At 40.5% G+C, this 72,089-nt stretch overlaps 1 protein-coding gene across 2 annotated transcripts; it reads right to left on the reverse strand.

Moving 5' to 3' along the window:
- Window positions 1-20,637: 20,637 nt before the first annotated feature.
- ANKRD10 (ankyrin repeat domain 10) lies at window positions 20,638-53,172 on the reverse strand. Of its 2 annotated transcripts, XM_037137673.2 has the most exons (7): window positions 52,805-52,885; window positions 51,951-52,292; window positions 48,660-48,812; window positions 43,665-43,756; window positions 33,050-33,285; window positions 25,380-25,475; window positions 20,638-22,261 (listed from the first exon to the last, which is right to left on the reverse strand). In XM_037137673.2, the coding sequence occupies exons 2-7, from the start codon at window positions 51,951-51,953 to the stop codon at window positions 21,786-21,788; spliced, it is 1,056 nt and encodes a 351-aa protein (XP_036993568.1). In that variant the 5' UTR covers window positions 51,954-52,292; window positions 52,805-52,885; the 3' UTR covers window positions 20,638-21,785. The 2 variants fall into 2 exon arrangements, with proteins under 2 accessions (XP_036993568.1, XP_036993567.2); XM_037137672.2 differs by lacking the exon at window positions 51,951-52,292 and having other exon boundaries at window positions 52,805-53,172.
- Window positions 53,173-72,089: the final 18,917 nt, after the last annotated feature.

Consider the following 72,089-nt stretch of genomic DNA (forward strand, 5'->3'; position numbering starts at 1 on the left):
AGGGTGGGGAAGAGAGCTCCTCACCTGAATGACACAGTGGTAGACATTCCTTTCTTATGAGTACAGATACAAATATATGAAGTTATATCAGTACACTGTACCTGGCTATATGTTAAAATACACACTGTGGTATAAAGTAGGGTTTATTCTAAGAACATGGAGAAGCTTTATCATTAGGAGATCCATCAACACAAATCATTACATCTCACGTACCAAAGAAGAAAAATCATGTGTTGTTACCGCTATAGGCCAAAACGCACCCGATAAAATTTAGCAGATTACCTAATCACAAACTCGATGTAAAGTGAAATAGAAGAGAACTTACATGATATAATAAAAGTATTTTCCAGGAATTAACAACAAATATGATCCTAAATGATGAAATACTGAAGCATTAAAGGCAGAAACAATCTAGTAATACTGCTTCAGACATCTCAAAGCAACTAAGCAAGAGAATTGTGTGTATAAATATTGCCAAAGAAAAATCAAACAAGCACTAGTTTTATTTTTCAGAGGGCTAAGATATGCCCCACCTGGTGTGGCTCGGTGGATTGAGTGCTGGCCTGCGAAACAAAGAGTTGCCAGCTCGATTCCCAGTGAGGGCACATGCCTGGGTTTCAGGCCAGGTCCCTAGGGGGGGGCACATGAGAGGCAACCACACACTGATGTTTATCTTTCTCCCTCCCTTCCCCTCTCTCTAAAAATGAATAAATAAAATCTTTGAAAAATGGCTAAGACGTAACTTGATTTTTTACAACTTTATTGAGGTATAATTTGTATTGAGGTATAATAGGTATAGAAAAACTACACGTAATTAATGTATACAATTTGGTATACACTTGTGTTAGTTACCATCACCACAATCAAGGTAATAAACATATGTGTTATCTCAAAAAGTTTCCTTGTATTTCTTTATGTTTTTTTGTGGTAATAACACTGAACATGAGAGCTACTTTCTCATTACAGTTTTTAAAAATATATATTTTATTTATTTTTAGAGAGAGGAAGAGAAGGAGAAAGGGAGAAAAACATCGATGTGTGATTTGGCACACCCCACACTGAGGACCTGGCCCGCAACCCAGGCATGTGCCCTGACTGGGAATCGAAGTGGCGACCCTTTGGTCCGCAGGCCGGCACTCAATCCACTGAGTCACACCAGCCAGGGCTCCCAAAAACAGTTTTAAGTGCACAACTCCTTACTGACAGCTGTAGGAACTATATTGTACAGCAGATTTTAGAAGTGGTTTTGTATAATTGGAATTGTATACCTATTGAATAACCACTCCCTACTATCTTGCTCCTCCTATCCCCTGGTAATTCTGTTGTCTATTTCTATATGTTTGACTATTTTACATGCCTCATATAATAAAAATAGGCAGTACTTGTTTTTCTGTAAGTGGCTTATTTCACTTAGCATAACATCTTCCGGGTCCATCCATATTGTTGCAATGGTAGGATTTCCTTCTTTTGTAAGGCTGAATAATATTTCTTGTATCTATATACCACATTTTTAATCCACTCATTTGTTGATGGACATTTGGGTTGATTTCATATCCTGGCTTCTGTGAATAATGCTGAAATGAATATGGAATGCAGATATCTTTTGGAAATGAATTTCCTTTGGATAAATACCCAGAAGTAGGATTGCTGGATCATAAGGCAGTTGTCATTTTTTGTAGGCCCTCCATACTGTTTTTTATAATGCCTGCATCAATTTATGTTCCTACCAACAGCGTACAAGGGTTCCAATTTGTCAATTTATCTACATCCTTGCCAACACTTCTTTTTTATGATCGTCCTCCTGATGGTGTGAGGTGATATCATCTCATTGGGGTGTTGAGTTGCACTTCCCTGGTGATTAGTGAAAAAAGTTGAGCATGTTTTCTTGTACCTGTTGGCCATTTCTATGTCTTTTTTTGGAGAAATGTCTATTTAGGTCCTTTGTCCATTATTTAATGGTTGTTTTTGCTATTGCATTGTAGGAGTTTCTTACATATTTTGGAAGTTAACCCCTTATCGGATATACGGTTTGAAAACATTTTCTCACATTCTGCAGATTGCCTTTTACTCACCACCCCCTCCCTTGACATGTTATCTGATCTTTTCACTTTGATCAAATCTGTCGGGCACTAGTGACTGACCGTTCTTGCTTTTTTTTTAATCGCACATCTTTATTCATTATGCTGATTAATTAACTGAGTTGTGTTATCTCTTTAATGATGCCTAAGGATTTTGGCAGAAACATATTCTGTCACATTCCATACATAAGGTAAGTTTCAGAGAAGGTTCTCCATTCTTTACAAAATACAGAAATGAAAAGTGGGGCAGGAGCAGTGTAGCTCATGACTTTCTGTATGACAACATATGTAACTTCAGCAAGTCTGACGGTTCAATTTCAGTTGCATTTTAAATTCTCTTTTAGCGTGTTTTAACTTCGTTTCCATGCGTTGCATCTCTCAAGGTGAAATGAATGACTCTTTCCAGTTTCAAAAATAGCCACTAATACTTTAAATATCACCATTTCAACTTTAAAAATCCACACGCGGTCAAGGAGCCAACTTAATCAAATTTGGTTTTCAAGGTTGATAGCTGAAGTAATTTGAATAAAATTATGATATTAAAGCAAAGTAGTGGGCACTGGGGTAAATCAGGGAATGCGGTTTCCCCAAGGCTGTCTGGGTAGCTTTGTTAATTATGACAGCGACTCCCCAGCTGGTGGGTCTTGTCCTTGACTCTGTACTCCTGGAGGCAAAGTTACTCTTAGCTCCTCCAGGACCGGACTTCCTATGTAATGCTAATTTTCCTGTCATCCTCTCTCTGTGCCAGTTTTCAGTATCTTTATAAAAGAGATATCTTTTATAACTTGGCTGTATATATTTTTTTATCAGACAGATGAGCCCTTATGCATTTAGGGAGGAATGAGGAAATCTTAGTCTCTTTTTTAGATTTAAATATTTGTGACATGCACACTACCTCTGTCACTTACTTTTCAACAGCAAATACCAACCAGGTGCGTGGGAGGACACTCTGTCTACAGGTAGCTAAGAAGGGAAGGATTTGTTTTCATCCTCTTTGAGGACCTACAAACATAAAACTAGCCTTTGCTTATCACAGCTTTCTGTAATCTCCACCAGAATTACCTACCCATCTCTGTCCCTAACCCTTCCCACACAAACATTTTTAAAAATGAGCATGCTAGAATGTAAATGCTGTCTTCCTTTTGGAGATGAAGAGGACCAGAATCCGGCACCTTAAAATATGCTTGGGGGGATACAGATGATTTTAAGCTGATTATTTTTAAGAAACAAAAGACTCAGAAAGAACCTTTGACCTTTGCCCTAATTGCCTAAAAGAATTCAGACAGAGGACCTGCTCCAGGAAGGGAACTATTGCCGTGGATAGATAACTATAGTTCGCCATGAGCTAGTGTGGGGGACAGGGAGGACCCTAGCAAGGCCCATTTGATCAAAGTCCTTGCTGTGTCCCATTGTTTCCAGGTGGCTCAGCAAACATTTATTTACAACACATATCCTTTTCCATCCCCATGAGAATTGTCTCCTTGCCCTTTGAAATGCACCACCCTCTACTTTCTCCTTAGCTCAAGCAAGGTGGCAGGTGAACCTCAACTGCCCAGTCTCTCCTTGGGTCTCATTTTTATGGAACCCCCTCTCCCACCATGTATATACGTAATAAATTCGGTCATTTTCTCCTGTTATTCTGTCTTGTGTTTATTTGATTATTAGTCCAACTAGAAGAATTTAGAAGGTAGGAGGAAACCTTCTTTCTTTCCTCCCTCACAGGAGGTAATGCCAAATATGGAAAAAGTTCTATACTCAAAGATATAAATAGCTTCATTATTTAAGCAGTAAGACGGGATTATCTGCCCTCCTTCCCTACGGCAGAGCACATACCTATCCCTCTACTAGGGATCCAGGTCATACCAAAAAGTAGAATAAAATGGAGTCTTTTGAAAAAAAAGAGAAAAGCCACAAGGACTTGTGAGCATAATACACTGGAGGTGACCTCGTGGTTTTGTGGACATCTCCGCCTGACGGGAAGTGTGTTTTCCTTCTTTCTTCTTATGCAAGACCTTGACGAACTTGAAGGAAAGAAGAGTGGCGACTGAGTAGGAGAGTGGGAAACAGGAGAAAGGCCGGTCTCCTCCCACCTTGGATCTCAGGCAGCAGGACACGGCCTGGACTGTCTGGCCAGGTCATCCCACCGGCAGCTCCTCCAGGCCTGTGGGGCTTTGTACCACCGATACCCAACGTCAGTGAAGGCCTTCCATTCCACTTGGTAGGATTTGGACTGTTTTTTCAACAATCAGATTATTATTAGGGTCATGACAGAAAATAGGGGTTACCTAGAGAACAAAGCGTTTGGGCTGGGTTTCCTTGAGTGAGCTGTTGGAACCAGGCTTTCTTTCCTTTTCCCACTTGCATCCCATCAGGGGACCACCATTTCTATGTACCCATTGTGTGTGTGCATGCATGTGCGTGCGTGTGCGCATCACACCTAGATCTGTTTTTGTGCCTGTATTGAGAAACCTGAGTTCACATGGATGCCTCCACGTCCAACCATAGGGTTGTTTGACTTTCCTGTCCTGCTCTGAACTCTGAAGGTTAACCACGTGGGCCTGCATCTGTCCCATTCACTGCGTCTCAGCAGGGGAGCCATCAGCTTGGCTTTTTTTTTTTTTACTCCTTATAGTGATAGAAAGATAAAATATTATGTCAGAGTGAATGCTTTTCAGTTCGTCTTCAACAGAAGTTATTTGGAACGAATAAAGTTTGTACAATATTTGTCAAAACCTATTTCCTGCTTTATCCAGCAGGTGGTGATGGGGGCGTGGGGAGGCTCTGGAGTGCTCCGTTTGGCCCTATTCATGGTACCCGTGACCGTGAAGTCTGGGCCTGGGGAGGCTTCCACTGCAAACCCTGTCTTGTTGCGTTAATGGCTCTCCTCTCAGTGGCTACTTCTAACAGGTGTAAAAGAGGTGGAAATATGGCGATGTTCTGAGTTACATCACTGAGTAATTCAGTTTTTCTTTTTATACACTAAACCAGAAATATAATATTTTGCTGTGTATAATGTGCATGCATGTTTTGTGCACATTATGCATGGGATTATTATGTCTATTATCTACCCATGGTATGTAATCATTATACTCATGTATAATGTGCATTCTTATTTTTCCCTCAGAAATTTGGGCGAAAGTGCACATATGCACAGCAAAATATGGTAATATCTCGAATCATCTCGCATGGGGAGTCTAGGTTAATTGCGTGACCTGGGTCACCCCTAGCACCCATCCCCCTGGGTTACACTGTCCCTGTGACCTATTGATTCTTTCCCTTGCCTGCCTCAACCATCTACCTGCCCCCTCTCACTCCATATTTCGTCTTCTTTACAGGGTGTGGGAGAGACTGGGAATTATTTTACAAGCATGAGCTCATTTAATCCTCACTGCGATCCTATACGTGTGAGGTAGGCACTGTCATAGGTCCCACTGTACAGACGTGGAAACAGAGGCACAGAGAGGGCTAAATATTTTGCCCAGGTTGCACAGCACTAAGTAGGAACAGCATTTGAGCCCAGGCAATCTAGCCCCCAAGTGGAAGTTCTTTACTCTCTCTCCACCGTACCCATTGCCTCAGAGCTAACCCCTTCCAGTTGTGTGGTGTCTGCACATTGCACACACATTCATACATAGATATGGAGCTGGGGACTTGGTCTGTTTTCCTTTTACAACACCCATGGGATTCTGGTACAGCTGTGGTCCTTTCACCTGCAGAGGTACCCTGGAGGTGCCTGCCAGTCAGGACTGGGAGACTGTCCTGTGCCTCCTCGAACAACCAAAATAAGGACAACAACAATTTAGAAACAAAAAAACAACCAGTACTGACAGAAAATTGAACTGTATAGAAGTCTGACAACCAAGGAATTAAAGTAGACACATTCATTCAGACTGGTAGGAGAGGCGGAATTGGGCAGCCAGCCAGAGAGGGGTCTCAGCAAAAAAAGCGGTGGCTGGCAGGGCTGAGTGCGCAAGGCGGCAGTGGGCAGACCCAGCAAGGTGGTGGATTGTGGATGGGCACCAGCACGCAAGGTGGCTGGTGGACCAGCAGTCCCACTTCATGAGCAGATAAACCAGGCAAAACTGGGGAGCAAGACAGACTGCACAACCCAGGGCTCCAGCACAGGGAAATAAAGCATTAAAACACCGATTGAAAATGCCTGTGGGGGGTTGAGATGCCAGGAGACACTCCCAGCCTCACAGAAGAGTTCACTGGAGAGACCCACAGGGCCTCAAACCTACACAAACCCACCCACCCTGGGAATCAGCACCAGAAGGGTCAAATTTGCTCGTGGGAAGCAGGGGCAGTGACTGAAATCCGGAAGAGAGTGGAGCAAGGGCCATTGTTCCCTCTTGGACCCCAGCCCTACATAGAGCATCACAACCCAGTCACGTGTGTTACCCCACCCTGGTGAACACCTAAAGCTCCACCCCTCAGTATGTAACAGGTGCAACAAGACAAAAAAAATGGCCCAAATGAAAGAAGAGATCAAAGCTCCAGAAAAAATACAAGTAAGCGACAAAAAGATAGCCAGCCTATCAGATGCACAGTTCAAAACACTGGTGATCAGGATGCTCACAGAACTGGTTGAATTTGGTAGCAAATTAGATTTAAAAAAATGAAGGCTATGCTAGGTGAAATAAAGGAAAATAAAGGGAACCAACAGTGATGGGAAGGAAACGGGGGCTCAAATCAACGGTGTGGACCAGAAGGAAGAAAGAAACATCAAACACAAAAGAATGAAGACACAAGAATTCAAAAAATGAGGAGAGGCTTGGGAACCTCCAGGACATCTTTAAATGTTCCAACATCTGAATTATAGGGGTACCAGAAGGAGGAGAAGAAGAGCAACAAGTGGAAAACTTATTTGAACAAATAGTGAAGAACTTCCCCAATCTGGCAAAGGAAATAGACTTCCAGGAAGTCTAGGAAGCTCAGAGAGTCCCAAAGAACTTGGACCCAAGAAGGAACACACCAAGGCACATCATAATTATATTAGCCAAGATGAAAATGAAGGAGAGAATCCTAGAAGCAGCAAGAGATAAGGGGACAGTTACCTACAAAGGAGTTTCCATTACACTGTCAGCTGATTTCTCAGAAGAGACCTTACAGGCAGAAGGAGCTGGAAAGGACTATTCCAAGTCATGAAAGGCAAGGACCTACATCCAAGACTGCTCTATCCAGCAAAGCTTTCATTTAGAATGGAAGGGTAGATAAAGTGCTTCTTAGATAAGGTCAAATTCAAGGAGTACCTCATAACCAAGCCCTTATTATATGAAATGTTAAAGAGACTTATCTAAGAAAAAAAGATTAAAAATATGTACAGTAAAATGACAGCAAACTCACAATTATTAACAACCACACCTAAAACAAAAACAAACACAAATAAGCAAACAACTAGAACAGGAACAGAACCACAGAATGGAGATCACATGGAGGGTTAGTATCAGGGAACTGGGAGGAGGAGAGAGGGAGAAAAGGTACAGAGAATAAGTAGCATAGATGGTAGGGAGAAAATAGACAAGGGGAGGGTAAGAATAGTATGGGAAATATAGAATCCAAAGAACTTGAGACACATGGACATGAACTAAAGGGGGTGAATGTGGGTGGGAGAGGGTGTGCAGGGTGGAACAGAGTGAAGGGGGAAAATGGGACAACTGTAATAGCATAATCAATGAAATATATTTAAAAAAAACAAAAAACACCATCTGCATGCTACATCATGTGCCCATTGCCCCAAGCAAAGTCTCTTTCAGTCCCCACTTTCGTCCCCTTTACCCACCTGCACCCACCCCACCCCCCTTTCCCTGTGGCCATTACCACACTAATGTTTAACATGTGTGTGCATGCACCCAGGACCAGGCAAAGAGTGCAGACCCACCTACACTTAGTTCCACTTTCCAGGTGTCTTATCATCATCTACCTCTTCCTTCCCCAAGTAACAGGGTCCACAAAGTGGAGTCTCACAACTCATACTGCTCTACCAGAGGGGCAGTTCCATGTCCATCTGGGGCACATCCTGCAAATGTTGGCGATTTTTACAGAACCCACTTAAAATAATGTTTTAGAATAGTTTTTTACATGTACAAAATTGCAAAGATAGTACAGAGCACCCAGATACACTGCTATCATTAGCACCGTACATTAATACGGTACATCTGCCACAATTAAGGGACCAATTTTTTTAATTTTTATTTTATTGACTATGCCATTACAGTTGTTCTATTCCCCCCCTTCATTCCCCTCCACCCTGCACCCCGACCCCTACCATTCCCCCCCTTTAGTTTATGACCATGTGTCTCAAGTTCTTTGGATTCTATATTTCCCATACTATTCTTGCCCTCCCCCTATTTTCTACCTACCATCTATGCTACTTATTTTCTGTACATTCTCCCTTCTTCTCCTCCCACTCCCCTGTTGCTAACCCTCCATGAGATCTTCATTTCTATGGTTCTGCTCCTGATCTAGCTGTCCTTTTAGTTTGCTTTTGTTTTAGATGTGGTTGTTAATAACTGTGAGTTTGCTCTCCTTTCACTGTTCATCTTTTTTATCTTCTTTTTCTTAGATAAGTCCCTTTAACATTTCATATAATAAGGGCTGGCTGATGATGAACTCCTTGAATTTGATCTTATCTGAGAAGCACTTTATCTACCCTCCCATTCTAAGTGAAAGTTTTGCTGGATAGAGCAATCTTGGTTGTAGGTCTTTGGTTTTCATGACTTGAAATACCTCTTTCCAGCCCCTTCTTGCCTGTAAGGTCTCTTTTGAGAAATCAGCTGACAGTCTGATGGGAACTCCTTTGTAGGTGACTATCCTCTTATCTCTTGCTGCTTCTAGGATTCTCTCCTTCATTTTAATCTTGGCTAATGTAATTATGATGTGCCTTGGTGTGTTCCTTCTTGGGTCCAACTTCTTTGGGACTCTCTGAGCTTCCTGGATTTCCTGAAAGTCTATTGCCTTTGCCAGATTAGGGAAGTTCTCCTTTATTATTTGTTCAAATAAGTTTTCCACTGGTGGCTGTTCCTTTCCCCTTTCTGGTACCCCTATAATTTGAATGTTGGAGTATTTAAAGATGTCCTGGAGGTTCCTAAGTCTCTCCTCATTTTTTTGAATTCTTGTTTCTTTATATTTTCCTGTTTGGCCATTTTTTTCTTCCTTCTGGTTCACTCCCTTGATGTGAGTCCCAGTTTTCTTTCCATTACTATTGGTTTCCTGTGCAATTCCATTCATTTCAATGAGTTTAGCCTTCATATGTTCCTCTAATTTGTGACTAAAATCAACCAGTTCTTCGAGCATCCTGATCACCAGTGTTTTGAACTGTGCATCTGAAAGTTTTGCTATTTCTTGGTCGCTTAGAGTTATGGGCTTTGGGGCTTTGAGATCTTCTTGAGCCATTTTTGGTCTGTTCACGCCCGTAAGTCTGAGGAGCGGAGCCTTAGGGGCGGGGTGGAGCCTCCAGGGCGGGGTCGCTGGGTTGTGACGCTATATGTGGGGGCGTGGTCAGAGCCGAGAAATGGCGGCCCTCTCAGCTGCCTCCCGTCACTGGGACCCACTAGGTCCCATCTCACTGCCCACTTCCTCACCGGTCTGTCTGCGCAGGAATATGCCACCACAGTCAACCCTCCACCCTGCGCCCTCGCCAGATCTGCCAGTCGCTCACTGGGTCCGCCCATTGCAACCCCACGCTTGGGATCCGGGCGCGCCTGAGTCCATCTGACTGAGTTTTCCTGTGCAACCCCGCTCCGCCAGCTGCTGGTTTCGCCCTTCTTACAGGTCAGCCTGAAGCATTCATTATCAGACTTCCGAAAAGTTCAATTTTCTGTGTTCTGGCTATGTTTTCTGTTGCTAATATTTTGTCGTCTCTAAACTTGGTTGTATGAGAAAGCAGTGTCTCCACCTATGCCTCCATCTTGGCGGAAGTCTGGGACCAATGTTGATACATGTTATAACAAAGGTCCACCCTTTATTCAGATTTCCTTAATTGTTAGCTAATTCTGTTTTCTATGCTGGGTACCATGTCACATAACTCACTGTGTCCCTCAGGGCTATTAGCTGGGGTTCATCAGGCTGTCTCTGCTTTGATACCCTCGAGGACCCCATGTCCATTTAGTGCATTTGCTGGAGCTTCTGTTAGCCCGACAAAGCCATGACTGCTGTGCCACCTAAACCTCAGACTCTGAACAGTGAAAATGACCTTAGCAAGCATGCAGCCCCCAGACCTACACAGGTGAATCTTAAGTAGTAAATATTTTCCCTACATCAGGACAGATTAAACTCCCCTGGGTTTGCTTTTCTCGGCAACACTCCCTCAGCCTCTCCCCGGGAGTGCAGCCCCAGCTGTGGCAACTGATCCCTCCTGTCCTAAGACAATGAAGTTTTCTGCTGCTTTGTGCTTTCTCCTTTCTTTGTTCCTCCTTCCTGCTGCTGCTCTCGGCTGGAGCTCCAGGGGGTGACGGTCACACACTTCCCTGTCCCAGTGGCCCCCTGAAAGCAATCATTACACTCGGGGTTCGGGAGCCCTGTCTGAGACCACACAGGCTGCCCTCCATGGAGAGGCCTCCCGGCCCTCATCAAATGCGGCACAGCATTTTTACACGAACACTATACTTGGCAGATGTCACCTCAACAAATCAGTGTCTTGGTTCAAATTTAAATTCTATCTAAAAGCCTCTGAAGGGATTTGACATTCCTGGGAGGACAGTGTCCAAAGACGGTGAGAACGACCTCTCTCTGGGTCAGCCAGGGCTCACCAGGAGTCGGGACCACGTGGGTCACTGTAACAGGAATAATGAAGCACAGAATGTGCACCAGGCGGGAGCTGTCACCTGGTGAAGGTTCTGCTTGGGTTCCCCTCCTGGCCTTTTCCTTTTTCCTTATCTTTTTGCTGAGAGAATTTGCTGCTGCTTGTGCAGCAAATGTTCATTTGTCTCACAGTCTGAGATGAGAGTCTCCTTTAAGTCTGTCCTGCAGCCCCTGCTCTGTGTACCTGTCCCCAGCCTGTCATTACCCCTGTCCCTTAGGAGGGTTTTCCCTCCACATGGGGGAAGGCTCCATCCATCTCCTTTGTGGTAAGACCTTGCCTTTGTTATATCCAGATGCTCACAGGAGGTGGAGGCTGCTAGTGGGTGTCACTGCTGGGCACATACGTTAACATTTTGGTTCTTTTTAATGTAACCTAGTGGGCATACTTCAATAGTTGTACTTTTAATCCTGGGTCCCCTGCCTGTGGACAGAGGACCCCATCCTGCCTGGTATGAAAGTGACCATGTTTTGTTGGAGGCTTGTCATTTCTTCCCTCTTTCTCTTCTGGAGAGAATTTCACAACTACTGAAATAAGGAAATAATGTCATTTTTATGTATTGGGGACTTAGTGTCCTATTTGATGTAGTGGTCCATGTTGGTTTACTTGCAAAATTGGCTTAGGTTATCTTGAATTATATGAACTGCCATAAAAGCAGTACCAGCAAATGACGGTAATGAAATTTTTCAGCAGAAAGGGAATGGGTCCGACTCGCTGATGCATCTGAGTTGCAATTTTTGTAGTTGTTTCTAAAAACATTTTAATAAAAATTCACTGATGATAGCACTGTGGCAGTCACAACTGGTAAAACAGAAAAACGTGAGTTGTTTCCCACCTGCACTGGAATCCTGAAGCTCAGGGAGGTGCTGTGGAGCGGGGCTGTAGGCAGGTGGGAGGGACTTAGGTGAGCCAAGCAGTTGTCCTGACCCAATCTTTCTTATTTTGTTCTTAAAATGTTTTTATTAGAATGTATTTGTTTCAGATCATCCTAAAAAGTCAGTGATAAAGTGCAAAAACTGGTGTCTTTTGCACCGCTCCCCCATCCAGTGTCCCCCCCCCCCCAGGCTGACCCCTCCTGAGGGTGGTGGACATCAGGAGGGGAGAAAATTTTTTCCTGCTTTCCTTGTAGAGTCTTTGACTGGCCTATTAAATTGACATAAGACAGACTAATGGGAGAAACAATAAATTTAATTTCGTATGCATGAAATTCAAAGAAATATGAGGCTCAAGTGACTAAAGCGAGCAGTTTTTATACTTTTTAAACAAAAAAACCCCCAGTTATTTGTGAAGAACTGACAAAGGCACGTCCAGAGCGGATGCTGCACCAGCTGTCCACCCACGGCCTCTGAAATCGGAACCCACCCTCCAGCACTGCTCTGTGACGGCGGGCTGCACGCCGAGCGCCTCTCCTTCAGGGTGGGCGTGGTGCTGGGCTGTGTCTTGGAGGGCACTGACGGCACACAGCAGGACAGCATCTCTTCCCGGTTGAGATGTGCTGTTTTACAGTTTCTTACCCCTACTCACTGGTGGAGTGCGTGTGCACATGCCTATGTGGTGGTGGCAGGATATCTGGGGGTTCTCTGATGCACAGTCATTCCCTCAGTGACACTGAAGCCAGGGTCTGGTGACCACGTCGCTGTGACCCTCCCACATGGACTCTAGGCCTCATGCTGGAAGCAGTGACCTTTGGGGGCCCCTGCCAGCCTCAGCTTGCCTTCATCTCAGAAACTTGTCCCCCCGCTTGCTGGGTCTGTGGACCCACCCTGTCCAGGCACTCAGGGTACTTCGCCATCTGGCAGGCTGTGACCACAGCTCCCTCTTTGAAGTTCACACTGCGGCCTGGGCGAGGGACCCCTTTCTAAGCTGGTATCCCAAGTCCTCGGCCTCAGCTCCGGCATAACTTCAGAATTTTCCTCCCAGCTATGTAATGGATTATTCTTCTACTATATTTCAGTAGGTTTTTTAATATTAAAATTTCCTCTAAATTGCTGTGTGGTTTCTGTCTGCTGCTGGGCCCCAGAGGGACACAGACATGCCAAGGAAGCCATTTCTCCTTCCCCCATCTGAGCCTCTCCCCTCCCAAACTCCTTCAAGGGTCTTTTCCCATTTCAGCCTATGCAGCTTCTCTTTCTTAATCTCATCACACTTCTAAAATCACCAACTAAATTTTGAATTCCTAACTTTAGGATTATCCACCAAAGCAGCTAGTTTAAGTTTTTAACACCTGATTACCTCCGTCCCTCGCTCCACAAAACCAGAGAGAGGTTTGCACAGAGATATTCATTCACTCCCGCACCACTTGTACCAGAGGAAAAATACAAGACACCATGAACATCTCACTTGCTTGAGTCAAATTCATTTGTGTGAATTTGAGGGGAGGAAGTCTGCCACCCCCGAAAATGCCTTTTAGGGATATTGATTATTTTAAGGTGGTTATTTTTAAGAAACAACACACTCAGGAAGAAACTTTGATTTTCCCCCTGACTGCCTAAAATTTGGAGCAGGCCCCCTATCCATCATCACAGGTACCTGTAGTGTAATGTGAACTAGGTAGGGTAGGGAAGAACTTAGCAAGGTCTGTTTGATCGAGCCTCTCCATGCTCCAGTGTCCAAGATGGCCCAGCAAACGTTCATTTATCAAACATTTGCATCCATGTGATTCCCTTCGTCCCTTTGAAGTCCTAAGTCACAGCACACACACCCTTCTCCTTAGCTTACTAAGGCACATAAGCCTTAACTGCCCTATTTCTCCTGGGGTCCCGTAGTTTTATGGAACCTCCATATGTACCAAGTTATAAATTTCGTTATCTTCTGTTAATCTGTCTCTTGTCAAGTTTGAATTTTGGTCTAGCCAGAAGAACTTAGAAGGGTAGAAGAAGGAAAATTATTTTTCCTTCCCTACAAATTGTTTTGTTGCTTAATAGACCAGTCATTTTGGTGTATCATTCTAAGGAAACCTGGCAAACATGCATCTTTAAGACAAAATTTTTCCAGTTCTTCCCTGTGCTCATTTATAGCAGAATGTCCTGCATAGTGTAGGCCCAGCTCCCAGTGGAAAGCGAGGTCCAGTGCATAGGACCCATGCCCGCGGATAGGTTCTCCCATGGGGAATCAGGCCTGCATTGTACCTAGGCCCTTTGAGACTTGCCTTTTGCTAAAACTCCCTCACCCTGAATTGAGGCAGCAAATGTTTACTGCGTATCTTTAAAGTAACTTCCTAAAAATCTATGCTAAACCTTCCAAGGATGAGTGTAACCAGTTCAACCACTTTTCCCTTTGCATTTGTGAATATCCTTCTTCTGTGATGCGATTAGCAGCATCTTCTCCTTTGTTTTCTGCAAAAGGTCACCACCTAAAGCAAACCTGTGCATAGTAAATGAGGACCATTCTCAATGCAATATGCCCAGAAAAGCAATAAAGGCTTGTCAAGGCAAGGGCTGATGCACTCTCCCCTTGAGAGTGGCTGTGCATTAGCAAAACACTGCCCTGCCCCACACACACTCTAGTTCTTATGCTGTGTCCTTACCTGGCCTTCTCTGGCCAAGGCTGTCCTCCCAAGGACAGGGTCTCTCTCGAACCTTCAGAGGTGCCAGGGTTCGTTCACACTGGCCCCTGTACTGCTTCAAGACTGCTCTTGCTCCCCTATCACCCCAGGACGTCACCCTCCTCCCCTGAGGATTTGCACGGCTGGCTCGCTCTGGCTCCACCCAGAGTTGTAACTTGGGGCTCACTGCTCATAAAGTGATTTGTCCTTTGAACCCCTCGACCCTATTGTCTTACCCCTCACTCCCTGAGCTGCAATTGCCTTCACTATCCACCTGCCTGTCATGACCCTCATCACAAATACGTCCCAGCCCTACCCCCCTTTCCAGTCCCCTTCCTCTCTGGCCAACATTCAACAGCCAGAACCTCCAGAACCTCTGCCTGTGGAACCTGCCAGCCTTCTACTCCCTCTAAGCCACGTTACACTCCCCGCCTCAGCCAGCTTAAACCCAGGCCTTATCCCAGCCACTCTGCTTAGTTGTACTTGCTTAGCTGAAACACAACTCAGAATAAGTCTGACATGAACTATCTACTGTTCTGTCATGTCACTTTCAGTTGGTAGCAATGTTAGGTGATGCCCATACCTCCCGATGCCACACCACGTGTCCAGCCTGTTTCTCTCACCTTCCCACTGCTCCTCACACACCAGCTCCTCCTCCCATCTGCCCCCTGAGCTGGTGGTTTCCAATCCCCCTGGGGAAGCGATCTGGAGAGAGCTCCCCCACGCTTGCACCCACACCCACCACCCCCCTGGGGCAGAGGACCCTGCCACTTCTCTCGTTGTCAGGAAGGTCTCTCTCTCACATGCATGTCAGTCTTCCATCTTGCATATGTTCCTGTCTTCAAACTCTGGATGACATGATGTCCCCTTTCTTCCCCTTTCAGGCAAACTTTTCAAAAAGCATTCTGTTTCTGTCCTGTTAGTCTTTTCCCATTTGCTGCTGCCCTCATTCAAAAAATAAAAATAAAAAACAAGCCCAGAGAAAAGATGAATGATTCAATGAACACCCTTCTACAGCCTGAGCATTTACCAGCCACTCAGGTCTCACTGCTCCAAACACTAAAGACATTCATTCAAGAAGTTCCCACCTATGATCTGCAAACCCCTGGGGGTCTCAAGCCATTTTAGGGGACCCAAAAGGTCACAAGTATATTACCAAGATGTGATTTGTCCTCCTTCCTATGTTGACACTTGCATTGATGGTTCAAAAGCAGCGATCGGAGCCTTAGCAACAACTGTCATGGTTACCACAATATTCCACTCTGTGGTGCAGTTAAAAAATTCCACTTAAGAATGTCCTTGATGCAGTCAAAATAATTTTATTAAATCTCAGCCATTAGGTCCATTCTGTGTGATAAAATGGGAAGTATGCACAAAGGACTTCTGCTGAATACCAAAATATAATTGTCTCCAAGAAAAGCACTTGTCTGGTAGTTGTGTTACAATATAATTTGTTTTCATTTCTGAAAACATTTTTATTTGAAAGATAAACTATGGTTACTAAGACTTGAAACTCAAAATAGACCCAGGACTTAAATATAAGTCATGATACCATAAAAGTCCTAGTGGAAAATATAGGCAATAAAATTTCAGGTATCCTCTTTGCCAATATATCTCCTCGGGCAAGGGAAATAAATGAAAAAATAAACAAATGGAACTACATCAAATTAAAAAGTTTCTGCACCATGAAAGAAACCATATCAAAATGAAAAGGGAACTGACCGTATGGGAGAACGCATTTGCCAATGACACATGGAACAAGATTTCATCTCCAAAATATGTAAAAAACTCATATGACTCCACTCCAGGAAGACAAACAATCCAATGAAAAAATGGGCAAAGGCTGGCTGGTGTGGCTCAGTGGATTGTGTGCCAGCCTGTGAACCAAAAGGTTGCTGGTTTGATTCCTGGTCAGGGCACATGCTTGGGTTAAGGGTCAGGTCCCCAGTTGGAGGTGTGCAAGAGGCAACCAATTGATGTTTCTCTCTCCCTACCTTCTCTTTCTGAAAATAAAATCTTACAACAAAAAAAGAAGCAACCTTCTTTCACACATTAATGCTTCTCTCCCTCCCTACCCCTCTAGTATTGAAAAAATAAGTAAAATCTCAAAAAAAAAAAAAAAGGGGGGGGCAAAGGACCTGAACAGATACTTCTACAAGGAGGACATATAGATACTCCATAGACATATAAAAAAATACTCAGCATCACTAGCCATCAGAGAGATGCAAATTAAAACCACAGTAAGCTATCACTTCACACCTGTCAGAATGGCCATGATTAATAAGCGAACAAATAACAAGTGCTGGCAAGGATGTGGAGGAAAGGGAACCCTAATACACCATTGGTGGAAATGCAGAGTAATGCAGCCACTATGGAAAACAGTATAAAATTTCCTCAAAAAACTAAAAATCGACCTGCCTTTTGACCCAGCAATTCCACTGCTGGGATTATATCCAAAGAATCCTGAAACACCAATCCAAAAGAACCTATGCACCCCAATGCTCACAGCACAAGTGCTGGAAACATCCCACATGCCCACCAGTATATGAGTGGATGAAAAAACTGTGGTACATTTACACAACGGAACACCACTCAGCAGAAGTCCTTACCTTTTCCCACAGTGTGAAAACTATCATGCTAAGTGAAATAAGCCAGTTCGTGAAAGAGAAATACCATATGATCTCACTTATAATTGGAATCTAAGGAACAAAATGACAAGAAAAATAGAGCCAGAGACATGGAAGCAGACTGATAGTTGTAGGAGGGGAGGTGGGAGTGGGGAATGGGGAATGAAGGGGAAGGGAGTAGTCAAAGAACATGTATTAATGACTCAAGGACATGGACAACCGAGAGAGGGCCAGAGGGGTGGGCTGGGTGGGCTGGGTGGACGGGGGCAAAAGGAAAAAACAAACAAACTAAGACAATGGTAATAGAATCAACAATAAAATAATACACATAAAAAAAAAAAGAGTGGCAGACATTCTTTTAAAAAATTAACCAAGTGAATCTGCCACTTCAAGGAAGGCAACTGACAGGATTTGAGGCCATTGATGAAACTTGAGCTCTCAGGCAAAAATTAGAATGCTGCACAACTTGTATCCACTACCATGTGCTTGACAGCTTCCAATTTTTATCAGACTGTCAGCCATATGTGGGTTTTATTATTAAATAATGGAATGTTTCAACATTTGCAAGATCTGCAGAACTCAGTTAAATGTCTTCCAGTAGCTAATGCATGATGTTCTAAAATCGAGCATGGGTTAGAGGTCCATTCAAAGTGCAAGAGAAACTTTATTGTGTACTTGTTACAGGGTGCAGCCAAGAGGGGGGCCCCAAGTAGGGGTTTGGAATGGGGTCCAGAACTCAAGATATTTAGGAAATATTAGAAAGACATATAAGATGTTCTCATTCCTTCCCCCTCCAACAGGTGTGAGTTGGGGGAAGGGACAAATGGAGCAGGGCCATTGAGAGCTGTTTTGTACAGCAGCAACAGCTTTGCAGCTAACCTCTGGCATGGTCACTTAACATATCTATAACCTTTAACTGGCTGCACAGAAATGTTAAATAGCTGTGACCATGCTTTGAGCCAGGAACTGGGGGCAGGTCCCCCAGGTGACAGCGCCTGTGTGACAGCTTGGAGATGACTGGCTCCACGCCATGGGACCACACCTGCCCAGTAAAGCTGGAAGGATATGGGAGTGCTGGCAAGTGTAGCTGATTGTAGGATTTGGAAATGGGGCTGCAGAGGAAGATGGGTGCAGGGATTTAAACCCAGACTCAGCAGTCAGACATTGGAGAGAGGACCACCTGGCAGTGGCAGTGCGGAGAGCTAGCCATGCACTTCTGGCAGAGTGGGCACCTCCACAGCCATGTGAAGAGAGCCACGCGCTTTTGGCCAGAGTGGGGACTCTAGCCACTGGTGTAGAGAATCACCACGGGGCTTTAGCAGAGAACCGCCACTTGGCTTTGGCAGAGTGGCCACCCGCACCTCTCCCCTCCCCCGCAGCTTTAGAGAGGGGGAGATTCATGAGGTTTTGCCAGAGTGCAGATCCCCGCAGCTCTGGTGGAGAGAACCATGTGGTTTTGGCCAGAGTGGGAACCCCTGCAGCTTTGGTAGAAAAGGACCGCGTGGCTTTGGGGTGCTCCCTTTGGCTGTGTGGCCTGGGAAGCAGGAGAGACTTTGCCTGGATGAAGGGGGAAAGAACTCTTGCCAGTGGGCCATGAGAAGGTGCCACATGGCTTTGAATTAGAGATCCTGTCTGGAGGGCGACATAGCTGATGGTGCCAGCAGCCTGAAACACCTATGTGTGCTTCTTTCTCAGTTATAATACCCCAAATTAGGGCAGCGGGGAAGGAAGCACTGTGGGTGTTAGTATCCTAAAGGCCTTTGATATTTTAATGAAGATGTTAGGTCACTACTTTAAATCTGTATAGCATTAAATAAACATTTCCTTTCATTTTCACAAATCTCTGGCACTGAGAGATGTCTTTCCTATAGGCAGACAATCGAGCCCAGTAGGGGATCCTTTCGGTAATAGTATATCATGACACCCTCCCCCCCTTGGCCCTGTATATGTGCCTTTTGTTCTGTAACACACTGAATACAATAAATTCATTGATAATGTTTTCTGATTCAACACTGCAATTAACCTTTAAAAAACTACTACTGTGGCCTTGGTGTTAAACCAAATACCTGTGATTAACTAACTGCAAAGGCTCTTAAAATACCCCTCCCTTCCTCAATTACATACCTGTATGGGGCTGGGGACCCTGTAAGTGCCTCCACCGACACACTTACTCAGGCCTCTGTTTCCCAGAAACGTTCCCCAGTTGTCCGTGTAGCAGCCTCAAACGCCTTTGAAAATATATTCCCAGGTATTTTACAGTTTGGGCGTTCCTGTAAGTGGGCTTTTTATTTTCCAATAGTTTGCTACTAGTATTTAAGAATACAAGCACAAAGGGTCTTCAGACCAAAAAGTTAAGAATCAGCGAATTACTGTAATAGTTCTGTAGGAACTTAATTTTGGTGAGTTAAGCATAGCAAAATAGCTTATTTTTAATCCGTGTTAAAATGATGCCCATAATATTTTAAAGTACAGAACATCATTTTTCTTATTAAAGTCCTAATTCCCCCCCCCGCCAATATATACAAAGTAGGCAGAAAAATGGACCTCCACGCACCTAGTGTCAACATCAGCTCAAACCCAATCTTGTCTGAGCTTTGTCTCGACTCACTTTCCTGTATTATTTTGAGGCAAATTCCAGGCATGATATAATTCATCATAATTCCCATATCTCTAAAGAAAAACTTAATGTACTAGTGTCAGTGACTGAACTGCCAATGACAAACTATGTATCAATTACTCACTGGTGTGGATATTGTCCTACTATAGATTTCATGCAGTATTTTTACCCCCAAGAAGTATACTGTCCAACTTCCAAGACTAACTAAATGTTCTGATCTTTAGCATATTTTTAAGAGATTTACTTAATGGTTTTTTAACAGATATTAACTGGGAAGTCTCTGAAATACATTAAAATATTGTCAAGCAGGGAATAAATGGCATTAGGTTTCATCTCTCGTTTTGGGGTCTTCTTGGGTCAGTCTGGTAAAAAGGTCCCCGAGGCCATCTGGATCTGGAGCTTGATTACTGACGCCCATGGGCATGGGAGCAGACAGTGACACAGCAGATTCTTCTGTTCTCATGAGAGTTATTTTGTGACATTTCCGAAGCTGAATGCTCCTTCATTTTGGTCTCTTAAGTTTTACAGTAATATGTATAAAAGTAGTGAGTGCTTTAAATAACATATACAGGTATGCCAGAATGGCCATTTACTAATTATGTGTAAGTTAAATTTTAAAAAAGGCTTATATTCATTTAATATCTGAAGGCTGAAAGAAGTTCAGTAAATTATGGTTGTTGTTACTCATAATGACAGTACGAAATACTGTTAGCTGACAGCAACTTAGTACCTGCCCCTCTGCCCACCCACCAGATCCAATGAGACAAGTGTCCATAAAACTAGAGTATAAATCAAAGGTAGTTAAAAACAAACGAACAACAACTAGATGGCAGGAATCAGAAGAGTCAAGTAAAATCTTACAGGCAAAATGAAAGGCAATACTAGACTTCTAGCTCCCTTCCCACTGCCTCCACGGACACTCCCCTCCCCCGACTCCTCATACCTGGAAAGAAAGCACAGCCTAGGGCAAATCAAGTGTGAGAGATTTTTATTCAATTTGTAAAGGACAGTTTAAAAACAAAATGTTAGTAACACTCTAGAACATTGGTTTGTTCATTTGACATTTTCTCCATCTTCATCAATTTTTATTACAAAAAATCAGAAAAGTAAAAATTCATTACAATATTTGCACAGTATAACCACTAGTCACCTAAACAAAAGCTAACTGCTATAAAACCATAAATGTAACAGTTTTATTAAGAGAGATTAAAAATTCTCTCAGTTTACTGGATATACATAGTGGTATATATTTTAAAGCAGAAAACCCCCAAAAAACAAAAACAAGGAAAAAAAGAAAATATAAGTCAAAATAGTCAGTTAAATATTTTGACCCGACAGTTCCTACAAATAGTAACTTCCACTGCATATAAAGAAAACCATTATCTGTGGTAAAAATTCTAGAGACAAAGTAGGAAATGTGTAATAAAAACAATTAATCGGGAGTCAGTCCCAGGCTGTGCTGTTTTCATCGAAACCCGGGGAAGTGAGTTATATTGTGAACGGGACATATCTTACGCATCCAAATCACCTGTGTGTCTACAAGTAAAACCTTCTTATGGCAACTTGCAGAGTTTCAATGAAAAGACTTTGAAAAAACACAAATGTTCTTTTCTTCATATAAATCACAGCAACTAATCTCTGTAAGGCTGTATCTTGCATAGGGAAATAGCTGTCTTCTGTCAAAAATTCTACAGGAATGAGTAAAAGCAAGCGTCTCAAAATGATGCCCACGTGCAGAGTTAAATTACCAAGCACCTCAATGACTGCCTCTAATTTACCTTGATTAGATATAATTGGACAAAAGAAAAAATGCCAATTTATGGTGACAGTATTCAAAAAAAATATGGAGAATGGCAGCAGAAAACTTAAACTCCAAAAGTGCATTAAGAGGCCTGCTATCCATGGAAGAAACACCTATGCACTAAATAAACCTGCCTGTGCATTCACTAGGGCTCACGAGAACCTTGTCAAACACAAGTGTACTTCTCCAGAAAGCTAAAGTATAAAAAAAAAAAATAGGACAAGTTTTGTGGCATTCCTTTCAGTTGATCTACGTTAGTATTCTGAGTGGGTTATTAGGAAGGATTAATGCTTCCAGACAGAGCCAGGCCACTTGTCTTTACGAGCCGTGGTAAAGGTTCATGGCACTCAGGACAGCACTGGCGTATCTTTCTTCTACCTTCACAGAATTGGAATGCTCTATTACACTATTAAGCTCAGGGATGCTTTCAGCAGTGTCCCCAAAACCGTGGTAATGTCCATAGTGCAAATTTTCTCCAATATCTTCCACCCAAGAAGGTCTATTAGCTATGCAGCTACTTGGACTCCCATTCAGGTGCAGGGAACCGCACATCTCAGGGTTAACGCTCATGGTCTTTTCTGGGTCCTCAGTCCCATTAACACAGAGAGAACCCTGGCTACTTGAAAATGGCCGTCCTGGAACTAATCCACTGCTAATTCCATTAGATCCTGTTAAGCACTGGTCATTCCTGCTTTCCATCCCATTGAGCTGAGCCGTGGAAGGGTAGTCCAAATGTCCATTGATGACACATCCGTTTGTCAATGTATTCGATACGGAGCTACTGTTTTTCATATCTGCATTAAGAAATACACCTGTCACCAAAATGCAGAACCAGAAGGGAGGAGAAACTATAAAATGCTTCACTGCTGCTACAATTTTAAAGATTTATTTAGTTTCTTTTCTTTTAAACAAACCAGTTCCTTTTCCAAAGTAAAAACAGTACATAGATTTAAAAGTAAAACACAACAGTAGAATTTCCTGGGAAGACAGGAAATGTTTATAAATTTCAGTAGTATCAGGGAGTCAAATTAAAAAACTTAAATTGGTAAACATACTGCATGAAAAATACCAACAGTACTGAAAAGCCGTCATAAAAATTTACCACTTTAAGACTACTTTTGGAGAATGGTTTTTCAAATCCCTCCTGAAAAAGTCCATCAGAACTGAATGTAAGGATTCCCACAAAGAGTTGAAATAAAACACAAACTTCTCCAGCTCTTAAGGAGAAAAGGAAAGCAGTTATGAAGCACGTGAATTCTGGCAGCTCCTTGGACTAGATGAGACACTGTCATACCTCACAAATCAGGGAAGCATTCACAGGAATATGAAAATATAAATATTCCCTATAACCCTGAAATCTACACAGTATTTCTGCAAAATGCCACATAGCGGCTCTGCAGAGTACCAAGTACAGCAACTACAGGCAGAAACTAATGGCTCTCATGCAGACAGTCTTGGGACAAGAGCAGTTCTGAAGAGTTTCTTCTGAATTCAGCAATTAAGGTGATTATGATATCCAAGGTTCCACTTTCAAAAACAACTTATGTTGGAAATGTTGAGAGTTTAATCTGCATCCATTAAGAGAAGGATGTCTCATAGAAAAAAAATGTTAATCACAAAACATTTGGGCACATGGGAGTAGGTAATTACAAAGTATTTTTCTATATAATGAAACTAGAGAGATTTGTTCACAGGAATTCACAGAACAGTAGAGAGAATGACCTAAAATTGTCTTGCTGGATGAGAGTGGACTTTATCCCAATGTTGTGCGTTATTAAATATGGTATGATATTAAACACAGAAAGCTGAGTTACAACAGATGAGGACCCATTCTGTACATCCGATTACCCTAATACATCTCACACAGTGTGACTCTCCCCATAAAGGGGCTTACTTTTTGGGTTCACCTTGTACAGACCTCTGAGTTGCATTCAAACACGGGTTTTTGTGTGTCCTGAGAACCTCCCTGACAACAAAAAACCATGGCTTGTTCAATGAACAAAAACATTTTCTAAATATTCCACTAATCATCAATTTTCTGGCAATTTAAGGGACAATCATAGTTCGGTAACTCCCACAAATTCTTCAGAGAATGCTGAATTCTTTAAAAAAATTAAATGGCAGTTTTTCTATTTAGTTAAAACTCAAGTCTAGAGAACAATTGTTTCAAGAACTAAATATGAAGTAAAATAAAAAAAGAAAAAAACTAGTTGTTCCAGGAAAATATTTGTATTAATTTTTTTTTAAATGAAGTATAAACAACTGTTGCTGGGTGATAAAACTCACGGATAGTTCTTAAGACAAGTAACTGGTATGCTACCAACAGGCATGAAAACTGTATTTTCAGGTGATGGGTCTGCCAAGGTAAATAAGCACACCTCAGAAATCTGTGTGTGGACTGTTTCCTTTAGTGCTCAGTTAGATCAGCTCCAGTACACACTCTCAAAGTCAAGATTAGCTGGAAATCTAACAAAACTGAGCATGAAAATAGCAGTCTTGCCAGAAATTGGCTAAGATATAACCCTGCTTGGCCAGCACTCATACCACTGGCCATCTCCAACACTGACTGTCCTATATTCTGTTTCAAACTGCCTTTCGGGACTCACACTTCCCGCTCACCTATTTCCTTGTCTACTAACAAGCAGTCTTCGGAGATTTAACATTTGGTTATTCAGTCAGATAATGTTATAAATGAAATGATGGAAAAGATGGGTGCTTCCTTGGCACCTGTATATGAGATGAGCCAGGCTTGAAAAGTATGGCTTATTCAATGTTATGTTCAAGCTTGGTATTAAATGTAACCTGAAAACTCAGGGAATTAATGCTTGAAGATTAGAGAGTGATTACTTCTGCCTTTTTAAGAGCATGTAGCAACATTATTATTTTTTTAAGCTGGCTTTGAATTTCATTTCATGTAATTATTTGGCAAAATGGTAATTCCACCCATTACAATTCTGTAGCTTCTAGAAATATGTAACACATTCTTTTTCATTTTATTGAACAGAAATAATTTTCTCATAAAAGTCTGGGAAACAAAACATGTAATCTTTTCTCCCCAGTGAAGAATATAGTGTGAAGACATAATAAACTTTTAAAAAAGCCAGTATCTATTTTTACATATATTAACACATAAATGAATGAATAAAATGTTTTCATGGTCACCTAAATCAAAGAACAGTAGCAAAAAAGGATTAAATGGATAAATCTTTAATCTAAAAGCTAAAAGAAACTGCGCCTTTGGCTTTTAAAAACTGATGACTATCGATGATAAAATTTTAACGCACTAACAATTTCAGTGTATAAACTGTGTTGTGTGAGACACGGTGTTCAGCATTTCACTAGACCTAGAGTGCATGGCACAGAAACCAGAGCAACCACTGGGGGTCAAGTGACAGGTTCTGTATCAGTGTGACTGGTTACAAGTCACAACCACAACGTTTACTTATTCTCAATGTTTATAGTGAGTCGTCCTCATCACTTTGAAATTACTAGCAATAGATGCTCATTTACCCAAAGTTCTCCATCAGAAAATTAAAAATGCAAAACCTTATCAAAATTAAACAAGGCACATTAAGCAAAAGTTTAAAATCAAAATAGAAATATTGCACTTATATTTGTCATATCCATAGAATGCACCAAAAACACTATCCTTGTATCTACAAACTTGCCCAAAATATGCAAATTATAGTATAACATTCTTTAAAACACTGGACAACAAAGTGCAAAATTCGTTTGAGAGAAGCTTATGTTAGAAATAATATGCATACTGATTCTTGCAACGACAAGGGGTTTGCATTGCTGAAACAGTATATATTTCTATTTCTTTTGGTCCAACAGAACCACCCTCCTGCTGTTTGGTGTCTTCGACCACTGGACTGTTGTTGCAGCTAACGGGAAACTGTCCACTCCCACCTGTTACGACAGCAAACTCTCTATCGACGTGCATTTTGTCAGCATCGTCTTCCACCTCGCCGTTCACTAGTGGCATGGAGTAATCCAAGCTCTGAGCTGCACAGGAAACAAAGGCTATTTTAGATTTCTTACACACACACAATTTTAAGACAAATGTTTCTCATTCTTTTTTGTTAGAGCACCGAACATTCCCAAATTACCAAATAACTTCATAATCTGCAGATGATGAATGAACTTGGTATACTATCGAGAAACTTTCCCACAGTATAAAATATTTCCTGAAGTGTGCAGTTTCAATGGAAAGTCATGAAATTTAAGATACCTATTTTAGATTTACTGACGACATAAATTTTCATTTAAGGCTGTTATTTGGACAACATAAATTACAATCCAGAGACATTTAGAAATATTTTTTTAATTCAGCATACTCTATACTATGCCCCAAAATAAATGTTCAATTTTTTCATAAATACTAAGACAATTCTTGAGTAACAATATAGAGACCATGAAATGATCCTCAAATTTAAAAAAAAATTCAGTAATTTCAGGGACAGAAAATAAGGTAAAAGCCAAGACTCAAGACAGGCCTGTCAATACCATCCTGGTATGGCACTAGTCCTATGCTTCAAGACAGAATAAAATCGGAATAGAAACACTGAAGTCTTAGTTCTGAGAAATTTGGAGCTGAAGCTATGTATACATTTCTTATAAAATTATAATCAATCCTTCCTACCTTGGAGAAAAGCTAATATGCATATTTAATCATTTTTTCTCCAAGTATTACACAGTCTGTGCAGAAACACTTCTTCCTGCAAGCTCTAGAAATTCCCGCTTCTCAGGAGCAGCCACTCTCATTTGACAAAGGCAAATCTAGTCTTTTTTTCCCCTCAAAACCAGATCCTAAAAATCTTTTATACTTTGCTTTTATCCATTTACCATGACAGGAATGAATCCATTTGCCATGGCATGAATGAATCGAACAAGTTTAAATCTTTAAAGTTAAAATCCAGTCATACTCTGTATTATAACCCACCCACCCCCAACTTCTCCACTTTATCTGGGTTCAGCTTTCTTCCCCATGGTGAATACCATAATTAAACTAACATCCTTATAAAAGCTCTTTGTACACATTTCTGGTTCTTTACTCAGATGAATACCCAACATTTTGGGGGTGGTCAAAGAACACATACAACAAATAAGTAATGACTTTTGGTGTTAAGTATTTCTTTCAAATAATTGAAAGGTAGAGACTTGAACTTTGTGCAGCTTTAATTCCTTGTAGTTTTATTAGAGGCACACAAGTCGCTTTCAATATAGGAATTAGCATATTCCAGATTATCTCCTTAACTTTTGAAACCAAAGATGATAATGTAGTTTTTATGAAAGAGAAACACAAATTCTGAATTAGTATGTGGGAGAAATAGGAAGTGTGATTTTGTGCAGTTGGTGAAAAAGTCTGCACAAGTGTGGGGCCAAAAGTATTCTACCAATAGAGGTGCTTTAAAAACCAGGGAAGTTAAGTCATGGATTTCAGACTTTTCCATTCAATGCTTTCTGTAATCCTCCACAGGGCTCTAACTGGTGACAGGAGATTCTATCTTCACTACAAAACACAGTACTTTCAAGAGCTCAGTGGTAAATAGGCCATCTTAAAAAAGGGATGGTGGTGACTGGAGAGGGCTGTTCCAGATACCAGGTGACAAAATCCACACAGCCTTCAGGGAGTTCTTAGCTAGTCTTTTAGGAGACAAACCTGCAGCCAGCACGGGGTCTGATTCCCGCCGCCCCCCCCCCCCGCCCCCCGCCACCAGGCACTCTCCAATGCCTGTTAAGTCAAATTGGGTAGTTTACTGAGAACTGGTGCAGGATATAATGGAAAACCCACAAACATCTTGTAAAAAAAGACATCACTAAGGACACAAATGGTGCTTTAAGTAGCCACGCTCTTAATGTCTAGTTTTTTGGAAAGCAGATGCCAGTGCTCCTTGGGGAAGGTGGCAACTACCTTGTATGTGCAATTTCAGATCTGTGGGAAACAGATGAAAAAAAAAAAAAAAACCTGACAAAAAGACATGAAGATCACCCCTACAATCTTCATAAAAGGGTATCTGTTAATTCATTCCTTTGAGCCCAGTGCATAGAATAGTACCCATATCGGTGAACAAAGCCTACTCCCTAGCCAGAAGTTATATAAAAGGAAAGCAAGCAAAAATTGCTAATAACTAGAGTAACCTGTAAAATCGAAAGGATCACAATCGCTTCAGGGAAGAGTGGAAGTGGGACATGAAGGCAGATCTGCCACTAGGGGGCCAGAGTCAGTAGTAAAGGAAGTTTGGGGACACTCAAAACAAATGTGTCTGTAAGAGGAACTGTGCACATCATTTTAAAGCAAAAATTAACCTCTTAACTAGAGGCCTATCGGGGCACTAGGATTTCTACTCTGAAGCTGTTCAATTTAGTAACTGTCTTTTGTTAATGGAGATAGTTTCACATTATCACAGAATAAAATGAAACAAGACCAACGGCTCTCCTTTTTTGGTAATCAAACTCTTTAAGGTAGGAAGTGTATGTTAATGCAGACATCTTAGAATATAATTTTCTGTAGATACAATCTTTGTAGTGAATTATTCCCACCACGTGTCTATCTGCCAGGATGTTTCACTAGTTAGCTGATAATCCAGCTGCCCCAGAACCTTGAGTAATATATTTCACTAATGCTCACTTTACTCACAGCACCTGCAAATAGGAAGTGCTCAATTAGTTGGACGGGGACATTAAGGTTGCATTTGTTTTTTTTTTATTGTATTTAATAAATCATGAAACTAAAATTGGCCTCTCAGAAAACTAAGAACATTGGATTGGGACTTGATTCCTTTCCCCCACAAAAGCAGATGTCACCTGTGGCATTCTCTCCCACACATATCCATCACCATTGACAAAAGAACTATTTAAATATCCCATGTTGCATCTGAGAAAGGCGGCCTGTATACCTTTTAGGAAAGTCTTCCAAAATTGTAAATATTGATGTTTTGATAAAGTACCTTCCCTTCCTGTTTTCCTATTGACTGAGTTAAAAGGAGAAATTACTAAACATTTTGTGAAGTGTCCTTACATTTTTTTGATGAAGCAGGTATTTGAGAAGCTTCCAGTACACATTAAACAATGCACGTTTATGAAGGAAAACCATCTAGGACTGGCTCAAAATAAATACCTTCCTCTCCCCACAGGCAGTCACTGCCCAGTAAGTCCTCTCATCCTGGACCTCAGGAGCCAAGAAAGATGCTCCATTTGGGAAGGTACCCAGGATGGTGCAGAGGCTTGCATTTGTGGTTTCACCTAAAAACAGTTGACTACACTTCCTAAAAGACAGTTCTTAAGGAGCTCCTAAAATCATGTGAATTTTAAGAAAGCAGTTGGAAGTAAAGGCCTTATTTAATCGCTTGACATTCCTATACTGGAGATACCCTCTGACATGTGTGAAAACTGCTAAGAAGTTTCACACAGTGGATTTAATTGAAGCATGGGGTTGTAAAACAGTGATCCCCCATTCTTTGTGCATCTTTAAGATGTCAGTTGGACATCTGTCACAGGCACTGACACACAACTCTAGGAGGCAGTAGCAGGGCAAGACACTTCATATCCATGGGTCTTTCCACTCAACTGGCAACTCTGATCTCAGTTCCCCATAAAAGGAGCCAGGAAAGAAATGTTCCCTTGGTTTCTCACCAGCCATTACTAATTAGAACTATTTTGTTCTACTGAAGAGCATATTTAACCCATTTAACTACCTTTGAAAAGGCCCTGTTAAAATATAAAAATAGTATCTGAGGCCAATGTGAAGGTAGTTCTATCATCAGTTAGCTTTTGTGGAACTTGGACACAGCCCCAACTGCAGCAGGCCAGAGGGGTGAAAACATTCAAGAGGGTAGGCGTGGAGATGTGAAGGACACGGAGCAGCAGCGAGTGCTGGAAACGCTGATGGTCTGGGGTTATTAAAATTACACAAAATGAAAGCACATGTGAAACAGACACACACTGCTGGGAACAGACCAGGCACATGAGGTTTGCTGAATTCGAGATCACAAAGTGCACTGACAACCTTCTCACTGCTAATTTTGCTGAAGATAATTTCCTAAAAGGGTATTTTTATACTAAATACCTATATGTATGAGATGCTAAGATCAATAAAATACCTATTTGATCAAAACCCATGAGGTCAACCTAACACCTGAGATCTAGTATAATACCACAGCCTACTTTCTTATGGCAGTTGTTTCCCAAAATAGAACTGTGAAGTTACTCGGTTGGTTTGTGACTCAATGCCTCTCCTCACTCAAAACTATAGAGCTGCAACCAAAAACATTTTTGGCTAAAAACAAGATAGAGGTTTCTCTTGTGGATAGGACAGCAATTCTTTTCTAAGCAGGATCATTGCTAGTTTGGGCAATAGCTCTCAAGAAATATATATATGTGTATAAATAACTGTACTGAGTGTTACTCCTAAAGATTAACTAGGAGTGCTAACTAAACCAAACCAATCTTGACAAAGCAGCTCCAGCTGAAGTCCTGAAGTCTATCTGTAATTCCCTCTTGAGCAAATGGCTTAAAAATGGGGGGGAGGGGAGAGAACCCTAAACCTAATTATATAGATACTTCCTTGCACCATCATAAATGAACAAAACCCCATATGGGGAAATATTACCCCAAAATACTTTTCATCGAAATCACTCAAATAACTTTGGATTTCATCTCATCCTCCAGAATTCATGGCCACAGCTATTATGCCTGTTCTGATTAAAGTATATTTTGATAGTGTCATAAATGACTGCATAAAAGGTATTTTAAGGCATACATTTTTGTAGTACAACTTGCTTCCAAAGGACAGTTTGAAACTGAGTAGTACAAAAAGGCCAAACTCCTTTTGGTTCTTCTATAGCAATATAGTTTCCAAGGGAAAAATCACTCCAATTACCTTAATATATTTGAAAAGTTTATTACTAAAGCAAAAAGATACTGCTTTTTGTGGAGACAAGGAATTAACTTTTAGACTCGTGACTCCAAGTAAAAAAAGAATTAGAGTGAATTTCATGGGGCATATCTTTAAGAGTTTGTTCAAACTATGCATTTATGTAGCCAAGATATTATTTCAGGAACCCCTAGGAAAAAGCCAAACTTGTACTTCAAAAAAGAAAAAAAAATGATTCTAAACTCTTCTGAATACTTTCACATGTGAAGTTATTTTAAAATGTATTTTATATGCATGTTACATTAGGAAAAAAACTTACTTTGGCATGAGAACCAAAAACTTAGCTACAAAGTGAATTCAGAATAAGCAAAGACTTAAGCTTACATATTTAAACAGCAAAGCAAAACAACATGCCAGAAATTAAATGAATTAAGGCTACCAATCTTGAACTGCATACTAAAAAACCAGTCAAAGAATGGAAATAACTAGAAGAGATACTGAAGCCAAGAACACCTTCATTTAGAACTTTCAGGTGGTTGGGGTAGAGGGAGATCTTGTTTTAGTAAATCAAGTATTGCCCCAAGGCATCATTCACGGAGAGTATATAATGGTGAAGTGAAAAAAATCAACTCTTCCTTTCCCACAGAGAAAAGAGAGTGGTAGCAGGCATGAAGGTGACATGAAAACTACCCTTACAAATATAAATTTACACACACACACACACACACACACACACACACACAGTGACATGTGAAACAATCTCAATACTACCACTACCACGGACTAGAGTATTAGAAAGTTTAGGGAATAAATAATTAAAATAATGCTCAGCAGACAGAAGAGAAGCTGTGATGGTACATCTGGTGTCAAGCAATGACTTCTATGGTAATGAGGATCACTTCATGCACAGGTGGAGCAGTGCAGTGCACAACCTTAGGTGTGTGTAACTATTACCTGCAAACGTAATCAAATGCCAGGTGTCAATCGAATTTTCTTCTGAATCCACATCCTCAGGCTGAGTATTAGGAATGGGCAATTTGGGAAGGCTGTGTGGTGAGTTTAGTGCGAAAATGTGAATCTCTAACCCTGCTTCACCAAAATGAGTCCTTGTCCAGAAGAGGAAAATAAAATGCCCTGAAAATCTGCATGATGCTTCAAACCAAATTTGTGTAATAACAGGGTTTAGGAAACTTACAATCAAGTTTCAGGAGTCCTTGGAAAGGCTTTTGAGGACACTTAAAATTCTCTAGGTACATGTGTGTGTCTTATTATATAGAATGTTAAGTGACAACCCTTTAATTAAAAAAACAAAATTTAACATTTATTTTATAAACCTATGTTCATGGACATAGACACACACAATTTTTGCATGAGGGCATAATGAAGCTAACACTTAATACAATTCCAAAATATTAATCAGGCATTAAATAAACAAAAAAGTGTATTTTTAAAAAGTGAATGCTCTTAAAAAGCTTTTTAAAGAAATTAGAAAATACTGAAACATGTCAAAAATATATAACAATGCTGAGCAACACTTCATTATTAAATCATTCTTAAACTTTAGAGATACCTCCATGTGCTTTATTACAGTACCTTCCAGATTATTAGGCTCACAACTTATAAAAGCGATGAATTTGATAAACCATTAAAGTTCACACATTCATTTCTACAAAAAAGTCACACAATCAAGTTTTTATAGTGACCAAGATTTTAAAGGTTATAAAGTAGATAATACAATTTTTATCATAGAAAAAAATCTTTTTGTCTGGATACACTCCAGTTGAAGAGACAAAGCAATGAAAAGAGGATAACATTGACCCATATCAAATTTAAGGTCAATTAAAATCTAAAGCCAGCCAGGGTTTACTCATACTGTATTTGTATAGTTGATTTTTTGGTAAGCCAAAGGGCTCAATTTTGTATTTATTTTCAGCAAGTATGAGTACATAATTTCAGAGTGATTACTTTTCAATGTCATCTCTAATTTTCCTTCTGTATAGGTTCACTAAACATTCCTGCTAAACTACTGTCTTCTGATGAAGATATTTTACACACAGATCGGAGGTTTTTCACTCAGCTGATTCTGATTATTTACAAACTCCAAAACTAAAGATAAAAATAGAGAAGACTACCTAAAACTTGACTCATCTTAGAGACTTAAGTCCTCAATGTCAAAATGACACACCAGATCGTGTGACAAATACACATTACACTCTGGGGTACAGAGACCAGCTGGGACCAAATGATAGTGCCAGGGGAACAATACAGCAAACATCTACCTTCCCAGATGTGAAACTATGTTTTACTACCAGACAGACAATTGTTGTAAGATCAGGAACATTTACAGGAAACAAAAAAAATCAGGCACAGTGGCAGATTTTTAAAAAAATTTGTATTTCCAACAGGTACAACAAATGAAAAAAATCTAATTCATGGCAGGTAAACCTGGGTGTGCAGGAAAGTTATGTACACACATTTACATTTAAGCTATCAACACTGCCTTATGTCCCTCTCCTTTTGCTAAATGGCCAATCTTCAAAGTAGCAACACAGGAAAAACTCCACCATCACTGCACCAGAATCCTCCAGGCACAGTACCACCTTAAGCGAAGGTCTCATCTTGAAGGTGTTTTCAGCCATAAAAAAGGAAACACGTTAAAGAAAGAAAACAAAACTGCCCCTTTCCACCCACGAAGTGGTCTCACCTTCAGTTCTAGCCTTCTTTACTCCAAAGGGTTCCGAATCTTCCAAGCATCTCTTGCGATTTGTTCCCATACTAACATGATTAGGAAATATGTTCTGATGGCCCCCATTTAAGGAGCCATTATTATAGAAACGGTTCAGATGACAATTCTGGAGGTTCAAGAGAAACTGGGTACATTCTTGGAAACCCTGGGTTTGAGCAATGTCTGCTGCTGTCAGGCCACTGGCATTTCTCAGGCTGTACAACACAAAAACACTGAATTACATACCATTAATATTTTCATCTGGTCTCTGCTCCTGACGAACTGACTAACTATCTGAAGGTGATATGAAAGAGTATACAGATTTACAGCAAGTCTTCATTAAAGAAGAAATTAATCATCCTAACTCTTTAACTAACTTCTTTCTTATGCACATTTGATTACTAAGCAAGATTTGGGAGATAGTAATTTAAAAATCAATATAGTAAAAAAATTTTAAAGGCATCTTCCTATTTAACTTCTCAAAATCAATTTTTTGTTAGTCTGAAGAACCTAAATTTATGCTAACTTCAGACTTAACCTGAATTCTATATTATCTGCACTTAATTTTAATAATCCATTCCTTTAGCTTGAGTAAAATCATAACAAACAAACATGTACTGAAATTGTCCATGGCATTCATAACAATCGGCTTCCTAAAAACAAAGGTGTGTAACTGGCTTACCGACAAGCCAGATTTTATGCTAACATGTGACACTATAAGTGGAAGTTTAGAAGGATGTCCTGACATTAATTTATCATCAGACTGGAGACATGAAAAGATGAGGGGGTTTTGGTGTTTTATATTTTTTGGCCTTGCTTAGGAAACTTTCAGGATTGGAATTCTAGAGCATTTGAGTGTATGTTTCCTGTGAAAGTCTAACACTATTTTAGGAACTCATGCCCTAGGTCGAGACCAACTACTGAAAAGAATAAAATCTTAAGTGGCTAATAACACTAATAAGTAAAGGTCTCATGTCTTCTGTAGTAGCTAGGATTCAAATTAAAAGGAAGAAGTGGTGGCAGAACATAAATGAAAGATCTGAATTAAGATGAATATAAAAGAACCAGTTGAGCTTGTAGACCTTAATTAGGAAACAAAAATTTAAAAAACAAAAGGAAGTCCATGTTGAAGTTTCCCTGAAGGACAAGAAAAAACATTGGTCTGTGAAATAAATCTGTAAAGAAAGCAAAACAGGTTGTTAGGTACGGGTGGATAAACTGAAACCGCAGAAGTACCAAACAGCAAAGATACCTCCCATACCTACTCAGCAAGCTATGCTATGAACAGAGCAAAGGTACCACTGAGTAAGGCTCTATTTTGTGTTAAGTGAAATAACCAATGCAGAATCCTTAATGCTTCTTTCCTAGGTCAATTAAAAAAAATTTTTTTTCAGCAAGAAAACTAGAGAATTGAGGGCAAATAAGGGTTTTTCATTTTTAAGGATAGTAATAAGCCTTGAATTCATATTTCCAGCCATCATGCTCATAAAGCTCCAACTTTAGAAATGAGAAAATCTATATACTTTTAGATAATCATTAAACATGTCTTCACATCTCAGAAAATGAGATAAAGAAAATGTATTACACATTTTGAAGAAAGGCAAAAGCCCAAACTCAATTTTATCAGATATAAAAGACAGGACTTAATCTTAGAAACCATCAATAATTTCTTAAACATATAAGGCAGCCGTGTACAGCTACTGGGGACTAAAATTGACATTTTAATTTTACCTCATGGCTGTGAATTTTGATGAATATTATTCTAGAATTCTTAGTATTTTAATTTTGACATATAAGTTAAACAGAAAGTAAACACCAAAGTTTGGGCATAGCAAATTACACATATACAAAATGATCATGTACTTGATTTTCAATGTCAACATGTTATGCAAATGTATTAAAATGTGTATAGCTGGATGATATTTAAGTAGTGTATTTCATTTTCAGAAGATAGCATGAGTAAAAACAGTCTAAAAATGCCTACTTCTTCAGGAATGTGAACAAAAAAGAAACTGCCACCTGAAAAAAAAATCTGGCTGTCAAAATTTGAAAAGATGAACACCCAAAACATAAGCCAAGTTTATACAATGATCGTTTCTACAGGTAAAACATGGACTTGCTCTCTAACATCAAAGAAGAGAGAAATGAGAAGTTGCTGCTTAAATTAGAACAAATAGAGTTTGACAACAAAGATCATCCCTCAGTGGACCAGAGAATAAAAAAGAGCAGCATACAGATTTAAAAAAAAAAACATTTCTTTAAAAAATTTTTTTTGAAGATTTTATTTATTTTTAGAGAGAAGGGAAGGGAGGGAGACAAATACTGATAGGTTGCCTATCACATGCCCCCAACTGGGGACCTGGCCCACAACCTAGGCATGTGCCCTGACCGGGAATCGAACTGGTGACTTTTCCCTGTGCAAGCCAGTGCTCAATCCACTGAGCCACACCAGCTGGGGCACACATAGATTTTTAAAATGGCATTTACCATCATAAATGCCAGATCACCAAGGAAAGCTTGTCTAAGAAGCATGCCAACATTCAGAAGTTGTTGAGAAGAATAACATTCAAAATTCACTCAATTTTTTTACCCCTCCATTCATAAATAGAATAGCAGACTGAATCTGGGACAGAATAGCAAGCAAGTTTACTGTTCGTCCATGGAAATATAGCCTTAAAAAAATAAGCAACACATTAGTGCCAATATCCAGAGACCACAAAATATAAATATTTGAGTGGGAGTATGTGCCTAGACCTAAGATAATACTGCTTACATCGCCTTACCCTGCCTTCTCCCTTACCAAAAGTAGTCAAACACTTGCACATCACTTGACTAAGAGCCAACCATATTTCCAGGTTTTGCAAGGCATTATCTTCAAAACTCCAAAGAACTATAGCCAACTCATACTATATATTCCTTATGCATGGACCATGCAAGTATAAACAGGAACAATTCCAAGTCACCCTGGACTGGAAATTAGAGTGAGCCTAAAGGGAAGTCTAAACCTTCTACTGTATAAACTGTATGGACAGATATCAGGATGTGAGACATTCGATGACTGTGGAAGAACTGGGAGATTATAATTTTGGCAACCTCCCAAATTATTATAGGAAACGGATATCAAAGTATCGTTTCTCTGCTTCTAGTAAGCTACAAAAGATTTCAACTATACTATTTTTCATGTTACTAAGGACTGGAATATACACAACATACATTTGCAGTTTAATATTCCTCTCAAGCAAAAGACCTGTTAACACCTGACACTGATACACAACAACCAAACTTACCATTCCCCTCTTTTGCCTCTGAATGTTCTCCTTGCCATCTCCTCTTCATTCATTCCTACCTACATTCATTCCTTCAGTCTCTACCCTATGAAATGTTTAACCCCCTAATTCTGCTCTGCTCACATTTAAAAAACTTCCAGGTAGCTGCTCAATCACAGACTGTACTTTACAGAAATTGGATGGAAAGAAATGTTAGAAATCATCTAATTCAGGGGTAGGTACCTTTTCTGTAAAAGGCTAATAAATAAATATTTTAGGCCTTAGAAGCCAAGATCTCAATCACAACTACTCTGTAACTGCTGCCTGAAAGCAACTTCTGACATTATGTAAACAATTGAGCTCAACTATATATGTTAAACTTTTATTTATATTGAAATTATAATTTCATATGTTATGAGTAGCAAAATATTCTTCTTTTTGTTCAACTATTTAAATATGTAAAAATCATTTAGTTTATGGGCCATTCAAAAACAAGCAGCAGGTTGGATCAGTTAACATTTAACCAAGAGACAAAACTGGTAACTAGTTCTCTCTATTCTTAATAATAACTGTGTGTGGGATCCTGAAAAAGTCTTTCTAGTAATGTTATGCACTAATCAATTCAAACAAAAGAATAACTTAAATCCATTAAATCATAAAATGTAAATACCAAGAAAAATATCCAAAGGTAAACTTTAGAATATGAAATACAAGACCTCGAGAGAACATGTAGAATACATTCATTCCTATTCATTTCAGTGTTTCCTGTTAAAAGTTCTAAGTGTCTTACAAATCTAATAGGCAATATATTTAATATGAATAATGTAAAAACTTTCTTTAAAGGTCTTAATTCCTCAAAGCACTTTTTAGTGCTAAGTATTCAATCACTCCACAGGTGTCTGATGTGTGTGTGACAGGCCACACTGCACTAGCTGCCTGGCCTCCACAAGCGGGGTGCTGGTAAAGACTGTGTCAATCCAACCTGCAGCCTTTACACACACTTGTCCAAAGAGAAATTTACAGAATCTGGAAGGAAATGTTCAAAATTACTCTCAAAAACTTAATTTTGCACGAAAATTGTGGTAGTGATGAAATTGTAGATATTATTTTAGACTAACACTTTTGAATTGAGTGCCTTCAGTTTGATGCGCTTGGACATAAAGACTACGACTGATCTAAAATTTTTCTTTGTCCGTTTCTGAGAACAAGAGAGATCCCTCATGGGACCAAGTTGTTCTATAGCTGTAGTTCACCCTTCTGGTCCTCTCTAAGATGCACTTTAAAAACCTTAGAAAATAGCAGAGATTTAAAAAAAATCAGGTATCTATCAACTTGATGTTCAAATTGGATAAAGTTTGCTGGTATTTTAAAATTTATTTCGTTTAAATGAAAAGTTGACATGATCAGATTTTTAGGCTGGTAAGATCAATTTGTTATTTATATGGGAGTGATCTGTAGGTTCTGGTTCCTCTAATAGTCAGCAAGAACATGAAAAGCCATCTTTGGGCAGACCACTCATTTTCTCCCAATAGTTCCTAAAATTCTTTCAAAACTGGAATATGAAAACATAGGAAGACATAATAATTTTTACTATGAGTTATTTGTTCTGCTAAAAAAGCAGCAAAATCAATCTGGTATTTTTTTTAACTTTACAAAAGTTAAAATGTAACTGCTTATATACTGTATTTTCTATAAAAAATTCTGAACATAACATTAAATTTATTATACCTAAGAATGACTTTAAAACGAAACTCCACTCTGCTGCCAGCTAATCCTCCATCTATTTTCCACTTATAGTGTCACAACATTAGAATATATGAGAAGCCTACATTCTAATAAGAACAGTTTTTATTTGTAATTTGAAAAACCTGAAATATAATTTTTAGAATCTGAGTTATCACATCACCTTCAGGATGTTTTCTTTTTGTTAATGCCATGTGACAATAAAAGATAACCACAATTTTTATATAAATAATATTTCTGTTAAAATTCTGATCTCAACTTAACTATTGTTAGTTTACAAATAAAAAGGTAGATATCATAAATTAGGGTAAGCAAAGCATGCAAATCTAAAGACTCTATATCTGAATTCCTAGATTAGCATTAAAACCAATCACCGCAACAAATACCTCAACAGTATGCCTCGTGTGAAGAAAGGAAGCCATACTGAACATTCAATGCCACAACTGTAAGGTTTTCGGAGAAGCACCTGTGGCAGTTTCAGCAGTTTCTATATGGAATGCTCCCCCTTTCTAGGATTACTTGAAAAAATCAAGTCAATTCGAATTACGTAGCTGTAAAACATTGACATGTGTAGTTTTTACAGATTCAGAATCTTCTGTGTGATTTAAAACGGGCAATGGTTCATAAAACAGGAAACTTAAATAATAAGGGATCATATATTTGCAGGCAACATTTGGATTAAAAATACATATACATACATGAGGTGCAGAAGCACATTTACTGAGCGTAAGCCATTGTCACGTGACCTCCTTGACCAAAAGCTATTGCTCTAATACACTGCCTTCTCAATCACTTCTAATATTTTTTTAGCATGAAGCCAATTTAATTATGTCAATATTTCAACAAAATTTAACAGGACTAAAAACCATTAACTCACGATTCTGGTTACTTTAAAATTTGGTATGCTGTATCTCAAATACATTAGTAACTATTCCTAGATGGAAATAAGCAAATACATGGAATCATTAAAAAAAAGAATTAAAAACATTACTAAATGTCCATTTGTACAAACAAAACATTAGCAAACATCTTAAAATTTTTTCAGTAAAAGAAAAACGTGTATTTTTAACCCTTTGGTATCCAAATTCTTAAATAGTTATGAAGACTTTCTTAAATTCTTTAGGTAACAATAAGAGGAAACTATTTTTTAAAGTTTCTACCTGAATAAATTTGGTGCCAAGTTTTCGCTTTAAGTTCAAAACTGATGAGGATAGTTTTACAACACTGCAAATGACCCCAATTATGTTTGCATACATTAAAATATAAGAGTATCATTCAAATACTCTGAAAAAGTACTTAACATGCTCCCACCGTATTTTAGAAAAGGAAAAAGATATTTGGATTTAGAAATCATTGGTTTATTTGAAGCACTATTTATAAAAGTAGTGGTTAAACTATTAAAACCTATACATTATTCAAGCACAAAAAATAATAAAAATTCTAGACTAAATTTGTCAAGAATTCTACAGTATTGTCACTCCATCATCTGCTCCTGCCCATCAGGCAGAACTTTAATAGCTATCTCAGGAAGTTAATTCCTCCACCTTGCTTTTTGCACGTTAATAAAAGGAAAAAAAGATGCAGGAAATAGCAAGATCAGACAAGTTTGCCATAGTGACAATTAGATAAGGAAGGCAACACTAAGTAGTGTGACTGGAATGCAGAGGATCCAAAATCAGAAACTATGGATTCAGAGTTATAATTTTAATAAATTTCATAGTTAAAGTATTATCCAGAAGGACAAGTAAATGAACAAATGAAAAGAAACCACAAAAAATGCAAAATAAAGGAAAGGAAAATAAAATGAAACTATGAATTTTGAACATGAATGAATGGCTAATCTGAATTTCCCAAATGCAAAATTACAAATTTCTTACACTAATATTAAAAATATACTCATCACATAATTTCCTCTAACAAAAATTCTGCTTCCAGAGAGGGCTCTATGAGTAAACAAATAAAAGTATGTCATAAATATGGCCATCAATTATGAACCAAACTTAAACCAACTCCACTTCAGTGAAAAATTCCTAAAAGTTCAGCAACATACTTTTGCAACATTAAAAAAATCACATTTCAGACTTTTGTTATAACCAATTATGCCTGTTTTCTAAATTAGACAAGGAAGTTTTTTTCAGAGTGAGTCAATGAATTTATTTTTATATAAGGCTATATAGATGTTTCTCCAGGAATCTGATGGTCATAAGTTCTTCTTGGGATCAAAATAATTAAGTTAAAATATGTGTAGCTCATTTAAAAGTCTGATTACCACAGAATTAATGGTTTCTATAAAAATGCTCTCCTATAGAAAGCTATGAGACTTTGTCATAGCCTGATTAAACACCAGCATCTGTATACTGTATATTAAAATGGACTAGCAAATTTGCCTGAGATACAAGTAATTCTGGTTTCACTCTAAATCCTGCTAAATTCCTTTATTTTTACTGAGGCATTAAAAAAGCTTAAATATCTAGTTAATATGGAAACATTCACCACCTATATCTCTCAAGAAAATAAATACAAAGTAACCAAAATTAATGGTGCCAAAATGCTAAAAGTAAATAAGGCTCAAAATGTGCAACTGACAATGTGAGCAGTAAAACAGTTTTAATTATCAGCAGATAGCAAGCTTTTAAACATCTTTTTCCAAAATCACATTAAGACAATCTTATATTGTTACTAGTTTGATCACAAAAGAAAAATGACACAACTTTTTCATGTTAGGAGCTGCCTTTCTGCCAATCAAAAATTCTAAGTGTGAAGCAAGCAGCATTCGAATATTGGCTGCAATGAAAAACTGAACTGCCATACAAGCAAAATAAAGGATAATGACCAACTTAATGAAAACTCCGTATCTGAGAAAAAATGAGAAGCATCTGTAGAGGTTTAGATCATTTAAAGTACACAAACATTAAGTCTGGTCACAGAACTGACATTCATTCCTCTGTGTGTTTATTTTTATACCTAAACAATGGCAAAAAATGATGATTATCGTACAAGCTAAAACAAAACCTCACATGAAAAAAGAAAACTTGGCACCAAAACTCAAGATGTAAAATAAGAGAAGGAAAAAAAAAACTGCATCAATATACTCACGTGTGGTGCTAGAAAATGTAATACGATGCACAGCAGTTGACATGCGTTATCTTACAGATGCAGCCTACATTGACAAGTTAGTTATGTAACAAACCATTGTAGCCCCAGATGTGTGGTACACTTGCCCTCACACTATCTACCCAATGACCAAAGAGCAGCAATTTAAGACTTTGGCCACTTCATGCAGCTGATATATAAAAAGCAAAGTAGGAATTAAGAACAAAATTATTAAATACCACCAAGTGTGATAAAATGCTGATATGAGACAATTTTTAATGTATTCATGGGAAAAGAAAAAATTTATATTATCTCCTAAGTATTATGGCATGTAATATAAAGAATAATCTAGCCTGTTCTGAACTGGGAAAAAAATAAGTAACTTTAAGGCATTATAAGAAACAAGTAAAACAGATCTAAATATTGTAATTTGGGGGAATCAAACTATTATTTGTTGGTAGACTAAAATTATAAAAACGTGCAGAACAATCGGAAAGCAATTTACAACTTAGCTTACTGGCAATACTGACATTTTATCTAGATGTTAAAACTAAATAGTGCTATATAAAATTGCAATATATAATGATTACTTGTGCTCCACCTCAGTCCAAAGACTTATAAATTTAAGAATTGCTTTTGGCTAGGTAGCTCAGGTGAAATACTTCTTCTAAAAAAAAATCTGAAAGTTCAGTCAAGGGAAATCACCATAATGCAGGGTCTCGAGGGAGTGGCTCTTATACTGAGAAGGAAAAACAGACTGGCACTTGAGGCCATGCTCAGTCACACTTGGTGGAAAAGAGACACTCGTGGGTCCTGTAACCAAGGACAGAATTGTAAATAAAATAATCTCATTTTAAAAAGACACCTATTAAAAGGACATAGCAATAGATATTTATTGGCTTAAAGGATTAAGCTATCCCTTAAAATGAATAAAACTTACATTTTAGTAATAAAATGTTCAGGACCAATGTACAGTATTGTTTAGAAAAATAAGTCATTAAGAGATTAACATCTAATTATTTCAATTAATTAAGCAACTTAATCAATTATTTTATGACTCTGTATTTTATAAGCAAAGCTTGTTATTAAAGATGAGCTTTTAATCTAAATACAGCTAAGAAAACTGCATATATATCTATGCTTTGAAGCAATCCACTGAGAATTATCTCAATGTTTTTAACATTGTACAACACATATTAAATTGTTTTTACAGTACCTTAAGTCATAACTACATATGAAATTACAAGGTTCCCTGAAATGTAATGGTTAATACAGGTCATATTTATAATACTAAATCACTACATAAGTAAATGATCCAAGTCCAAACTAATGAACTAACCTTAACAGTAATACTTAATGAAATAGAAGCTAAGATACTAACAGCCTAATGACAGCCCCTGATATTAGACAGGTCTTGCATTAACCTATACGGTTTTATTGTCCAGGGTCTATTTTCAATATTTATTATAATACAGAGTCAAAACAATGAAGTGGAAACCAAAGGGTTAAACTAAGTTAGTTTCATGGGTTTTATTTCTACCAAAGTCTGAAATTTCTCATTTCCAATTATATAAAGTGGCTTGTAATTATTTTTAAATATTCAAGACACTCAAGGTAAAACAAAAAAAGCTGGTATTATAGTTATTTTGGTTGTTATAGCTCTATAGCTTACACTCAACACTTAAGGGTGAAAACCGCATCCATTTTGTTAATGCTGTGAACTGCAGAAGAAAAATTTTTATAACATAAATGTTTTAAGTAAATACAAATGAATTTGCTACCTAAAATAAATGTATAATGCCATGGCTAGCTCGTAATTTGCATATAAAATAACATTGTAAAATTAATACACTTAAATATTACTATTGTTTTACCAAACCATAAGTTAGTTGATGTAAACTGGGCTAAAACAAATATATTCTAAAATAATGCCATAAGTATCAAAAGCCCAGAGAGAGTTTGAAATCTTTAATATATATAGGTTACATTTTTACAAGGAGTTACAAATCATCAAAAGTCATAATTAGGTCACATCTGCTAAAAGATGAGGAACTAAAAACTTAGGAATGCTAACTGCAAGAATTTTTTGAGCCAAGAGGCCTGAAAAATATTCAAATCCAATGCAAGGACCTTGTTTTGAAATTTCAACTTGGCAAATAAAAGTTTGAAGACTTGCCCACAGTGATACAACTAGTCAGTGGCACAGTCAATAAAGATGCTGGGTTCCAAGTTTAATTACTTAAGTGCTCTTTCCGTCCTAATATGCTCTCTCTCATGGCAAGAATTCTGTTAGGGCTGTAAAATTAAGGCCCCTTCTGTGGTCAACATAACCTGCATAATGTTGCTCACTAACACCAACTGATGTAAAAAAGCAAAATTATATAACTAATATTAAAAAGAAACTTCAGGACTTTTGCTTGCTCTAAATTCTGTCTCTGAATACAACACCCTTGACTACATCTTGGTTGGGAAAAATAAACAAAGACACTTACTCGATGTGAGCCCCATTGGCCACCAGGGCACTGATGCAGTCTAGGCTCCCAGAGCGAGCTGCCTTGTGAATGGGAGTCTCGCCCTCACAGTCCTGAAACAACAAAAAGTGACACACATCCAACAAGACTTCCACATTTTAAAGTAAAATAACTAACATAGACCATGTACCACCTCATTAATTTTTGAAATGAAGCAACAGGGTAAACCAAATTTGAAGCAGAACACAAAGAAACGTAGATGTGAAGAGAAAGTAAGAGCAGACCAAGGAAGGGCCATGGTTTGATCAAGAACAGAAAAATCTGTGGGGCCTCTATAGCAGTGATAGCATGTACACTCTAGATGGTGGTTTAGAAATCATTTTATCCCGAGTCTTAGCACAAATATGTTGCAAATAAAATCCAAAATAATTATCTTCTGACAAGTGGGAAAAAAAAGTAATCAAGGCCAAGAAATAGCACCAGTATCTAAAGTCTGGTCTAGTTTATCCCTATCTACCACAAGGCTAGCTTGAGTCAAGATATCATCAGTGCTTCCCTTGGATTTTTTTTTAACCTTGAACTTGAATTAGGACTACACTTTAGAATACATGGTTGAGGTTAAAGGGCCAAGAAATGATGGGGAGGGAGAACACAAGGATCAAAGATAGCCAGTTCATATACAATACAACTAAGGCTATTATTTGTAATGGGCAACTCTGTGCAAGGACTTTTAGAAAGCCTGCATTAAAACCAGACTTATGCTTCAGAAAAAATGCTGGAGGAAGCAGAGGAAGTGACCAGACTCAGAAAAACGATTCTGACCACTAATGTAGTCATCCAAAAAAAAGACAGATTATACTGTATAAATGGAAAAGTCTGAAACACAATTTTATTTATAAGCTCTCACATAAATAAGAGGCAAAAAAAGAAACAACAATCAAGAGCAGTCATTTCTGCTAGAAAAACTGATTTAGGACTTTTTGCCTGGGAAATTCAGAGTGGCTAAGTAGCAACAGTTCCTGAATGAATCACACTTCAATGACATGGGAAGCTGAACTTGGCAGAAGACAACCACCACATAATTAAGGGATAAAGACATAAAGCAGGAGTGGGGCAAATGTACAAAGTGTCTGGTACTTAGAAAACAGTTCATTCATAAATTCAGGCAATATTTGAGCTCCTCATCAGTGGGTATTTACTCACAGGGGGAAAAAACTAAGATGAGGACTAAAGTAAAAGTGTGGTACATTATTTTATAAAAAAATGTATTATGAAAGACTTGACTGCTTAGTGGAGGGAAAAATGCTCAAAATATGCTCAAAAAGTGACACAAATAACTAAAAATAATAACCCCATGTTTATTTGAAAAACAAACAAAGAAAACCATGTGGCTGTACAAGAAACTATCTTCTGAACTCAGATTAAAAAAATTTTTTACAGATTTTATTTATTAGAGAGAGGGTATGAGAGGGAGAAAGAAAGGGACAGACATTAATGTGCTAGAGAAACACCTATCGGCTGCCTGTCTCAGGACATCATCCGGGCACTTGGCCCACAACCCACCCAGGCACATGCACTGGCTGGGAACTGAACCGGTAACCTTAACATGCCCCTACCCACCCAAAAAATTTGGGGGAGAGTGGGTACATAATAAGGACAAATAAAAATTACTGGCAAATATTGCCAGGAAAAGCAGAATCAATATTTTTATGAGATTTTTCCAAAAAAACCCCCCAAAACAAAAAAACTCCAAAGCAAAACAACAAAAACCCTCAAGAAAAATAAAGTTTTTTTTTTTAAAGCTACCTTTGGAACAAAAAGAAAAAGTAAGGATTTTCATCATTTTCAAACAATGGTGGGCCAGTAACAGATGACAGAGAAAAAGTAAAACAACTACCCTGCTCCTGTTTTGTGTTATACTAGGAGATTATACTAGGAATCTAAAGACAAGTCACCTTGAATTTATTTATTTATTTATTTATTTATTTATTTATTTATTTATTTATTTATAGACAGACAGACAGAAGGAAGGAAGGAAGGGAGAGAAAGAAACATCAATGGGTGGCTGCCTCTTGCGTGCCCCTCACTGAGGACCCTGGTCCCCAACCCAGGCATGTGCCCTGACTGGGAATTGAACCTATGACCCTTTGCTTCGCAGGCCCTTTGTAACTCAACCCACTGAGCTACCCCAGCTGGGGACACAACTCACCTTGAATTTAAATAAACAAAAATCTTGTTTTTAATACAGTTACAGGACACTATAAAAGCAACATCAAATGCCATCAAAATTCTAGAAGTGGTATTAAAGAGATGACTTGCAAACAGAAAAAAAAGACAACCATGGGCAGTCACTACAGACCAGCAATTTTCAACCAGTATGCTGCAAAAATTTTTTTAACATTATATATATATATATATTTGGTGTGCTGTAGAATTTTAATTAATTTATGTATGCCATGAGATGAAAAAGTTCGAAGTCACTGCTATAAACTTACAAAAAAAATCACTTGAAAACTGCTTTCACTTCCTTTTTGTAAAACTTAGAACACTGAGCCTCTAGACAGTACATCTAAGTTTTAGAAACGCCTGATGCCAACCTTAGAGATGGCAGATAGTATTCACTAAACTTGAGGAAAGTGGTTAGTCATTAAGATGACAAAAGATTAAAACTAGAAGATGAGTTTAAACTAACAAAGTGTTATTAAGGCCCTGGCTGGTGTGGCTCAGTGGACTGAGTCTCGCCTGAGAACCTGAGGTTAATTTCTTCAATTCCCAATCAGGGCACATGCCTGGGTTACAGGCCAGGTCCTTGGTATGAGAGGCAACCACACAATGATGTCTCTTTTCTCTCCCTTTCTTTCTCTCTTGCTTCCCTCTCTAAAAAAAAAAAAAAAAAAAAAAAGAATACTGTACTAGGTTCAAAAAAATTACACGCACACACAAAAAAAGCCTAAGAAAAATCTGAATCTGGTTTTATACTAGTTTATCTAGAAAATGAGAAAAACTGTCTACCTCAAGATGAGTCAATGGTGTGTTGGGGGAGGCCAACAAAAGGACTACTGGGACTTCGAGGGTCACTGAGTGCCTGTCATAGCAGTCCCTCTGTTACTTGCTAAAGACAACATCTGAGCACTTGAGACCATAGCCACCTGAGATGCTTTCAGGAGCAATGCCAATATGCCTAAGAAATCCAAGCAACACTCTCGTACATGAGAAAGCTTGGGTATATTGAACCAGGTGAGCAGTTAACACATATGGAGGGCTGTGATTGGGGATCTGGGGGACTCTAGCCCTGGAAGCAGAGTTCAGGAGAGAGTTCCACATAGTGCTATCTAGAGCAGCTCAGAAGAGGTGGGGAAAAAGCTTGCTACCTGTGAAAAATACTGAGCTGCTAAAAATGTTATATGAAAAGTGGGCTTTTAGATTTTAAAAGGTCTGAAAAACAGCATTAGACAATTTCTTTAGCTCTAAATTAAATGCTACATAACAATTTAATGAAAATTAACATACAGAATATTCTATACTTAAATTCCATATTAAAATTAAACATTACTACATGGATTGTCCATATTTTATTAATAAGAGTAAGCCACAGACTAAGTAAATAACCTGCCCAAGGCCAGAGAGATGAGGTAGCAGAATATGTAATCAAGCCCCACTGCCCTTTCTACTGGGAGAAAGAAGGAAGAAAGGAGAATGCAGGACCAGGAATGAGATAAGCAGAGAGACTGCCAATGCCTAATGGTATACAGTTACTGAATAGGTGGATAAAAGTAACAAAGCAGCAGAAAAGTCTGTATATATAAAGGCACCCATGCAGTGAGATGGAATGAAGAAAAAGAGGTAGCACAGTAAACCTAAAAATTGCCCCATCCCCTGAGTTCCAGTTTAGTAACAGAAACAGGCCTAAAATCCAATGCTGTCCCTTTACCGTCCTCTCTGTTAAAGTCTACTGTGTAGAACAAGTTACCCTTCTAACTCTCACTCTCCTTTCCCACTGATACTTGTGTTAAATCACGGCTAAAACACCTTTCTTCAATTACTTGTTTTGTAAGTGGGTAGCTGTGTTATCTTTAGGAGAGGATTGTAACTATTTTATACCTGGATATCACAAAGGACTGAAAATTAGGAAAGACAGAAAGAGAGAAAGGCATAAAAGACGAAATAAAAGTTCCTTTGCTTACAGTAGGCCTTTGATGATTATTAGTAGGAAAAAGGTATAAAAATAAGATAAAGGAAAGAGAAAAAAGGCATAAAGAATAGCTACAAAGCCCATGCCTGGCACATGTCCCTTAGACGAATCCATCCTGGGACAGGGTTTTAAGATGGGGGGATGCTCCAGTCAGACTACCCCTGGAATTCAAGCAAGTTCCCAATAAGCCAAGCACTCTTCTTGTGGAATGCCCCTGCCACGCCGCACCCGACCCCCCCTCCCTGCAACTGTCGTGAAAAGAATACTGAAAAGACACCATAAAAAACTGGCACTCTCATGTTCATGTCTGTATGCTTAAATACAAAACCCTTGCATCTGGTGTCCAGGAGTCATTTCCTATATGACATGTCTTATCTGCATTGTCATCACCCCCAACTTCGAAGCAACATTAACCCACGTTGGTCACTTGAAGGCTAATTTAACCATGTAGATGATTTAACAGCCATTCTTTTGCTACAGTATGGATATGTTTCCACAATTATCAGTGGAAATGAAGCTAAGGCAGCTGTGAGCAGGGGAGCCAGGAAAGCTGGACTCTATGACAGTCCTTCAGTTACAACTGTAACCTTGTGCAAATCACTTTGGGTCAGTGTAGATCACAGTAAGTCATATAATAGGTGAGAAAGCTTTGTTTTGTGAAAGGCCTATTATCCACAAGTAACTCAATAAACATAAATTCCAAAGAGCCCACAGGTAAAAATATCAAACTCTAATTAAGGCCTCAATTTAAAACTCAATACCATGTAATTACAACTAGAAAAAGAAAACAAACAACACCAAGTCAATCACTGACACTCCCTTACCGGTTTGTTAATGCTGGCTCCTGCTTGAATCAACCAGATGAGGCACTGAGGATGTCCCCCAAAAGCAGCAATGTGGGCTGGGGTCTGTGCATAACGAGTAGTGGAGACATCAAGCGTGGCTCCAGCTCTCACCAACTGTATTAAGCACTCCAACTTCGAAAACAGCACAAAGAGAAATGAAACATACACAAATGTTGGTATACTACTAAGTATTATTCAAATAATCTAAACTGTACAATGGAGATTAAGCGGCATTTTTTGTTATCAATTTTTTCCTGTTTATGAGAACAAAGCAAGCCATTTTTTTCCCAACACTATACAAATTTTAAAAGGCACTTAAAAGAACATTCTTCCTTATTAAAAAGTTGGCACATAGAAATATAAAGTCAAAAAAACCTGACACTACATAAATTTAAATATTTTGTTTTTTCTATTGTTGAGAAAGACAAAAATAAGAGTAAACTGCATAATTTAGACTTCTCTCAAAACTAGGTTTTGCCACTTTCACACACTATTCTAAAGTATAAAAACGTTCAAGTGGTAGGTTAAAAAAGTTTTTGTAGCCATAGGAAACTCTGCATAGTCAAAGGCTGTTTTCTACAGTCTGTACAACTGTACACCTTTAAACAATGCAGCATGTGATGAATACTCAATTGAGGGCCATCCTTCAAATTATTTTTTCAGGGAAAAGATGTGTAGAGTAAGCAAGAGGGCAGGACTCAGTCTTTTCAAACTGTACAGGGGAAAAAAATGCAGAAAGGGCTAAAGCATAGCTAAGTTCTGCACCTGTCAGGTGACTAAAAGGAAGACAGGAGTCAAGATAAGACTGCAGCCAGGTACCAAATTATACTAGCCTCTGGGCAAAAGAACTCATCACACTCAACAAACATTTAATTAATGCCTAACACATGCCAAGCACTGTTCAAAGAGGCCTGTTGTTCTCAAGAAATTACACTTTTCCACCTTCTGTGTCCTCAGGAGCTGGACTCCAGACTGCCCTGTTTCCCCTGACCAGGAGCCATGCACAATTACTGAAAAAGCTCTAACTGCCAAAATTCTTTCTCTTCCAAAGGGCAGACCTCAAATGAAGAATAGCTATGTATTCATCTCACCCCACATCTCCTATCTTCTTTCAGAAATTTAAGCCTTTCCTCGCAAAGGGCAAATTACTGCCATCAACATTTTTGTCAGATGAGTTCTCACAGTTGGGAGTACACAGATTTAAAACATGATATCTGTCTTCAAGGAACTTGAATCTGGGAGTGGCGGCTGATAAAGAGACAACTCTGGTATATTTTTATATACTTCCTTTGTTAACGTACTGAGTAAAAAAGAAAGCTGCCAAAACTAGAGATAAAATGAACAGCTGTCAAATCCAACAAAAATGAAACAAGGATGAAAATCACTTGGCATGACAAAAGCTGTTAATCTTAACATCAATCGAGAACTCCCTGGACTTAAATGTTACCTATTAGTTCGATTTAGGAAATTGGGTTTGAATTTTTTGAAAAATACTGTTCAATAAGATAGCTTGTAAAAGCAAGGCATAATTAAAGATTTTAAATGTTTATAGTGTTTTGAGAACAAATAAGCCTCGTAAAAGTTTAGGTAATTTGTGCACAACTGGCACATTTCTAGAAACACAAGCTTGAAAGTTGGGAATAGTTTATAATATGCTAAATGCTAAATTAGCACTTGCACAGACAGTGTAGCCCTGAATATATATGAAAGAAGGGAAGCTGTTTTCAAGGAGTGGGAGGTATTAAGGGGGGACTGAACTGGGAACCTATAGCACTGAATCCTGGCCTAATTTCTGTCCAAACAGCTTTTTCTCAAAGACAGAGAATGATGCTTCCTATGGCCCAAGAGTGTCCAACCTTGTGGTGTCTGTCTCTGGGCCACACTGGAAGAAGAGTTTTCTTTGGCCACACATTAAATACATCGTGACACAGAATCACAAAACCATCTCATAATGTTTTAAGAAAATTTACAATTTTGTGTTAGGCCGCATTCACAGCCATCCTGGGCTGCATGAGGCCTGCAGACTGCAGGTTGGACATCTCTGCATGGCCCCTTCTATCAAAGACAATACAGATACAATAATTAAAGACAGCTGAAAACACTATAGTAACTGCCTCTAGTTACAACATTTGGTTTCTGAGGTTAATCTACTACTCATGTTCCATAAAGGCAGAGACTTTCAAAACGTCAGTTTTACTTTTGTCATATATAAAACACACATAACATGAAATTCACCAGTTGAAGCATTTTAAAGGAGTTATGACCATTATTTATCCTTAGAGACACCTGTAGGCACCCTTGGACCAGTAAATAAAAACTCTAAATGGCCACTGAGGACAGGCATCCACAGGGAAGCCTTTTCAAAAAAAAGCTGTCGTTGCCTGTTACTAAGGTGTCTTTTCCCAAAACGCAGAGACAAAAAATGTTTGAGAGTTACCTACAATTTAATGTAAAATTAAAACAGTGCAAGATGCCCTCTCAGGAGGGAGATAATGCCTCAGATCACTGATTGCCTTGGGAAATCTATTTACATTCAAGGCTAGAAAGAGGAGGGCAGGAAAGAGTGCTCTATTACTTTTAAGGACTGATTTCCCATGGGTGTTTTTTCAGCAGCTGGTACTACATTCACTGGTACTATAGAGACTAGTGCTTTGGGATCTTACTGTTAAGTTACTTGCCTCCCCCCACTGTCACAACTCCCTTTCATTTGTTTCAATAAAATAAACTCCTGATTTTTCCATTTTATGAGGGGAATCAGAAACTGTTTCCCAAAAGATACAATCGTATTGTTAACGTAGCACCAAGAGTCATGTAAAGCACGTTCATCAGCTAGACGATCAGGTCTTGAAATAAAGTAACTTATTTATTTCGCATTATCCTGCATCTATTTCTGCAAAAACCATTTCTTCAATTTAACCTCATGATTTCAGAGGGGAACATTTTTTAATGTCCATGGATTTTGGAATATAAATCTTAGTTACTTTTGAAACGCACCATGTCACTTTATGACTACTTCTCTGGTTTAAAAAAAAACCCGTTTACTGCACAGGCGAGGAAAACGTTAACTAATCTTTTAAAAAATTAAAGTAGCAATCTGTTCTCAATTTTCACAGGAAAATAATTCTACCTAATTTAACACCTTTACAGTAACTCGCACGCAAGATAATACAATCATCACTGATTTTACTAAAACTGGACAAACTAAGAGCCTCAGGCATACAAACAACATTACACACAAAATTCCCCAAAACCATTTTTTTTAAGTGTTACCATTCATCTTACACAACGGTCTGATGACTTTACAATTCAGCCAGGTTATTCCACCACGGAAATCATCTGAAATACAACCTTCAGCTAACACAGAAGCTCTCTCCAGATAATTCGTGTGTATCCGCTCGTTCAAGCGGGAGCAGGGGCGAGGGGAGAAGGGGGCGCCTCCAAAGCAACCCCCGGGCAGCAGTTCCGTCAGCCAGAGACGCGCAGACCCCGTCCGGCTCCGGCTCCCGCGGACGCAGCTCGGCGCTGGCAACTCTCGGCATTTTAGGAGGTTAACCCGTCCTACCGATCCTCCGCATTCCGCGCCGCTTTGCTCCCGACGCCAGTAATCCTCCCCTGAGTCAGAGCGGGAGCGAGAAAACCACCAGGGCCCGCAGTCACACAGCGCCCGATCCCGGCCGCCCCGTGGCTTTCCCCAGAAGCACCCGTGCTCGGGCAGCTCGCGCGCCCCCAAGAGGGCCTCGTCTCACCACCACCCAAACCGGCCGGCCGCGGGAGGCCCGGGCCCCCAGCACAGGCTGCGGGGGGTGGTCCCGAACCTCCCTTCCGACTGCAGGCGCTAATCCTCACTCGGCCAGAGGCGGCGCAACCGGGAAGCCGGCGCCTCCAAGAGGCCACCCGTTTGAAACCTGGGCCGCCACACAAGCGCCTCAAGCCCCTCCGGGCGCCTCTGGGCCCGCTCCGGCCCCACAGTCACGACACGCCCCGGGCCCTTCCGGGCACCGCCGCACGGATCCCGCTTCTGCCCGCGCTCCCGGCACGCCCCGCACCCCCGCGTCCCAGCCCCCAACTTCCCGACCCCCACAGGAAAGCCGCGGAAAATGGCGCCTTAAAGCGCCCGCGCCCACCTTGCCAAAGTGCGCGGCCCAGTGCACGGGCGTCCAGCCGTAGAAGGAGTCCTCAGCGGCTAAGTGGGCGCGCGGCGTCTGCTGCAGCAGCGAGCAGAGCGCGGCCAGGTCCCCGTCGCGGCAGGCGCGGTGTAGCGGGAAGCGGAGCGATAGCAGCTCCTCGCTAGAGAAGCCCGCTTCCACGCCCGGACCAGCTCCCGCCACCGACATAGTTCGTCACCGAAGAGTGTGCACCGGCGGGCCGAGGGACACGCCGGTGACGACTAGAGAGGCCTCCGCCGCCTGAACACAAAGAAGCAAGGGACCGCTTTCAGCGCTGCCGCCGCCGCCGCCGAGTCCCGCCGGCTGCGGAAAGGAGCGCGCACAGGGGGCGGGGTTGGGGGGCGGGGCCTGCAGCGGCCTGGCCTGAAGCTGACGCCTGGAGACGGGGAGTCCGGAGGGCGGCCCGGCACAGTGGAGGTGGGGCCTACTGGAGCAAAAGACGTGTTCTACGCAGGGACAGGCGGAGACTGACAGCAGCCTAGACCAGGGAGGAGCCCGGGAGCGAAGCGGTGGTGCTGTTGCAGTCGGGGTGGAGCCAGCAACCGTGGGTGGGGCCGGGAGCGGGGGGCGGGGCCTGGCGCTGCTTGGGTTTGGGGCTGATTCCTGGAACTGCAGGGAATGAAGGCGGGGACTTTGATCCGGGGGTAGGGGGAGGACAGTGTCGAGATGTCCCCCTGACTTTGCGGGTCCGGCTGGTCCGACGGGCCCTTGGCCGTGACCCCTGCCCAGGCAAGGCAGTGTCCTGATCGTCCCGCAGTGGACGGCCCAGTGGCAGGGCCTCGGAGTTGGGATTTTTTGTGACCTTCCCGGAAAGCCGGATGCCTAGTCCGCAGAAGGTTTTGGCCGCGCGCCTCTAATTCGCTCAATTAATCCTATGTGGGAAACCACTGCTCCTTCAGATCTGAGAATCCAGTCTGCTAGCGGGCAACCAGTTCCCGCGCTTTCTGCCCTAATTAGGGCGCCTGCTGGTCGTTTGCGAGAACAGGTAGTAAAAATACTGAGAAAGAAACATTGCTGCGTGCAAAGAAATGCTAAATTCTATTTCAATGACTGAGGATTGTATTTTTTAATAGAATCTTTTCTGGTGAAAATTATCGATCATTTCCCAATCGGAAAATAACCACTGTTAACTTTTATGGATTATATAGTACTTTTCTAATCACGTAGTTGATTTGTGTATATTTTTTCCTTGTGTATATTGCTTTCCTTTTTTTATTTTACAAACTCCTAATCACAGTAATTAAACTGTAAGTAGGTACTTACATGTCTGGGAAAATACTGGTGCGTAAGATAGCACATTGCAGCATTAGTTAATAAAAGAAGAAATTAGAAGCAATGCCTAAGGAAGGGAAATTGTTAACGGTATAAACACAAATGTGTTGAGTACAGTGGCGAATAAAACACACTGGGAAATGCTCTAGATCACAGGTGGGAAACACAAGGCCCACAGGTGGAATTCAGGCCTCTCCAGAGGATACCCTGTTTCTCCCTGGGGTAGCACCTAGCTCTTGCTTAACTGTTAAGGAGTAGTTACATTTATACAGTCCTAAAGTTACATTCTGTCCTTTGAAGGCAATCGAGAGGCTGATGTGCCCCCGCCCAGTGAAAATGAGTTTGACACCCCTGCTCTAGATAAAGTGAGAAAAAATAGCAAATATTTTGATTTGGTGAGCAATTACTAATGAATGGGAAGTATGAGTGAGATTTACAATCTGTTTTCTCTCAAAGAGTTTATAATCTATTAGATGAGACCAGAAAGAATATTTCAGTAGTTCAAGCAGTACTTTTTTTCAGACCAAAAAGATAGAAATATGCTAAGAACCCAGAGGGCAATCGTTTTTGTTTGTGTACACTACGCTGATATTAGTCAAATTACCTATTTAAGATATACACACTGATAGTGACTCCTACACTTCCTGGGAAAGAGGCATCCCATTTTACAAAAGGTCAAAAAGCATGCCTTCTGATCCATAATAAGGACAGGGATGGATTATTCTTTCTTAGTTGCATTCTGCAAATGGTGGAACTGAGACACAGATCAACTAAGGACAGATAAACTTTGCCCAAGGACAAAGTTCCTGCACACCTATAACAGAGGTAAGAATAATAGACTAGTTTCCAGTCCACTGTTAATTAATTTTTTTAACCTTTGAATTTATTTTGCATAAAGACAAAAATAAAATAGGTTATAGTGATGAAATTCTTAGAGTGCATCCTTCCTCAATTGATATGATTTCCTGATTCTTTAGGGTTACTTGGACTCTATATACACATTTAGGGAGCTGTAGAGAAATAAGCCAACATGTATGTGATGATGGATCCTTAAGATATGTCTCAGGATAATTGTGTATATGAAAATTGTAAGGGGGAGTCTATTGAGTACTCTCAAATGCCAATATTCCAACTGGTTTGTCCCAAGTTTTGCCCAACTCTTAAAATTTTAATTAATTTCCAGTTTTCTTTAGGACTGTTGTTTCTAAAAAGTTCCAGAAAAAATGGGGAAAAAAGGTAGATTTGTGACTCACATCCTTTAATTTTATTTGACAAAGCAACCACAAATAAGTGACAAAGACTCTGTCCTTGACCAAACTCTATTCTGACTCTCCTGAATTTCAACTAGGCCTCGATTTTTGGACTTGTGCATTTGGACTCTCTGCATTGTCCAATTTTAACAAAAATACTAAGTTGGTTTAGTTAGAATCCCCCACCCTCATATATGATCATCTTTGATGCCTAATTAGGTTCTTCATTCCCCACAACCCTCAGATGGAATCTGGTCACCCTGGCCAGCCCTCAGCAAGAATCTTGTTAGGTTGGTTTAGCCAGAATTTCTGATGTTTAGTTGATGTTTCCTCTTAACCATTTCCCATTCGTGGACATCTACCTCGTGTTGTGGCTATATGTTCCAACTTGTCCATGCTATATTGAGAATCGAGTCTGATCTCTCCTCTACTGCAAGAAATAATGGGATCTTCCACACTGTAGTAGTTTCTACACCCATCATGATGGCCCCACTTGAGTAAAATCTACCTTTTTTCCTTTTTATTGATTTTTTGGGTGATGCTGCTTGACAAAATTATACAGTTTTCAGGTGCACACTTCTATGAGTAGAATCTACTTACCATGCCTTAACAAATGTCATTGAACAATTTTCTTCTTTACTTGTTTGAATAATAATTTTTTTCCTTCAACCTAGCAAATATGGCTATTTGAAGATGTGATTCAAATACATGAAAGAAAACAGGAAGACTCAAGACTCAATGTGTCAAAACCAAACCCCAAAACTCTGTGGTTAGGATTGGCATTGTGGTTTTCCAAAAAAGAATCATGTTTTTTAAGAAGTTGCTCAAATGGAGCAGGGCTCAGTCGAAGAAATACCCCAGTCAGAAATCCATAGACGTGTCCACATATTTGGTAGACATTGGCAGGCCTCTTCTGAGCGCTGTTATTACACTTGGGACATAGTGAACTTATGACATGGGAGATGAGTTGAAGAGGAAGGCAGGGCCCCAAGTTATACACCATACCAAGAAGCTGACTTTAATTCCTGAAAGTGTTGGGCGAATGAGGGACCAGGCAGGGAGAGGATGGGGCTCGTACATATGCCCAACTTACAGCTGATTCAGGAGATCCCACTCTGATGGTGCCTTCACCCTGGCCTAAAAGTGGGACCGGAGTCTTACTATTATCTGGTCTACATTTCCCCCCTCCTATCCATCTCCCCCAGGCTGCCAGACCCATCTTTTAAGAAGGCAAATAAATCTGTAACGACAGTGTCTTGGTCTGTTCGGGACGCTATAACAAAATACCATAGACTGGGTAGCTTAAACTCCAGAAATGTATTTCTCACAGTTTTGGAGGCTGGAAATCTGAGGTCAGGTTGCCAATACAGTTGAGTTCTGGTGAGAAGCCTCTTCCTGATTCAGCAGTGGCTGCCTTCTTGCTGTGTTCTAACTTGGTGAAAGGGGAGAGATCTCTCTCATGTCTCTTTATAAGGACACTAATCCCATTATGGAGGCCCTACCCTCATGACCTCATCTCACCCTAATCACTTCCAAAGGGCCTGGTTCCAAAGAGCATCACATTAGTATGAGTTTTGGGGAGATACAAATATTCAATCCATGGCAAACAACTTCCCAGACTTTGGTCATTCAGATACCACTTCCATATAAATTTTTACCATATCTATGTTGATTTTCATATCCATGTAGGATCTGTACTAATCATATTTTTCTTAAAATAGGTTTGCTTTTTAAAACTTACTAACTTTATTCACATCCTCTTCATTAACAAAACATCCATGAGTTGCGGTGCTAGTTACATTTTCTTCCCTACCCATTTAAACAAATACACGACAAAATGAAGTTTGTTCAAGGCTGTCTACTCAGTTTTTGAAATGAAAGTTGCCTCTGCCAGAGGCTTTTCCCACCCCATCCCCAGTACAGTCTCTCTGTTTTGGATTGAGCTGCATTCCCCAAAATTCATGTGTTGATGTCCTAACCCCCAGTATCTCAGAATGTGACTTTACTTGGAAATGGGTTTGTTGCAGATGTAACTAGTTAAGATGAGGTCATAGTGGAGCACAGGCTTCTAATCCAATGTGACTGGTGTCCTCATAAAAAAGGGAAATTTGAGCCCAGATGCACACACACAGGGAAAACACCAGGGGTAGACGAAGTTAGAGATTGGGGCGACGGGGCAGAAGCCAGGAACACCAAGGAGTGCCAACACCACCAGAAGCTTGGGGGAGGCCTGGAACAGATTCTCCCTCACAGCCTCGGGAGGAACTGACCTGCGGACACCTTCACGCTGGACTTCTGGCCCCCACACTATGAGAGATTACATTCCTGTTGTTCAAGCTCCCTGTTTGTGGTTCTTTGTTATGGCAGCACCAGGACACTAACACACCCTCCTGTCCTAGTTCACTCTGGAGATGCCAGAGGCTGGGAGGCTCCTTCACTGCCCTGCTCAGACACTGTGAATGCACCTGACTTCTGAGACTTCTTCCAAAAGCGATGGCCCTGGGAACACCAGCAGCTTTCTTCCCTTCGAGACACTTTCAGGAGGAGAGTTTCCAGATGTCTAGAATATTAGTTTCTTGTCGCCCCCAACTGAAAAAAATTTTTAAACTGAGAAGTAAATGTTACTCATTTTAAATTATGAAATAAACTTGTAAAACTGAAAAAAAATGAAATAACTACAATCTTGATAATGAAGAGGTGTGCCCTGAGACCGACTCTCCACGTTCGTAGCTCTCTGGAGGCTCTAAGTGCGAACGCAGGTGTTTGTTTTTAGAGATGACCTCTCTCTGCTCTGGAAGGGAGACTCCGTGCAGGTCAGAGAGCTTGCTCTGAAAATTCTGTGCTTTCCACTTTGCATCAGGTGTTCTGTTGAATAACATAAGGAATAGATGCCTCTCTCTCTCCCTTTCTCCATTTCTGGCTCCGTGTCTCTCTGTCTCAGTCTCTCTCTCTCCGTCTTTCTGTTTGTTTCACTCTCTCTCTGTTACTATCTCTCTGCTTCTCTCTCTACCCCTGTCTCTCTTTTCATCTCTGCTTCTCCCTCTCTCTCATTTTCTCTCCACCTGACTCTCTCTTTTTGTCTTTCTGTCTTTCTTTTCCTCTCTTTCCATCTCTCTCTCTGTCTCTTTCTCCGTCCCTTCCTGTCTGTGTCTCTCGTTGTCTGTCTCTCTTCATTATCCCTCTATCCACGGCACCAGAACAATGCCTTATTCATATCCAGGTCTCAATACAAATTTGTTGACTGACATGAAATTGCTGAAACTCATAGCAGTTGGCAGCTCCTTTTCAGGAAGGGAGACCTGCTATGGATTGGGGAGCTTGGTTACAAAGAACATTAAGATTCTGGAATCTAAATGATTGTCTTGTGTCTTACTTATATAGCTTATTTAAAAAGTGATTAGCACTATAATGGGGAAAAAAGCCTCAATTCTTTTCCTTCCTATGTAAGCAAAACTCCAATTCTTCGCTCTGGTTCTCCACACATTTGGTGACGTTTGTCACATTTGGTGGATTTAGATCTGTACTCCAAATCTCCACACTTCTGGTCACCAAAGGTGTGGAGATTTAGAGTAAGAGATGTTTCTAGTGTCTCATCATTTAGGAGATTACAAGAGCTTGAGGAGCTCTTCTGGGAACTGCAGACAGAGGCCAACATATACTTTTTATAATTTCACAAGCACAGGTGCCCTTAAAAGAAAATAAAATTCAAAGGGCTGTGCTCCACTCAGAAGCAGACTTGTGATAGCAGAATACTTGGGGTGTAGGCGGGGGTGAAAGCTCTGAAGAAGGAATAGGAAACAGTAGGCTGCGCTGGTACCTGCCATCCTAAAGACAGAGGCCGACGGGGGCTGCTCCCGGAGGGTCCTGCTGACCACTGAGGATGGCCACATGTGGCCTCCGGACCCTTTCTTTGATCTCTAACTTGGCAGCCACAAAGTCCTTTCAAATGTGTCAGCCTATTTCTTAATTTCCCAGTGTTATGACTGGAGAGAAAAATCCCGAGTGAGTCATCACTATTATTAAAATGTGCTTCAGCAGTCTCACTGGGCTGGGTTGGTGACCTCCCTCCACAGGGCCGGCCAGGAAATCCCCACGCTGCCATCCTGAGGCCGACTCTGCACCCCCCCCCCCCCCCCATCCTGCCCATGGTCAGAACCACAGGCCTCAGGCAGAGGCAACTCCCCGTGCTCCCTGGACCAGGCCCTGGCACCTGCTGCCGTTGAAGTCTATCCCATCTTCCTCACCCTTCCTGAAATTTCCACTGTTGAATTTATTCCTTAAGAATGTTCCAGAAACAAGAGCATTTAGCCTGATGGGAATCTCTGTTACCAAGGATAATATAGTCCCAAACACCTGATGAAATAACAGGAATTAAGTTGTCAAATTAAAACCATTTCTGACTCAAGTGGCCTCAGTTCTGAATCTACTCACTTAAAAGGCTCTGTCTGTTAGTGATGGGCAAATTAAAACCACTCTTGTTTGCTCATCACTAACAGAGCCTTTTAAGTGGGTGGATGCAGAACTGAGGCCACTTGAGCCAGAAATGCAGAGGCTCCCAGGGAGTGAGGATGGAGCGGAAAGGTTCTGTCACTCGAGTCCCAAGATGGTCTCTACCTGGAGGACAATCCCACTCCATTAGAACCCTGCACCTTTGGTTCTTTCGAACATGAGTGATCTTTGTGAGTGATTGTGCAGCATGAGGGGGAGCAGCCAGATTTTGGGATGGAGACGCAATACCATCCTGCAGCGGTGGCCCAGGGCACTGTGGCTGGGTACTTTTCACCTCTCATTAATGCCAACCTTTCCCCCTTTCTCCGTTGCTGAGGGCAGGATGATGTATTTGGAAACTAGATGATTGGCTCTTCCTTGATGGAGGGAACACCTCTCAGCCTGTCTAGCTTAGTCTCCTCATTCATTAATGGAAGACAAAAAATACCCAATTCTGGCAAAATGGTCATTGGGAGGGTCAGATGAGATTGCGGACATGTAAAGGATTTTTAGATTGTGAAGATGCAGGTTATTAAATGTTCTGCAAAGTACCTTTATTATTTACCCTGCTACTAAGCAATTTATAAAAATTTCAGTTACCACTTTTTCCTGGTAGGAGGTATTGCTGTTAGGTGTTTTCTTGTGGTCAAGGTCTCCAGAGCCTTTGTTGTCAGAAAGTGGCTCCACTCAGAGCGCATGCCAGCTGCTGTGAGTATCCCTTGGACCCTGCCCTGTTCCTGGGACCAAGGGACTGTCCCTGGGACTGGTGTCCACCAGAGCTGCCGATGACAGTATGCTGACCTGTGGCCAGGAGACACTGTCCTCCCTTGGACTCTTCATCCCAAATGTAGGGTGACCCCTTCTAATTCCACACCAGAGACCGTCACATTTGTTGTATATATTTTCATACATACATACAAATGTAAGTATAGTTATGCATTAATCTACCGATGATTTTTCAGGTACAATGGAATCATGTCACACGCTGCCTGCAGCAGAGTTGTTATTAGAGAAGTTTAGGCAGCTTTCCATGCCAGGGATAGAAATCACTACTAATCTTTTTAATAGCTGTGTGTGACAATGTGTGTCTGTACCGTAATGTACTTACTCATCCTTTATTGATGAATGCATTTTTTTATAATTATAAGCAATGGTGCATGAATATATTCATATATAGTTCTCAGCACACTTGCTCAATTTTCCGAGGTAGAATCTCTAGGTTAATTTTATGCACGTTTTAATGGCTTTTCCAAGGTATCATTCAGAAAAATTGTGTTAAGGTATACTCCCATCAATCATATTTGAGAGTGCCTATTCCCACACACCCTTGTTAGTACTGGGCATTAGTCATATGTTTAAATTTAGGAAATCTGATATGCAGAAATGATTCATTCAAGTGTTTATCAAGTACTTGCCACATGCCCTTTTTAACTTGCACTTGTAAAATTATTAGTGAAACTGCTACTGAGTATCTTTCTATGTGTTTTTATGTTTCCATATGTTGTGTATTGCTGCTGAATTGCTAACTGGTAGGCTTTATGTGTAATGTTCATTTATAAAGGCCTTTTATATTTAAGAATATCAACTATTATGTCATAAAGAGTTGTTTTAACTATTTTAATGGATCCTTTTACTTTGCCAAGATTATCTATTTTATGTAGTCAAGTCTGACATCATATTTTTCTTTATAGTTTCTGTCCTTGGAATCATACAAAGAAAAGTATGCTGAAATTATAAAAATATTTCTGTGCTCGGTATCAACTTATTTATTATCTTAACTTCAGCTTTGGTATCCACTGTACTGTAATGGACCAGACACTCTCAGCATCTTTCCCCTTTGCAGTAGACACAGTGTTGAACTTAATAGTAGGAGGCACTGGATGAATGTGGCCAGAGGGTGGCACCTTGTCCTTCTGGTCTGGGAGTGCTGTGTTTGTTCTCTTTCTTGTTCCCGCTGTGAGGTCTGCTGATGGTGCAGGGTGGTGGGGACATGTGGTGGGGAGAGGGTGCAGCCTCACGAACCCTCACAGCTAGCCCAGTGTCTGTTTCCTGCTGCTCTATGACTAGGGGTCGGCTCTGACTGTGTAATTTCTCCACCACCTGGTGGTGTGCAGGTTGATCTTCTCCATGGAGTCTGGATGCTGGTCTTGGGGGCAGGGCTCCTTCCAAACTTGTCCTCCTTTGGCACTCTCCCTTAGTCGTGGGGTACCTGTCAGTGTTCTCTCTCTATCCTCACTTATCATTACCCTCCTATCACACTTAATAATTATTTATAGTTAATTCTCCTGTTTAAATTATTGACTGGACCCAGACTGGTACAATTCCCTTATATTTTCTTTTAGCCATTGTAATGCTTGTATTTTTAATATTTAAATACTTAACTCATCTCAGATTATTTTCCTGTATGTATGTGTTATCTCTAACTTAATGTTTTCACAGTAGTTCCTAAATCTCCCATATATATATCTGAAATGATTGTTATATACTAAACATCATGACTCAAAATTTCTGGACACTTTACTCCATTCCACTGGCATTTTGTTTATTCCTGTGCCATACTGTTCTGTACCCTGTAGCTCTATAATACACTCTAAAATACAGTTTGGCAAACTCCCTTTCATTTTTTTGTTCCAAAAGGGAATCTCAACAATCACCAGTAACTCTTTTCCACCAAATGTTAGGTGATCTATGTCCATAATAAATTAAAAAATAACGACAGACAAAATTTTAAAATTTGGGAAATTTTGGAAAATTAAAAATTCTAACTAGTCACCAAGAACATGCTGTATAAAAACCCGTGAAATTGAAAAACCTGTGAAAAACCTGTTGTACATCTTCCCAGCTTGAACCTCTTGTACCTCTTGACCCAGAAGCCAGCATATAATAATGTCATAATATCATATTTTAATTTGCCAAACTGAGTAACAAATGCAGCTTCAACTATCTCCCTCTGTTCTGCAGAGAATAGGGACAAAGTAGCAGAAACCATGTCCCTGGAATTGCACATCAGACCCTAAACCCTCCTTTGCCTCAAAAGTCTTGTGTCTTCATTCTCTCTTTCTTTCCTAATTACTCAGAAGAAGGAATGTCTCCTTCTTGCGAAGACTGACCAGTCTGCACTGAGCTCTTGATCTGGCACTCATAACTAAGGAGCACCTGGCCAAAGACACAGCTAGGGGCTGAAACCCAGCTCCCAGTCCTTGTCACATAATGCACCGGGCAAAAGATGGCCCCAGGGTCTTGGGTTCCTTTTTCAAATTTGCCACATCCAGATTAGAGCCCAAAGATGGAAAATGTAGAAACAAGAGCCAAAGAGTTAACTATCCTATTGCCTTTGCATTGTCTATACAGTAATAAAAGTACCAATGTATTTTAGATTTGAGTAAGTCAGAGCAGCATAGCTAAGTAGGAAAAGACCGTTAAAAGAATGTATAACTACTAGATATGACTTTAAAATATGTAGTTTGCAATATTTTTTCCTTGTCAGTAGCTTTTCTTTTCATCACCTTAACAGGATACATCAAAGCCCAAAAGTTTTTGATTCAATCCAAAAATTGTGATCAAATACAATTTATCTTTTTGCTTCTAATGTCATGTTTAATAACTCTTCAGCTACTTTTAGGTTTTGAAATTTTTCTGTGTTGTCTTTGGAAAGATTTATTATTTTCTATTTTATAATTAAATCCATGATCCACTTTAAAGTAATGTTTTATACAATATGAGATTTAGGTGAAGCTTCAATTTTTGTATATGGACATCCAATTGTTTCAGCACCATTCGTTGAAAAAGCTATGTTTCCTTCACTGAATTGTTTTTGCCTATTTGTCAAAAAATATTTCTATGAGTCTCTATCTTAGTTCTTTATTCTGTTCCATTTCTGTATGTGTCTGTCCCTCCACCAATACCAAACTGTCTTGAGGTAATTCACATACTATACAATTCAAATATTTAAAGTGTACAGTTCAGTGGCTTTTAGAATATTCAGAATTGTGCAATAATCACCACAATAAATTTTTGAACATTTTTAAAAATATTTTATTTATTTATTTTTAGAGAGAGGGAGAGAAACATCGGATGTGTGGTTGCCTCTCGCACACCCCCTACTGGGTACCTGGCTGTAACCAAGGCATGTGCCCTGACTGGGATCGAACTAGCAACCTTCTGGTTCACAGGCCAGTGCTCAACCCACTGAACTACACCAGCAAGGGCAAACTTTAGAACATATTAATTACCCCCCAAAATGCCACATGGTTTAGCAACTATCTGTCAATGCCCCAATACCTCCTAGCTTAGGCAGCCATTAATGTACTGTCCCTATAGATTCAGCTAATGTAGACATCTCATATAGTGGAATCATATTACATGTGGTTTTTGGAGTCTGGCTTCTTTCACTTACATAGTGTTTTCAAGATTCACCCATTGTCGTAGTATGTGTCAGTGCTTCATTCCTCTTTATTGCTGAATAACATTCCATGGTATGGATAGACCACACTTGTCTGTGCATTTGTCAGTTGATGGACATTAGGGTTGTTTCCACTTTGGGGTTATTATGAATAAAGCTAGTGTTAACGTAAGTGTACAGACTTTTGTGTGGATATATGCTTTATGTCTCTTAGTTATAAACATAGGAGTGGAATCGCCGAGTTGTATGGTAACTCTGTGTTTAACTGTATGAGAAACTGTCAGGCTGATTCCCAGAGTCTCTCCATGTCGCATTTTACCCATTTCTCCACTTTCTCCCCGGCACTTGTTATTACCTACTGTCTGTCTTTTTCATTATGGCCATCCTAGTGGGCACAAAGTAGTATCTTGATATTTTGATTTGCATGTCTCTCACGGTTAATCATCTTTTCACGTGCTAATTAGCTATTGGTATATCTTCTTTGGAAAACCATCTATTCAGATCCTTTGCCCATTTTTATTGGGTTATTTGTTATTGAGTTGCAATAGGCAATTTAATATTCTAAACACAAGTACCTTATCAGATATGTGAATGCAAAATATTTCTTTTATTTTTGTGTATTTTCTTTTCACTTTTGTTCATGGTGTAACTGTAGATATATTTTTTGATCATGGTTAGAAAAGATAACACTGAATTTATCACCTTAACCATTTTTAAACATACGTTTCAGTAGTGTATTTCAGTGTATTTATTGTACATTGTTGTACAACAGATGTCTAGAGAGTGGAAGTCCAGACGTCTTCCAGGGACCCAACACATTTATTCAGCTGTTTTGGATGCTGTCAGTTAGATTGGAAACATTTTTATGTGGTCAAAATATCAAGCCAGTACACTTTCAGGTTTTGAAAATTGCTGTGATGAGAGATGGTACAGGTTCAGAGGCAGACCAAGGGAAGGCAAAGTTCAAACATATCTTTTCAACCTACAGCAAGGTACTGAAAGGAATTTTAAATATTTTGTCTTATCTAAGGGCAGTACTACTATGTGAATTGATTACATCAGCATATCCTGATTTGCCAAAAATGACGGTCATGATTTTAAAACATGTAGTGAAAAGACCCTGACCTCTGAGTTAGAAGCCCTGTTTGAGTATTGGGTTCACTACAGATCTTGCAATGGTGTGACAATGAGAAAGTTACTTAATGTTTCTGAGTGAAGACAAAGGGGAGGTGACACCTCCCTCCCAACACCATGGGGAGGGTCCATGGCATTCTGTGCATGGAAACAATTTACAGATCACAAAGTAAAAATGAGAGGCATTCTGGGCTGAATTGTGTCTCCTCAAAATTCACGTGGAAACCTAACCCCCAGTACTTCAGCACGTGACTATATTTGGAGACAGGGTCTTAAACAGGTGGTTAAATTAAAACGAGGCCATTAAGGTGGGCCCTGATCTATTCCGACTGGTGTTCTAATAGGAAGAGGAGATTTGGACACACACACAAACACCAGGGATGCACATATGGAGGAAAGACCACATGAGGCAGGGGGAAGGTGGGCACCTGCAAGCCAGGAAGAAAGGCCTCAGAAGAAACCAACCCTTCCCTTGATCTTAGGCTCCATAGCTATTAAGACAATAAATTTCTGTTGGTTAAGCTACCCAATAACTTTGGTACATTGTTATGTCAGTTTGAGCAATCTAATACACATCAAGTAGGAAACAAAATGAGAAAATAACAACACTGAAATATTTATTGATAGAGGGCCTGCAGAATGGTGTCATAAAAATGGGATAGGATTGGAAATCAGACATTTTTACATCTTGCTCCTCCACTGACTTACTCTGTGACTAGTGACTTGTGCATCCTCTGCCTCCATTTGGGAGGGATTGCGGGGTTGGATGAATAGAGGCCTCAAAAGTCCATTCTGGCACAAATATTTTCCTACTCCAAGCCCCTGGTCCTATATTTTATAGGTGATTTGCTGACATCAGGGAGAGAATAGGCCTTCTATATTTTTTTAGAAAAGCATAAAGCCAGCAATTACAAATAAAATGGTAGAGTTTAATTCAATTTCCAATTGCCCTTTAAAATGATACTTTAGGCCCTGACCAGCGAGGCTCAGTTGGTTGGGCATTGTTTCTCAAAGCGAAGTGTCACTTACAATCTTTAAAATGGCATTTTAGAAAGAATATCAATCCATTGCTAAGAACATACAAAGGAAACAGAAGTTCTCTATCCAGAGTTGTTTCTAAGACAAGCTTCCTGAACTTCCCCAAACCTGCCTTTCTGGAGAAATAGGGCAATCCAACATTTTAACCCGAATAATACTTTCCCTGGTCACCTCAAGAGGTAGGGCTCATCCACAGCAGAAACAGGTTGGGGTGCCCTGGCTGGTGAAGCTCAGTGGATTGAGTACGGGCTGCAAACCAAAAGATTGATTCCCTGTCAGGGCACATTCCTGGGTTGCAGGCCAGTTCCCAGCAGGAGCCAGTTCCCAACAGAAGATTCACCAGAAGCAACCATACATTGATATTTCTCTCCTTCTCTTCCCTTCTAAAGATAAATAAATAAAAATTAAAAAAAGAAAAAGAAACAGGTTGGGTATGGAAACTTGGAAGAAACCTAGACAGACGCTCAAAGGAAGTTTCTTGTCACCCCCTAAAAAATGCTGACAGGTCAAATCTTTTGCAGCTAAAATACTGATGTTAACAAGTTTCACCAGTACAAAAGCCGGGCAGCCTCCCAAGGCACTTTCCATTGTCTCTGAGCCTTAGTTTACTTCATTTGCTAAATTAGAATTTCAATGCCTTGAAAATTACTTGAAATTGGGTCATTTCCTAGGGATTGGAAAGCTTTTTTCCCCCCTTCTCTGCTGAGATCTTGATTTGTCAGGGATGATATTCAAAATATTTCACCACTTTTAGATTGAACACTAGCTTTCCATCCAAGTTAGCCACACACACTCCCTGGAATCCTATTTCATCTCCACGTCACAGAAATCCAATGTGCATGTTCTGAGCCTTTATGGGGCAATGAAATGTACTCTGTGTGCATACTTTTTATGTGAGTGTGCATGTTGCAGGTGCTGCAGCAGGAGGAAAGCAATGGAGGGCTTTCAGGTCTTCATAGACTCTGACTCTCCATGGACAGACTTATTCACAAGAAGTAATGGTTAATATTATGTGTCAGCTTGACTGGGCCACTGTGTGCCCAGACACTTGGTCAAACATTATTCTAGATGTTTCTATGAGGTTGTTTCTGGATGAGATTAACATTGTAATGAGAAGACTGAGTAAAGCAGATCTCTCTCCCTAATGTGGGTGGGCCTCACTTGATCAGTTGAAGGACTTACTAGAACAAAAGACTGACCTTTTCTGCAATACGAGGAAATTCCTCCTCCCAGATGGTCTTCCAGCTGGGTACATCAGTCTTTTCCTGCCTCCAGATTCGAACAGAAACATTGGCTTATTCTGGAAGTACATCAGTGGCTCTGGAAGTACATCATGAGTCCCCAGCTTGCTGACTGCAGATCTTGGAACTTATCAGTCTCCATAATTGCATGAGCCAATTTCTTACAATAAAACTCTTTCTATATTCATGTTTACATCCTGTTAGTTCTGTATCTTTGAAGGCTCCTGATGACTATTCACGCTCTTGATACAGGGTGCAGCCAGGGGGGCCCCCAAAAAAGATTTGGAATGGTGTCCAGAATTCAAAATGTATAGAAATATTGGAGAGACATATAAGATGTCCTCACCGCCCCCCCCCCCAGGGTGAAGGGACAATGGAGCAGGGCCATTGAGAGCTGTTTTGCATAGCAATAGTTTTGCAGCTAACCTCTGGAATGATTATTTAACATATGTATAACCTTTAACTGGTTTCATAGATATGTTAAATAGCAGTGGCCAAGTTTGGAGCCAGGGAGAAGGGAGTAGCTGGGACTCAAGATGGAACTAGGGGCCGTGCCCCTGAGTGAGAAGGCCGGTGTGGGAGCTTGGAAAAGATGGGCTCCAGGACATGAGGGGATAATTGCCCAGGTGACAGGGAAAACCACGCAGCTTTGCCAGAATGGAGATCCCTGCAGCCAGGTGAAGAAGAAAGCCACATGCTTTTGGTGGAGTGCAAACCCCTGCAGCTTTGGTAGAAGAGGCCCATGCGGCTTTGGGGTGCCCCGTTTGGCCGCGTGGCCTGGAAAGCAAGAGAGACTTTGACTGGAACTGGGTACAAAGAACTCTTGCCAGTGGACCATGAGAGGGTACCACAGTACTATGGATTAACTAGAGAGATCCTGCCTGCACGGTGACACAGCTGACGGTGCCAGCGGCCTGCAACACAGATGTGTGCTCTTTTCCTGATTTACGGTACCCAGAGTTGGGACAGTGGGAGAAGGGAGCGCTGTGTGGGTGTAGGTGTACAACCTAAACGAGTTTGATATTTTAGTGGAGGCATTAGGCCTGAATAGCCTTAAATAAACATTTTGTTTCCTTTTCACAAATCTCTGGCGTTGAGAGATGTCTTTCCAATTGGCGGCGGACAGAAGAGCCCAGTAGATTTTAGTATTTTGTCCTTGGGAGGGGCCCCTGTTGTATAGCAGTTTTGGCATCCCTAGGTGGGCCAAATATTGTATTGCCCCCCCCTCCCTCGGACCTCTTGTTCGGTAACACTCTGAGGTTATGTTTCTTCAAAACTCATCCTGTTTAGATTAATAGCAAGTTTTGCACACTCTTATTTTTCAGGCTCAATTACATTTTTATTTTATTTTCTTGTTTAAGAAAAAAACAACATTGTCTTTAATGTAATGTTTAAATATGTTCATTTTATTTGGTACTTCTTGAATTATTCTTCTTTATATTGTATAATTAGTAATTCTCTTTTATTTTTATTCTTCAGGGTGGGGGTGGACAGCCCCTTGGGCAGTCTTGATTTCTCAGTTTAGGCTTCTTTTCATCCTGTGGCTTTTGGCTCCTTTGAACAAATTTTTTTGATTCTTTCTTTTTTGCTTGAGAGTGTTTTCTGTTTAAAAAGAGGAGATTTTCTTAAATTCTAGGTGCTCCTCTGAGCCTGCATTTCATACCCTCCCATGGCTCGTGCATATCAATGAGCACTGAGCTAAGTGACTGGGGCTGTGAGACTGAGGAGTAGGTGGGTAGGAGCAGCTTTAGATTCCCTCCTATGGCAAACACTTTCTGTGGTCATTTTAGGTGCGGCCCTCCTGCAGGTCCAGGTGGGTGGATATGTGTGTGGGTACCATGCTAAGCATTCAGTAAACGTTATTCTACCCCTTGTGCCCCTATGAGGCAGGTGTTCTGGGTATCCCACTTTGAAGATGAAGCTAAAGCTTAGGAAATGTAACTTGTCCAAGGTCACCCCAATGTCACAAAACTCATTTGACTCTGGGTAGAGATTTGAACCCAGGCCAGTCCAAATTCTGCACTGTGAGCCACTAACCAGCTCCCATCAGCACTGAGTCAGACCCTCTGGTTCTACCTGTCGATGAGCTCAGTGAGTGGCAGACTCCTCAGTTTCCCCAGAGGAGCTGGGTGACTGGAAGAAGATGTAAGAAGAGAGTCCTGGGTGGGGGAATGAGACCAATCTGGGACGTTCCGAGTTTAAGGTGCAGACACCACCCTGGAGGTACTCAGAGGATATCAAAGATGCAAGACAGAAACCCCAGAGCAGTTGGGGCTCACGTGAGAGTTATTTGCACAGAGGAAGAGGTTGAAGTGTGGGTTTAGGTGAGGTGGGTAGTGAGTGAGGTGGAGGAGAGACAACTGGCAGGTTCTTGGGAGCAAGAGGCCTGGATGGAGGAGGAGTCAGCAGAGGTGTAGGAGGAGGGAGAGGAGGACAGAGTAGAGACAAGAGAATCTGGCAGGCAAGCCTGCAATCTGCTCTCCACAACTAGTCTGTTTGACTTAACATCTCATTTCCACTGCTTTCTGCCTCAAAACCCGGTGAGGGACTGCTCTGAGCTTCACTGGGCTCCTCCCTCAGGGACAGCGGGCTAGGGAACTATTCCTTTGATGTTGTATTGGGGAGGTTGAAGACTTTTAGTCATTGCTGTCCAAACATTACTAGAGCCCCAAGCCTTGTATACCCCACTGTCATTCAAGAAGCTTCAGTTTCCTGTGCCTCAAATGTATAGGTACTGGGATAACTTACAGGAGCTTCATCAAATGGGAAGCCCCTGTCTTTAGCCATTTCAGTTACAGGAGAATTTATTGTTCTCATGCTGGAACAGTCAAATCCCAGACAAGTGAGAATTTGACAAAGTCTATCTTGAAATCCGCACCAAAACAGCAGAAATTGGCTGGATGATAGTACAGTTGCTCAATCTGCAGCAGGTCGACCACCACTAACCTTCCTTTCTACCTCTGGTTCTACTGGGCTGGTCCTGCTGTGGGAGGGCGTGCAGACCATGAGGCCTGATGCTTTGTGGCCCCAGGACTGGCTCTGGCCCTGTGAAGTCAGAGGTGGGGAGAGTCCCACATCGGAGCAGCTCCAGGCCTGTGCCTGATGACAACTTGTACAAGGGAGAGGTCTCTGGTGATGTTCCCAAGACTCCATCCTCAGTGGCATTTAAAGGACAAGATGGCAGGCTTGCCACATTCAGGGTAATCAGGGGCTTGGAGGGGCCACTGATAGGAAGAGTCAGGACCCTGGAATTTCCCAAGGCTGGACTGATGCAACACATCTGACCCTCCCTACAATGTGAGCTCCATGAGGGCAGAGGTCTCTGTGTCTGTGGTGATGAATCCCAAGAACTTAGAACAGTGCCTGGTATGTGGTAAGTGCTCAATAAACATTGAAGGTTGAATGAAGATGACCAAGTTTAAATGTTTGGTCCTACAGTTGCATCTACAAAAAGCCAACCACATGTGGCTTAGCAACAGCCCATTTCCCAAGTCATTAGAAGTTTTCATTAACATTAGCTTGAAATTAATTGCGTGATGTGTCCCAGAACCAATGCCGTCTTGGGGCATATGGATAGGAGTGTGGGATGTAGAATGCTGGAGGCATTGAGCCATCAGTGTGACTGCAAAGTCTACCTCAGAGGCTGGGTGGACAGGTGTGTGACAGTCACCTCACACAACAGTATTCCTGGGAGAGTGAAATGGTCCTTTGATAAATTTGGCTAAGAAGGGAGAGAGGATGCTAATATTTGGCCCATGACTCCTCAAACTTGGATTTGATGGGTCAGGTGTTCCCTCACTGACAAACCAGGAAACTCCTATGGGGCCTACAGCTGGTCTACCCAAGAACTGAGTCACCTGCTCTTGCAGAATGCTGTTCATAGGCTCACATGTCCCTTCAATAGACATTCCGCTTCTCTTCATACCAGGAAAAAGAAAAGGCCCGGCATGAGAAGCCATCATCCACATTTGCCTATGACCAAGATGGTCCCAAGTTCCATTTACCTAAAGCTCTTCGAAGATTGCCAATTATTTTTTCCAGAGATGTTAGGTTTTTAATCTGATAGATTACTTCTTTCTCCTCTTCTGTGGGAAAAAATAAACACAATGATCAAAATTTGGCCAATAATTACAGTTTAATTGCAACCTTGTGTTTTTCCTTCCCACCAAGCCATGTGTCTCTCAGTCCCAAGTTCTCCTCTCCCTTGCACTGTTTCCCAAGTTTCCATATCCCCCTCCTCATCCCCCTTTCATTCCCCTCCTCATCAGTTCAGAAAGGTGCTGGAAGCATCAGCTGGATTTCCTTTGTCAATACATACTCTGGCCATTCATCAACAAGTATACAACAGGCCATGCATATGCCTTTTTTTCCTTTGTCTTTCACCCCCACGTGATGAGACATTCATTGCAGTATGACAG

Source organism: Artibeus jamaicensis, unplaced genomic scaffold, assembly GCF_021234435.1.
Source record: "Artibeus jamaicensis isolate MK-2021 breed Jamaican fruit bat unplaced genomic scaffold, CSHL_Jam_final scaffold_833, whole genome shotgun sequence".
Classification (NCBI taxonomy): Eukaryota; Metazoa; Chordata; class Mammalia; order Chiroptera; family Phyllostomidae; genus Artibeus; species Artibeus jamaicensis.

What these genes read in the sequence shown, in the direction of transcription:
- ANKRD10 (XM_037137672.2), bottom strand. Translation starts at nt 53,014, where the DNA reads ATGTCGGTGGCGGGAGCTGGTCCGGGCGTGGAAGCGGGCTTCTCTAGC. An exon ending in GGGCCGCGCACTTTGGCAAG is followed by an intron (nt 48,813 to 52,804) that starts GTGGGCGCGGGC and finishes CTGTTTTCGAAG; the next exon opens with TTGGAGTGCTTAATACAGTT. An exon ending in AGAGTTTGCTGTCGTAACAG is followed by an intron (nt 22,262 to 25,379) that starts GTGGGAGTGGAC and finishes TTCTTAATGCAG; the next exon opens with ATATGAAAAACAGTAGCTCC.